The 72,089-nt window shown below is 39.5% G+C and overlaps 1 protein-coding gene across 2 annotated transcripts; it reads right to left on the bottom strand.

Annotated features, from left to right (window-relative positions):
• Positions 1–42,517: 42,517 nt before the first annotated feature.
• Positions 42,518–62,655, bottom strand: LOC104117940 (26S proteasome regulatory subunit RPN13). Of its 2 annotated transcripts, XM_070187849.1 has the most exons (14): positions 62,466–62,527; positions 49,695–49,799; positions 47,750–47,842; positions 47,525–47,584; positions 47,335–47,373; positions 45,854–45,928; positions 45,701–45,767; positions 44,919–45,000; positions 44,389–44,504; positions 44,268–44,291; positions 43,757–43,851; positions 43,599–43,676; positions 43,454–43,508; positions 42,518–42,812 (listed from the first exon to the last, which is right to left on the bottom strand). In XM_070187849.1, exons 3-14 carry the CDS (start codon positions 47,831–47,833, stop codon positions 42,670–42,672), a joined length of 918 nt encoding a protein of 305 aa, XP_070043950.1. In that variant the 5' UTR covers positions 47,834–47,842; positions 49,695–49,799; positions 62,466–62,527; the 3' UTR covers positions 42,518–42,669. The 2 variants fall into 2 exon arrangements, with proteins under 2 accessions (XP_070043950.1, XP_070043949.1); XM_070187848.1 differs by lacking the exon at positions 49,695–49,799 and having other exon boundaries at positions 62,466–62,655.
• Positions 62,656–72,089: the final 9,434 nt, after the last annotated feature.

Raw genomic sequence — 72,089 nt, 5'->3', positions numbered from 1 at the left:
ATCGGTACGGAGACGTCTGTACTTATCTTCGAGAGACTATATGGTGTTAGGAAACTACCTTTCTTCATATTCTATCGTGCAATTGATGTAGTACTAAATATCCTTCTCTTATTCTCTCACAGATGGTGAGAACACACTCTAATGAGATTCCAGACCAGGGAAGAGCTACTCCCCCAGTTGCTAGAGGCCAAGGCAGAGGCCGAGGGAGGGCTCCAGCTCGTGGTAGAGGGCGAGGACGTCCCAGGACTATTCCGCTTATGCCGCCAGTGGATCCAACAGAGAATCCCATTATTGAGGAGCAGGGTGAGGTGCCTGTGGCAGAGCTAGCTCCGGTGGACTTCACATCTGCACCGGGATTTCAGGATGTCTTGGGTCGTATGCTATGATTCATGGATAATATGACTCAGGCCGGTTTATTTCCGGCAGACCCAGCCACATCTCAGGCGGGCGGGGGAGCACAGACCCCTACCGCGCAGGCTCATGGACAAGCAGCTGCTGTATATCAGACCCAGGGTGCACTGCCCATGGGTGGAGTCCAGCCAGTGGCAGCAGCTACACCTGAGCCCAGGCCAGCTGTAGCCACGGATCCTCAGAAACTATTGGACAGATGGACTAGGCTACATCCTCTTATCTTCGGGGGTGAGCGACATGAGGATCCACAGGATTTCATCGATCGTTGCAAGGATAGACTGTACAACATGGAGGATATTAGAGTCCCATGGGGTTGATTTCGCTACTTTTCAGCTAGAGGGTAGAGCCCGTAGATGGTGGCAGTCTTATGCTCTTGGCAGACCAGCAAATTCTCCTCCCATGACTTGGGACAGGTTCACCCGTATCTTCTTGGACAGGTATATTCCACCCTCCCAGAGGGAAGAATTGCGGTTTCAGTTTGAGCAGCTCCAGCAGGGTCAGATGTTAGTGACCGATTATGAGGCGAGGTTTTCTGAATTATCTCGCCATGCACTAATGATACTCCCTACTGAGGCGGAGAGAGTGCGGAGGTTTGTAGCCGGTTTACATACTGGTATTCAGGCCACTATGGCTTGAGTGGTTGGGATGGGTACTTCTTATGAGCGAGTTATGGAGATAGCCCGAAGGATTGAGGGTGTACGTCAGCGAAGCCGAGAGCAGATTATGAGAGATAAGCGGTTCAGGTACTCTGGAGAGTTCAGAGGTGCTCCGTCCGGGGGCAGAGGTCAGTTCGTGAGGGGACAGTCCAGCAGACCCCCATATCCAGCACCACTACCTCCTCGAGGTGCTCCAGTGCAACCTTATCTCAATGCTATCCCAGAGAGTTCTTACTGCCCACTAGCTATTCACGGTCCTCGCAGTGGGTATTCAGGTCCCCAGGGCCAGACACTTAGTCAGCAGCCCATCGCACCGAAGAGTTGTTCCGAGTATGGGGATCTCAGTCACATGCGGAGGTTTTGCCCCAGGCTTCGGGGTAGACCAGTACAGCAGGGTCAGCAGCCTATGTTTACCGGACCAGTTGCTCCACCAGTAGTCCGACTACCCAGAGGTGGAGGACAGGTGGGTAGGGGCCGTCCTAGAGGTGGAGGTCAGCCAGGGCGGAGGCCAGCCAGTTGGTGCTCCAGCTCGGTTCTATGCTTTTCCGGCTAGACCAGATGCAGAGGCCTCAGATGCCGTGATTACAGGTATTATTTATGTTTGTGGCAAAGATGCCTCAGTATTATTTGATCCAGGATCTACGTATTCATATGTGTTATCTCTATTTGCGCCATTCCTGGGTGTTTCTCGTGAGTCCTTGAGTACTCCTGTTTATGTATCCACTCCTGTGGGCGATTCTGTTGTTGTGAACCGGATCTACCAGTCTTGTATTATTATATTCTATGGTTATAAAACTAGAGCAGATCTCCTATTGCTTGAGATTACCTATTTTGAAATTATTCTGGGTATGGACTGGTTATCTCCATATCATGCTATTCTAGATTGTCATGTCAAGACTGTTACCTTGGCTATTCCAGCATTTCCTAAGCTGGAGTGGAAGGGTTCGCCTGTTAGTTCATTTAATCGAGTTATTTCTTTTATAAAGGCTCAACACATGGTTGAGAAGGGTTGTTTGGCTTATCTAGCCTATGTTCGGGATACTACTGCAGAGACTCCAGCTATTGATTCAGTGCTTGTAGTTCGGGAGTTCCCCGATGTGTTTCCGTCAGATCTTCCAGGTATGCCACCTGATTGTGATATTGATTTCTGTATTGACTTGGCTTCAGATACCCAGCCTATATCTATCCCACCATATCGTATGGCTCCGAAAGAATTGAAAGAATTGAAAGAACAGCTTGAAGAGTTACTAGCCAAAGGGTTTGTCAGACTGAGTGTATCGCCTTGTGGTGCATCAGTATTGTTTGTGAAAAAGAAGGATGGAACAATGTAGATGTGTATTGATTATCGCCAATTGAACAAAGTCACTATTAAGAACAAGTGCCCGTTGCCGCGTATTGATGATCTATTTGACCAGTTGCAGGGTGCTAGGGTATTCTCTAAGATCGACTTGAGGTCGGGGTACCATCAGTTGAAGATTCGGAATTTGGATGTTCCGAAGACTACTTTCCGTACTAGATATGATCATTATGAGTTTCTGGTAATGTCTTTTGGTTTAACTAATGCACCGGCAGCATTTATGGATCTGATGAACAGGGTATTCGGGCCATATATTGACTCATTTGTCATTGTCTTCATTGATGACATTTTGATCTACTCACGTAGTAAGGAGGAGCATGAGCAGCATATGAGAGTAGTGCTTCAGACATTGCGGGAACAAAAGTTATATGCCAAGTTCTCTAAATGTGAGTTTTGGCTAGAGTCTGTAGCATTTTTGGGACATATCGTATCGGGCGAAGGTATTAAAGTTGATCCCAAAAAGATTGAGGCAGTTCAGAATTGGCATCGTCCCACTTCGGCAACGGAGATCAGGAGTTTTCTGGGTTTGGCAGGTTATTATCGTCGGTTCGTGGAAGGTTTTTCATCTATTGCAGCACATTTGACCAAATTAACCCAGAAGGGTGCTCCATTCCGATGGTCCGATGATTGTGAGGTGAGCTTTCAGAAGCTCAAGACATCATTGACTACAGCACCAGTGTTAGTGTTGCCTTCTGGTTTGGGGATGTATACAGTGTATTGCGACGCTTCGCGCGTTGGCTTGGGTTGTGTATTGATGCAGGAAGGGCAAATTATTGCATATGCTTCACGTCAGCTGAAGCCCCACGAAAAGAATTATCCGGTACATGATTTGGAGTTAGCTGCGATTGTTCACGCTCTTAAGATTTGGAGGCATTATCTTTATGGGGTGTCTTGTGAAGTTTACACTGATCATTGCAGTTTGCAACATTTGTTCAAGCAGAGGGATCTAAATTTGAGGCAGCGTAGATGGCTGGAGTTACTAAAAGATTATGATATTACTATCTTGTATCATCCGGGCAAAGCAAATGTGGTTACAGATGCCTTGAGCAGAAAGGCGGAGAGTATGGGTAGTTTGGCTTTCATTTCAGCAGAGGAAAGGCCACTAGCCTTAGATATTCAATCCTTGGCTAACAAACTTGTGAGGCTGGATATTTCAGAGCCCAGCCGAGTTCTTGCATGTGTTGTGGCCCAATCTTTACTATTTGAGTAGATCAAGGCTCGCCAGTATGATGACCCACACCTGGTGGTTCTTCGTGAAACGGTACTACGAGGTGATGCCAAGGAAGTTACTATTAGAGCGGATGGTGTTCTGCGACTCCAGGATCGTCTATGTGTTCCTAATGTGGATGGACTGAGGAAAAAGATCCTAGATGAGGCACACAGTTCTCGATATTCTATTCATCCAGGTGCTACGAAGATGTATCGTGACTTGAGGCAACATTATTGGTGGCGACGAATGAAAAAGGACATAGTTGAGTATGTCGCTCGGTGTCTAAATTGCCAGCAAGTTAAATATGAGCACCAGAGGCCAGGTGGCCTACTCCAGCAGATGACCATACCAGAGTGGAAATGGGAACGAATTACTATGGATTTTGTAGTTGGGTTGCCGCGGACCTTGAGGAAATTTGATGCAGTTTGGGTGATTGTTGACAGGTTGACTAAGTCGGCATATTTTATTCTTGTTGTGACTACGTATACTTCAGAGAGGTTGGCCCAGATTTATATTCAGGAGATAGTTCGGTTGCACGGTGTGCCAATTTCCATCATATCAGATAGAGGTCCTCAGTTTACTTCGCATTTCTGGAGAACAGTACAGAGTGAGTTGGGGACCCGTGTAGAGCTCAGCACAGCCTTTCATCTGCAGACTGATGGGCAGTCAGAGAGGACAATTCATATTTTGGAGGATATGCTCAGGGCATGTGTGATTGACTTTGGAGGTCAGTAGGATCGTTTCCTGCCTTTGGCCGAGTTTGCTTATAATAACAATTACCAATCCAGCATCGAGATGGCTCCATTTGAGGCTTTATATGGTCGGCGATGTCGTTCACCTATCGGATGGTTTGAGCCAGGTGAGGCTAAGTTATATGGTACTGATTTGGTAAGGGATGCCTTAGAAAAGGTAAAGTTGATTCAGGAGCGACTTCGTACAGCACAGTCCAGACAAAAGAGTTACGCGGATCAGAAAGCGCGTGATATATCATTTATGGTAGGTGAAAAAGTTCTCTTGAAGGTTTCGCCGATGAAGGGAATTATGAGATTCGGGAAGAAAGGCAAATTGAGCCCAAGGTTTATAGGCCCATTCGAGGTGTTGAAACGAGTTAGGGAGGTTTCTTATGAGCTTGCCTTGCCTCCCAGCCTATCGGGAGTTCATCCGGTGTTTCACGTATCTATGCTCCGAAAGTATCATGCTGACCTATCACATGTGTTAGACTACAGCACAGTTCAGCTAGATAATAGCTTGGGTTATGAAGAGGAACCAATTGCCATTGTTGATAAACAGGTTCGCCAGTTGAGGTCCAAGAGGATTTCTGCAGTAAAAGTCCAGTGGAGGGGCCAACCAGTCGAGGAAGCGACTTGGGAGACCGAGGAAAACATGCGGAGCAGATATCCAGACTTATTCAGCACTTCAGGTATAATTCTAAACCCGTTCGAGGACGAACGTTTGTTTAAGAGGTGGAGAATGTAATGACCCAACCAGTCATTTTAACTTTTAGAACCCCGTTCCCTAAAATAAAACTTTCCGTAGGTGCTTGTAATGATTTATGACTTGCGGGGATGGTTGGTTCGGGATTTGGAAGTATTTGAGGTGAAACCGGAACACTTGGTTCCTTAAGTTGGCCTTAATGTGCTAAGTTTGACTTCGGTCAACATTTTTAGAAAACGACCCCGGAATAGAATTTTGATGATTCCAACAGCTCCGTATGGTGATTTTGGACTTAGGAGCATGGTCGGAATTTTATTTGGAAGTCCGTAGTAAAATTAGGCTTGAAATGGCTAAAATAGGAATTTAAAGTTTGAAAGTTTGACCGGGGAGTTGACTTTTTGATACCGGAGTCGGAATCCAGTTCTGAAAATTTTCATAGCTCTGTTATGTAATTTATGACTTGTGTGTAAAATTTGAGATCAATCGGAGTTGATTTGATAAGTTCCGACATTGAATGTAGAAGTTGAAAACTCTTAGTTTCATTAAGCTTGAATTGGGGTATGATTCATGGTTTTAGCGTTGTTTGATGTGATTTAGAGGTTTGACTAAGTTCGTATGATGTTTTAGGACTTGTTGGTATATTTGGTTGAGGTCCCGAGGGCCTCAGGTGAGTTTCGGATGGTTAACGGATCAAAAGTTGGACTTAAAAAGCTGCTGCAATTTTACCTTCTGCTGCATATTCTGGGCTGTGATCGAGCCCCAGATATCGAGCCTCAGATCGAGCCCCAGATATCGAGCCCATGATCGAGGCCTGAGTCGAAGCCAGGGACGAGGCTCAGTATCGAATCCTCGATTGAAGGCAAGGCTCGAGGGCATGATCGAAGGTAAGGCTCGAGGGCTAGGATCGAGACCCATGCTCGATGCCCTGATCGAAGGCTCAAGCTCGATGCCATGATTGAGGCTATGATCGAAGGCCAACCTCGATGCCCTGATCGAGGCCATGACCGAGGTCCAGGCTCGAGCCTATGATCGAAGCCCCGATCGAGGCCCAGTTCGAGGACCAGTTCCGAAGGCTGCTGGGCAGTTTTATAAAAAGAGGGCATTCGTCCCATTTGTCATTTTTGACGAACTTAAGCTTTAGCAGAGACGACTTTTGGCAGATTTTCAAGGAAAAAACATTGGGATAAGTGATTCTAACTCGGATTTGGTCTACATATACAAGTATATCATTGTTTTCACAATTTAATTAGTGTTTTGAGATTGAAATTTAAAAAAAAAGTTTAGAAATCTCATAGAAACGAAATATTGAGATTTCGGTATCGATTCGGAGTCGGATTTGAGTGAAACTGGTATGGTTGGACTCGTAATTGAATGGGTTATCGGATTTCATAACTTTCACCGGATTTCGAGATATGGGCCCCGCTGGCGAATTTTTAATTAATTTCGGAATTTTTATTTAAAATGTAGTATTTCCTTATAGAGTTTATTTTCTATAATTTTTAGTGATTATATCGAATTATTTTGGCTAGATTCGAGCCATACAGAGTTAGATAATCGTGAAAAAGGCAAAATTGTGAATTAAATTGGAGCAAAACGAGGGAAGTCTCTTGTCTAATCTTATGAGGGGAAAATTACCTCATAGGTGATTAAGATTAAATAATTGTTGCTAATTGTAGGGGCTACGTACGCACGAGGTGACGAGAGTCCGTGCGTAGCTACTATTAATGCTAAAGTCCGGGTAGTTTAGGACTCAAAGCATGTATTACTTGTGTAAATTGTATTCTTTGATTAATTAATATTAATTGATATATATATATATATATATATGAATATATTGTGAATTGTTTGATAAAGATATTAAAGGATGAAAATCGCATAGGCTTGATTTCTATTTAAATCAATTAATTGTCAAAAGAAACTGTTCTCCTCCCAAATTTATCATATAATAAACATACTGTCCTTCTGGAGGCACATAAGAAAATATCCTCCTTTCTTGTGGAGCGGGCCGAATGCCTCGGCAGGATAGATGCATCTATGGATCGCGCCGCACGTCCCTCGGCAGTGTACACGACACTCTGGATTGGGCCGTACGTCCTCGGCAGAAATCATGCTTAATAATAATAATTACACGATACTTTAATAAATTATTTTAGCTCGTGAAGCTAATTAATAAATTAAAAAATCCTTGGAATTTAATAAATTATTATTATTGCTTGTTAAGGAATTAATTGTTACTCCTGTAAATGAGATTTAATTGATAAATTGAAAATTATTTGAGTTGAAGTAATTTAATTAATATATTGAGAATTGTTACATTTGAAGGAATTTGATTATTTCCGCTGAGTAAATAAATTATTTGTAAATTCTGTAAATCATGCTGATTTAAATATCTTAGTTTTATTTCAATTATTATTGACCTATAGTGAGTGTCAAAGTCGGTCATCTCGTCTCTACCACTTTGAGATTAGGCTTGATACTTACTGGGTACACGTTGTTTACGTACTCATACTACACTTGCTGCACTTTTTGTGCAGGATCTGAGACAGGTACTAGTGGAGGACCTATCATCACATACCCACGTCATCCCGAGGCATAGTGGTGAGCTGCTTTCTGAGCCGTTCTGCAGCTACCAGTGTCTCTTCTGATATTTCTCTTCTGTCTATTTTATTTCAGACAATATTTGGAGTTTTGTATAATCTACTAGATGCTCATGCACTTGTGACACCGGGTCTTGGCACACATATTAGTAGAAATTGGTATTTTATTATCTTCTTGGAATAAAAGTTTAATCAATGTATGTTTGACTTATTAGTTGGCTTGCCTAGCTGTAGTGTTGGGCGCCATCACGACCTATAGGCGAAATTGGGTCGTGACAAAAGATATGCATATTGATGTTGCCATAGATCAACTTAGGGGTTTGATTTCTTTTTTCAAAAAATATAGAGAAGAAGGATTTGCAAATGCCATGATTTCTGCTAAGGAAATTGCATATGAGTTGAATATAGAACCTGAATTTCGTAATAAACGTGTAATATATAGAAAGAAACAATTTGATGATAACGTTGATAATGAAATTACAAAATCTCTTGAAGAATCTTTTAGAGTTGATTACTTATTATACATCGTATACCAAGCTATTTTTTCACTTCAAAGTAGATTTGAGCAATTTGAAGCGTATGAAAATATTTTTGGTTTCCTATTTAGTGGCAAAACATTGAGATCTCTAGATGATGAGAACTTAAATAAAAATTGTCTTAACCTTGAATGTTCTTTGAAACATAATAGTAACTCTGATATTGATGGTTTAGACTTATTTTATGAATTAAAAGTTTTAAGGGAAATAATACACGTAGAAGATGATAATCTAATCGATATACTTAATCATATAAAAAGATTTGATTCTTTTTCAAATACTTATATTGCTTATAGAATAATGTTAACAATTCCTGTAACAGTTGCCTCAGCGGAAAGAAGTTTTTCAAAATTAAAATTAATAAAATCTTACTTAAAATCAACAATGTCTCAAGATAGATTAAATGGATTAGCTATATTATCAATTGAAAAAGAATTATTAGAAGAAATCAATTACAAACAAATTATTAATTATTTCGCATCTCAAAAAGTTAGAAAAATAAATTTCAAATAAAATTATGAGTTTTCTTCTACACCAAAAATCTTAGGGGCCCCTATTGAAGTTTGACTTTAGACCACAAATATCATTGAGCCGCCCCTGGGTAGGAAAAGGGAAAGAAAGAACACGTACGAGTGAAATTCCATTAACTAACTAAAGTCATGTACACTACTGTCTTCTGTTAGATTGTTACGTTGAAAGCTTACCATCTATGAACACCAAAGTCCAGATGTAAAAAAGAAAAGCACATTAAAGGGCACCCCAGAAACCATAATGGGAGAAGCGAAGAGCAGACATACCTAATTTTATTGCTAATATACCAGTGTTGATGTTGAAACCATAAAGGGAACACGTACGTACCGGTTATGATCAATGTTGAAACCAAATTCGCCTGAATTTCTTTCTTCTAATCAATTTAATAATTGTGGATTCCTAAAATCCTTATATACTAATAAAGCCAAATATGAACACCAACAGATCATCACTAGCAAGTTTATTTAAGAAGATTGCACATGGCCAAACTATAGACTTGAGAAATCCATTTAAAAAAAAGGGGGGGGGGGGGGGGGCGGAGGGGGGTATGAATAAACGCTGGAATGATCAGGTTTAAATGAAGGCAAGTACCAGGGAACTACAAAGATAGTACTTTTGTTTAACCAAAAAATTGACTAACAATTAAAGTTATATGGTGGTTTTAACGATATATGATTTAAACCAGTACCAATTGATAAACAACGAATTAAATAGATAAATTGGACAATAAAATAAATCAAACCGGTCTGCAAACAATGTCTCGACCTCAATTCGAGATAGTCTCGAGGTTAATTAATAAGAACAGTAGAGGATAGAACAAACCGCGATGAACAGTAAGTAAAACAAAGAAAACAGTGTATGTGTATATTTTTATCAGTGAATAATGATTCTCCTTTTTACAAGTGAATGGGATCCCTCTTTATATAATAGAGGAATTCTAAATAAGGTACAACTCTAATCACGGAAGTAGATCCCATGATTGGCACTAATAACCGCTTTGATTTGATCTATTCCGGAATTTTCACCGTGATCTTCGACCGGTTATTGATATCTCGCAATTCCGTTATTACGCCTTACTCGAAGTCAGTCATGCTTGATATCGATTGTTGCTGGCCACGATCTCAATGAACACTTCGATCTCCAGGCTTGATGTTCTATCTTCGAGCTCGAGCCCGATCTATTATGAGGTTACCCTCGAGGCAACTCCCCTGCCAACGAAATCGGGTATGCCCGATTTCGACCGTATACAGATAATCCCCTCGTTTTTTGGAGTGTAACGAGAAGAAACGAATCTGAGACTTCAATTTAATACCTCGATCAATTATGATGTCAACATCGTGACGAGCGGCAGAAGCGATTAAAGCATCGCGTCTACACAGTTCCCAAGGTCATTAATTATTGCCAGTTGATGGTCGGCCACTAGTGCTTTCAAACCATCAAAGTGGCTATTATAAATAGACCACCTCCATAATCTTCTCAAACTTTACTTTCGAACTTCTTCTAATCTTCAAAAGCTCTTCTATTCTCTTCAACTTCATCAACTTTGTCGGTTTCTGTTTGCCAATCTCTTATTAAAACACAAATTCCGCCTTCTTCTTCATTAAACCTCATATAACAATGGCAAAATCATCAAAGACCGTTCCTCAAGAAGAAAAGACCCCCTCATCGTGGCCGGCCGGTGAAAAAACACTGGTGGAGCCACGTATCGAAGAGTGCATATCACGACCCAAAATTCCAACCTGTCGTGATGGCGCCTATCTCGATACTAGGCAAGCCGATAATCTCAATAAACCATAATTTCCCTTAAATTTGAAAATATAATATTTAAATACAATACAAAATTCCACAAATACTGATACGAACACTCCCCAAAACCTGATGTCACTGAGTACATGAGCATCTAATATGATTACAAGTTTGAAAAATATGGTCTATAATAGTATGAGACCAAATACAGTAAACAAGGAGAAAGGGAAGGAGAGACAAGGTCTGCGGAACACGACAGCTACCTCAGAATCTCCGAAAATATCAACTACGCGAAAGGATCAACACCTGCTAATGTCCGGGAGTGCCTGGATCTACACACGAAGTGCGGGGTATAGTATGAGTACAACCAACTCAGCAAGTAACAATAATAAATAAGGAACTGAAGATAGTGATGAGCTACACAATTATAGTTCATTTCCAGTAATTTCTAACAGAGAGTAGACATGCTTTCAAATCCATCAGTTTAAGTCAAGTCAATTTATACAGTTCATGTTCATGTAATCCGAAAATAAAATCTTTCAGAAAATTTCACAACAATGACAAATAGCAACTAAGTGCAAAAATAAATAAAAAGCAAGTATAGACCCTCAGGGCATCAGTCACTCAACTCGTCACAACAACTCAAATACTCGGCTCTCATCACTCAGCACTCACACTCAATGGGTACCCGCGCTCACTGGGGGTGTACAGACTCCGGAGGGGCTCTTACAGCCCAAGCGCTATAATCTGCACAGATAACTTACGTGATGTACAGACAACTCACGTGCCATAATATAAATATCTGGATCCGCACGGCCAACTCACGTGCTATAGTATAATATAAGGATCCGCACGGACAACTCACGTACTGCACGGCCAACTCATGTGCTACAGTATAATATAAGGATCCGCACGGACAACTCACATGCTATAATAATATATCTCACAATCAGGCTCTTGACCTTGCTCAGTCATAAATCTCTCCAGTCTCTCGGACTCTCAGAAATCATGAAAATCAGCCCAAACAACAATGATATGATGCATCAATAATGAACAATAGAGACTGAGATAAAATAATCAAGTAAACTGTGACTGAGTACAAACAACAATTAAGCAAATAGTTCAACATGTACACGACCTTTGTGGGTCCCAACAGTACCAACATGCCTAAACATGGTTTCTAGTCGAATTTCCACAACACATAGAGAGCACATAGCTAACAACAATTTATTCAACTTTACAGTCTCACAGGACGGATCAAGTCACAATCCCTTCACTGCACGCCCACACGTCTATCACCTAACATGTGCGTCACCTCCAACGTAATCACACGATACCAAATTCCGGGATTTCATACACTTAGGACCAGATTTAAAACTGTTACTTACCTCGAACCGTGAAATTCTTATTCCGCTAAGCCTTTGCCTCGTGAATTGGACTCCAAACGCCTCGAATCTAGCCATAAATAATTTGTTTCAGTTAATAAAATTTATTGGAATTAATTCCGTGAGAAAATACTAATTTTTCATAAAAATCCAAAATTTAGCTCAAAAGTCCCCGTGGGGCCCATGTCTCGGAACCTGGCAAAAGTTACCAAATCCGAAAGCTCATTCAACCACGAGTCTAACCATACCAATTTTACCAAAATCCGACCTCAACTCGACCCTCAAATCTTCAATTTAAACCAAGAGGGTTTTCTAAATTTTTCCAACTTAATTCACCCATTAATTGATAAAAACAACCATAGATTGGGGTAATTTAACCAATATTGAATTAAGAATACTTATCCCGTTTTTCCTCTAAAAATCTCCCAAATATAGCCTCTTCCCGAGCTCAAATCCGTCAAAAATGGAAAATGGGATGTAGTCCCATTTTCAGAACTTAAACTCTCTGCCCAGACATTTGCTCTACGCGATCGCGAACATTCCCACGCCATCGCGAAGAACAGTTTGCCACAGCCCAAATTTAACTCTACGCGATCGCAGATATCTCCATGCGATCGCGATGTACAACATCTAAGGCCTACGCGATCGCGTACCTAACCACGCGATCGTGAAGCACAAATGCGTGATTTCCATTTCTGCCCATTTCCTCTGTGCGAACGTGACCTTCTTCACGGGTTTCGTGAATAACAAACTCACAAAGCTACGCGATCGCGTCCCGCCTCATGCGATCGCGAAGCATAAAATATCAGTGTCTCAAATTAACCCTACGCGATCGCAGATATCTCCACGCGATCGCGTAGAACAAAATCCCCCACTGACCAACTAAGACTACGCGATCGCAGACGCATTCACGCGATCGCGTATATGGAAATCAGATACAGATATCAAAAAATTTCAGCAGTTGTTTAAGTCCAAATTTTTGATCCGTTAACCATCTGAAACTCACACGAGCCCCTCGGGATCTCAACCAATTATACCAACAAGTCCTAAAACGTCATGCGAACTTAGTCGAACCCTCAAATCACCTCAAACAATGCTAAAACCATTAATTACACTCCAATCCAAGCCTAATGAACTTTAAAATTTCTAATTTCTACAAACGACTCCGAAACCTATCAAATCACGTCCGATTGACCTCAAATTTTGCATGCAAGTCATAAATGACATAACGGACTTATTCAAATTTTCAGAATCGAATTTTGACCCCGATATCAAAAAGCCAACCACCCGGTTAAACTTCCCAAAAATTCTACTTTCGCCATTTCAAGCTTAATTCCACTACAGACTTCCAAATAATTTTCCGAACATGCCCCTAATTTCAAAATCACCTTACGGAGCTACTGGAATCGTCAAAACTCTATTACAAGGTCGTTTACATATAAGTCCACATCCGGTCAACTATTTCTACTTAAGCTTCTAACATGAAATTCATTCTTCTAAGCTAACTCTAAAATACCTTAAAACCAAAACCGATAATTCACACAAGTCATAATACCTCGTAGGAAGTTATTCAAGACTTCAAATAGTTTAAAGGAGCGTAGATGCTCAAAATAACCGATCGGGTCATTACAACATCCCCCACTTAAATATACGTTCGTCCTCGAACGTGCCAAGAGTTGTTCCTAAGATTTCAAATCACTGTTCCTCCTTACCATGCACATACCTGGGGCTGATCCTACATCACCCTATTCTATATAGGCCTGACAACATAACACAACTTAAAATCATTAATTTAACCTTAGCCCAAAACTTGGAGCCCAATTTCTAACACCTAGAATTCTTTCCAAGATCTAAATCTCACACACAGTATAAGTCTGAACAAGCTGTATCAAGCCATAGACATAACCCCAAATATAATCACATTGCATGCTACACTACTCACATGCTCGCAGCACCATTCCCGATCACAGTAATTACTCCAAACCAACCAAGTACAAGTATTAAACCTCAAATCAAGCCAAACCTCGTTCCAAAACCTCTGTACATTGCTGATAATAAGAGAAACATGCAAAAAGATCTCATGACCCCTTATCAGATCAACGAGTCGTGGAGCTCTCCCGCCCCAACTATAACCATAATCACTTTCTAAGCCGACATTCAATATTATCCTCCCAAATATACTGTAATCAAACCTGACAGTACTCATTTTAGGTCCAATAACCTTATATTATTAAACACAACTATCCCACAGACACGCCATATCAATATAATTCAAGCCACAATTGCGCAATCTGTGTACCCAAATATGGGAGATGTCTCAAGGAAGAGAACTGTATTGCAAGTTCAACAAGCACCACCACAATCGCACTGTTACAACCAACTCCTCAAATTTCATGAAGAGGATAACCGTAGGCGCATGTGCACAATTGTAGAAGAAGGAAATTAATAAATCAAATAAATTATTATAGAAATAGAATTCACACACACGGCATGGACAACTCACATACCAATAATATAAATCGCCTGGCATGGTCATAGGCCTCCAGTCCCAGCATATCATACAGGGGAAATTAAACAAGTACACTTGTATATGATAATGAAATAAGATTCTCATGCTCCCAAACTGGTATAAATAACACGCCATAGCGTAAGCATGTGCAAAGTCTGCTATCACACTTCAAATCGGCAAGTTAACGCAGAAATAGTAACTACTCCGTTTATTCAGGGGAAGTAGTCTCTTTGTAACCTCAAATGTAGCCCAGATAGTTCTCAACAAAGGTACAAACACGAGAAGCGTTATAACTTTACGCTTAACAGTCAACTCTAGGCATATCATAGCCTAAGCATTCTTTCGAGTATGAATACTTGCCCCGATGCCCGCACATTGGCTCAAACCTCACATATATGCACACTTATAGCGCATAGCTATCACAAACAATTAATGCAAATAGTGCCTCCACTGAGTTAACATAAAATACTCACCTCAAACAGGCCGCAACCCGAAATAATATACTTCTGAGAACTCTCAGTCTCCAAATTCATCAAACACATGAATCACCGTAATTGATCTCAACTCCAGCACTAGAATGACTAACACATCTTTCATTCACGATCTTCCTATAAGGAAAACTTTCATAATTCTTCCATGCCACATAGCAATAATTTAAATATCGGCAGTCTATCAACCAAGTGAGTACTGCAATACCAATGAACATCCGTAAGTCAAAACACAATGTGCCTTTTGAAATGCGCACCCTTCTCAGGGATTACCGAGCAGTTATAACATTCATCTAATTATCTGAAATTGACCATTCTGTCCAAAATTTGTGATCTCCCTTTCAAGAATGAATTGTCACCTTGTACATGTAAATCTTAATCCCGCTCCACACACCACATCTATCATGCCATCATGTGACAAGCACGAGAATCTTATTATCAACTTTGGGTAACCAACAAATTACCTACCCGGTCATTTAGTAACCTTCGTCTTGCTTTCTTCTAGGAGGAATTCATAATACACGACAAGTTCCCTACACCGGTAGGATATATCTGATTCAACACATGGTAGAAACCATTAAGAACACTTTGAAATCCATTTGCACATAACCAAGCTATCATAACTGAATCCCTCTAACTCGACCAAGCCACGCAGGTCACCAAACCCAAGAATACTGCCACCAAAATTTCTGTAAAATCTCACAACATCATAATTATCCCATAAATACCACAACCGTAACACTCACTCTGAAAATACCTTATGTGAATTTAAAATTATTCTTCATTCCGTTCTTATACTGAAATGTAGAATCCATAGTCATACAAAATTACCGCAAGTCCCGATACCTTCAAATGCAAATCTCAGCTTTTATCCATACACAAGTCCGAAAATATTCTCAATTGCTATATATAATTCTCAAACCCATTAGAATTTTCTCGGGAGTCACCCACTTTGCTCAAATCTAAATTGCACCGCCCAAACGGGACGAAAGGCACAAGCCCCATTAGCACAACAACCCCCAAAGAAGTAACCATGCCTTAACACCACCAGTCAAATTCATACTTCGTGCGCACTATGTTCTTCAAAATAACAATTTAAACATTCAATCATTTTCGTATTTCTATAAAGTGCCATATAACCCGTATTCAAGAATTTCCTTACTCGAGTCATCCTCGATCTCCATCTCTGCAAGTCATAACTGATCCATAAGTATGTTTCCGACCAACTAAAATTTTAATACATAACCATGAATTCAAATTGTCAATAGCAGGCTCCCCCACTTAGCTTTAAGTTGTAATTATATAAACTTAGAACCCACAAGGATTTCTCCTTCTCAATTACCATGATCTCGCACCGTTAACCCGCCAAACTTCTCGAAGTCTTTTGTTAAGCTTTTCATGAACATTCTGAATCGCCAGCCACTGTCACACACTCGACCTCTTACCGGGTAGCAAGTGATATTCCTCGCAGAAACTTCATCAACATCATGCCACCGCTAACTGCTCACAAGAGATAACCCACCTATGGAATTCCTTACCGACATCTTCCAACTACGCCGCATTGGGTGCAACGACTACGTAATCAGTAAATTCTCCTGAGCTCATGCCCCCCACTATTTGTATAGTATGCACTTTCCCTATTGACATCAACTGAAAGTTTAACAATACCTTCCGAACTCAAGTCATATTGCGCCAGAAACGATAATCAGATCTTCACATCCCTCTTCATTTCAAACAAACTCCTTTCTGCCATATTCAATCTTTCTCCGTACGGTAACCATCACTCCAAATAAAGTATGTAGGCCAAATTACTTCCTATCATGATTCCAAACCGTTATACACTTTCTCAAGGCGCGCGACTATCCTACCACATAATCTATATGCTAATCTGCCACTCTTACTTCGGTTAAACCATCTCCTTTAAGCAACTTCTCAACATCTACTTCTCCTACTTGACCTGCCAGTACTTCAACCACCGCGAAACACTTCCCGTCATGTCTTCCCTCATAATTTGCTGGCCAACTGTTGCATCAAATCAAAATGCATCTCTGTAGCACATGAACCAATAAATTGTTACCGACCTTAAGCCTCTTCGAAGATCATCTTTCTCGAGCCATTAACATTAGAAATACCCATTCAATTCTGAAATGACGCACACATCTATCTCTGGCAACCGCCCCTCATGCACCATTTCATAACACCCTTCCCCAAAGGCGAAATCCAAGAATACCATAACACCGGCGGACCATAATGCATTCAAACAAGGACGGCGACACAACATCACAATGAAAATTCGACCATGCTCGCAAATACCAAGTCTAGTTACTTTAACAACCAAACTTGGACATCTATACTCCGACTGCTTTTCCTTCGATGGAATTAATTGTTGAACCCCTTAATCATGTACTAAGAAATCCTCTCTTCGAGCCATTCACCACCTCAACACATAACGAGCACCGGACCATTACACCAGTATTGTGCGATATCAACGCATAGACATCGTAGCAACCTGCGCACAGTCTCGAAATCATAAAAAAAATACAGATAATGAGATGGAATAAAATAACATTAAAATTATCTTAACACATCCCGCAGTTACATCATACTCATCACAAAGCCATTCCACCTCTCATCGAGCCACAAATTCCACTCGTAGGGACATTACCGGACATATGAGTCCAAATGTACAGGTTACAACTGAAGCTACCGAGCCTAAGCTGCGGTCTAAACCTGGCCTCAAGTCCTCCAGACTGGCCCATCACCAAAACACAGAATACATATCTTAAACCTCGTTCATAGAATCCCAAGTCGGCGATGCACAGCTGATACCGAGCGCTCATATGCGCATACGAAATGCGTGGAAGGAATTCAAAGAGTTATGTTTCAAGCTAAATCAATTATGCACGATAGAATACAAGAAAGTGAAATTTTCCTAAGTGTTCGGTAGCCTCTCGAAGATAAGTACAGACGTCTCCGTACTGATCTACAAGACTCTACTAAATCTGCTTATGACTAGTGAGACCTATCTTACCTAGAACTCTCATACTAACTTGTTACGACCCAAAATCCCAGCCTGTCGTGATGGCGCTTATCTCGATACTAGGCAAGCCGATAATCTCAATAAACCACAATTTCTCTTAAGTTTGAAAATATAATATTTAAATAAAATACAAAATCCCACAAATACTGATACGAACACTCCCCAAAACCTGATGTCACTGAGTACATGAGCATCTAATATGATTACAAGTCTGGAAAATATGGTCTATAATAGTCTGAGACCAAATACAGTAAACAAGGAGAAAGAGAAGGAGAGACAAGGTCTGCGGAACACGGTAGCTACCTCAGAATCTCCGAAAAAATCAACTGCGCGAAAGGATCAACACCCGCTATATCCGGGAATGCCTGGATCTGCACATGAAGTGCAGGGTGTAGTATGAGTACAACCAACTCAGCAAGCAACAATAATAAAAAAGGAACTGAAGATAGTGATGAGCTACACAATTATAGTTCATTTCCAGTAATTTCCAACAGAGAGTAGACATGCTTTCAAATCCAGCAGTTTAAGTCAAGTCAATTTATACAGTTCATGTTCATGTAATCCGAATATAAAATCATTCAGAGAATTTCACAACAATGACAAATAGCAACTAAGTGCAACAATAAATGAAAAGCAAGTATAGACCCTCAGGGTATCAGTCAGTCAACTCGTCACAACAACTCAACCACTCGGCTCTCAACCCTCAGCACTCACACTCAATGGGTACCCGCGCTTACTGGGGGTGTACAGACTCCGGAGGGGCTCCTACAACTCAAGCGCTATAATCTGCACAGACAACTTACGTGACGAACGGATAACTAACGTGCCATAATATAAATATCTGGATCCGCATGGCCAACTAACGTGTTATAGAATAATATAAGGATCCGCACGGACAACTCATGTGCTATAGTATAATATAAGGATCCATACGGACAACTCACGTGCTATAATAATATATCTCACAATCAAACCCTTGGCCTTGCTCACTCATAAATCTCTCCAGTCTCTCGGGCTCTCAGAAATCATGAAAATCAGCCCAAACAACAGTGATATAATGCATCAATAATGAACAATAGAGACTAAGATAAAATAAACAAGTAAACTATGACCGAGTACAAACAATAATTAAGCAAATAGTTCAACATGTACACGACCTCTGTGGGTCCCAACAGTACCAATATATAGCCTAAACATGGTTTCTAGTCAAATTTCCACAACACATAGAGAGAACATAGCTAACAAAAATTTCCTCGACTTTATAGTCTTACGGGACGGATCAAGTCACAATCCCCTCGGTGCACGCCCACACACCCGTCACCTAGCATGTGCGTCACCTCCAAAGTAATCACAGGATACCAAATTCTGGGGTTTCATACCCTCAGGACCAGATTTAAAACTGTTACTTACCTCAAATCGTGAAATTCTTATTCCGCTAAGCCTTTGCCTCGTGAATTGGACTCCAAACGCCTCGAATCTAGTCACAAATAATTTGTTTCAGTTAATAAAATTTATTGGAATTAATTCCGTGAGAAAATACTAATTTTCCATAAAATTCCAAAATTTAGCTCAAAAATTGCTCTCGGAACCCGGCAAAAGTTACCAAATCCGAAAGCCCATTCAACCACGAGTCTAACCATACCAATTTTACCAAAATCCGACCTCAACTCGACCCTCAAATCTTCAATTTAAACCAAGAGGGTTTTCTAAATTTTTCCAACTTAATTCACCCATTAATTGATAAAAACAACTATAGATTCGGGTAATTTAACCAATATTGAGTTAAGAACACTTACCCCATTTTTCCTCTGAAAATCTCCCAAAAATTGCCTCTTCCCGAGCTCAAATTCGTCAAAAATGTAAAATGGGATTTTCAGAACTTAAACTCGCTGCCCAGACATTTGCTCTACGCTATCGCGAACATTCCCACGCCATCGCGAAGAAGAGTTTGCCACAGCCCAAATTTAACTCTACGCGATCGCAGATATCTCCACGCGATCGCGATGTACAACATCAAAGGCCTACGCGATCGCGGATCTAACCACGCGATCGCGAAGCACAAATGCGTGATTTCCATTTCTTTCCATTTCCTTTATGCAAACGCGACCTTCTTCACGGGTTCGTGAATAACAAACTCACATAGCTACGCGATCGCGTCCCGCCTCACGCGATTGCGAATCACAAAATATTAGTGTGTCAAATTAACCCTACGCGATCGCAGATATCTCCACACGATCGCGTAGAGCAAAATCCTCCACTGACCAACTAAGACTACGCGATCGCAGACGCATTCACGCGATCGCGTATAAGGAAATCAGATAGAGATATCAGAAAATTCCAGCAGTTGTTTAAGGCCAAATATTTGATCCGTTAACCATCTGAAACTCACCCGAGCCCCTCGGGATCTCAACCAATTATACCAACAAGTCCTAAAACGTCATGCGAACTTAGCTGAACCCTCAAATCACCTCAAACAACGCTAAAACCATGAATTACACCCCAATCCAAGCCTAATGAACTTTGAAATTTTTAATTTCTACAAACGACTCCGAAACCTATCAAATCACGGCCGATTGAGCTCAAATTTTTCATGCAAGTCATAAATGACATAAAAGACTTAATCAAATTTTCAGAATCAGATTTTGACCCGGATATCAAAAAGTCAACCCCCCGGTTAAACTTCCCAAAAATTCTACTTTCGCCATTTCAAGCTTAATTCCACTACGGACTTCCAAATAATTTTCCAGACACGCTCCTAATTTCAAAATCACCATGCGGAGCTATTGGAATCATCAAAACTCTATTACAGGGTAATTTACACATAAGTCCACATCCGATTAACTATTTCAACTTTAGCTTCTAACATAAAATTCATTCCTCTAAGCTAACTCTGAAATACCTTAAAACCAAAACCGACAATTCACACAAGTTATAATACCTCGTAGGAAGTTATTCAAGACTTCAAATAGTTTAAAGGAGCGTAAATGCTCAAAATGACTGGTCGGTCGTTACAATATCCCCCACTTAAACATACGTTCGTCCTCGAACGTGCCAAGAGTTGTTCCTAAGATTTCAAATCACTGTTCCTCTTTACCATGCACATACATGGGGGTGATCCTACATCACCCTATTCTATATATGCATGACAACATAACACAACTGAAAATCATTAATTTAACCTTAGCCCAAAATTTGGAGCACAATTTCTAACACCAAGAATTCTTTCCAAGATCTAAATCTCATACACCGTATAAGTATGAACAAGTTGTATCAAGCCATAGACATAACCCCAAATATAATCACATTGCATGCTACACAACTCACATACTCGCAGCACCATTCTCGATCACAGTAATTACTCCAAACCAACCAAGTACAAGTATTAAACCTCATATCAAGCCAAACCTCATTCCAAAACCTCCATGCATTGCTGATAATAAAAGAACACATGCAAAAAAATCTCATGATCCCTTATCAGATCAACGAGTCATGGAGTTCTCCCGCCCCAACTATAATCATAATCACTTTCTAAGCCGACTTTCAATATTATCCTCCTGAATATACCGTAATCAAACCTGACAGTACCCATTCTAGGTCTAATAACCTTATATTATTAAACACAACAATCCCACAGACACGCCATATCAATATAACTCAAGCCACAATTGCGCAATCCGTGTACCCAAATATGGGAAATGTCTCAAGAAAGAGAACCGTATTGCAACTTCAACAAGCACCACCACAATCGCACTGTTACAACCAACTCCACAAATTTGGTGAAGAGCATAACCGTAGGCGCATGTGCACAATTGTAGAGAAAGGAAATTAATAAATCAGATAAATTATTATAGAAATAGAATTCCCACACACGGCACGGACAACTTACGTGCCAATAATATAAATCGCCTGGCATGGTCACAGGCCTCCAGTCCCAGCATATCATACAGGAGCAATTAAACAAGTACACTTGTATATGATAATGAAATAAGATTCTCATGCTCCCAGACTGGTATAAATAACACGCCATAGCGTAAGCATGTGCAAAGTTTGCTATCACACTTCAAATCGGCAAGTTAACGCAGAAATAGTAACTACCCCGTTTATTCAGGGGAAGTAGCCTCTTTGTAACCTCAAATGTAGCCCAGATAGTTCTCAACAAGGTACGAACACGAGAAACATTATAACTTTACGCTTAACAGTCAACTCTAGGCATATCATAGCCTAAGCATTCTTTCGAGTATGAATACTTGCCCCGATGCCCGCACATTGGCTCAAACCTCACATATATGCACACTTATAGCGCATAGCTATCACAAACAATTAATGCAAATAGTGCCTCCACTGAGTTAACATAAAATACTCACCTCAAACAGGCCGCAACCCGAAATAATATACTTCTGAGAACTCTCAGTCTCCAAATTCATCAAACACATGAATCACCGTAATTGATCCCAACTCCAGCACTAGAATGACTAACACATCTTTCATTCACGATCTTCCCATAAGGAAAACTTTCATAATTCTTCCATGCCACATAGCAATAATTTAAATATCGACAGTCTATCAACCAAGTGAGTAGTGCAATACCAATGAACATCCGTAAGTCAAAACACAATGCGCCTTTTGAAATGCGCACCCTTCTCAGGGATTACCGAGCAGTTATAACATTCATCTAATTATCTGAAATTGACCATTCTGTCCAAAATTTGTGATCTCCCTTTCAAGAATGAATTGTCACCTTGTACATGTAAATCTTAATCCCGCGCCACACACCACATCTATCATGCCATCATGTGACAAGCACGAGAATCTCATTATCAACTTTGGGTAACCAACAAATTACCTACCCGGACATTTAGTAACCTTTGTCTTGCTTCCTTCCAGGAGGAATTCATAATACACAACACGTTCCCTACACCGGTAGGATATATCTGATTCAACACATGGTAGAAACCATTAAGATCACTTTGAAATCCATTTGCACATAACCAAGCTATCATAACTGAATCCCTCTAACTCGACCAAGCCACACAGGTCACCAAAACCAAGAATATTGCCACCAAAATTTCTGTAAAATCTCACAACATCATAATTATCCCATAAATACCACAACTGTAACACTCACTCTGAAAATACCTTATGTGAATTTAAAATTATTCTTCATTCCGTTCTTATACTGAAATGTAGAATCCATAGTCATACAAAATTACCGCAAGTCCCGATACCTTAAAATGCAAATCTCAGCTTTTATCCATACACAAGTCCGAAAATATTCTCAGTTGCTATATATAATTCTCAAACCCATTAGAATTTTCTCGGGAGTCACCCACTTTGCTCAAATCTAAATTGCACCGCCAAAACGGGCCGAAAGGCACAAGCCTCATTAGCACAACAACCCCCAAAGAAGTAACCATGCCTTAACACTACCAGTCAAATTCATACTTTGTGTGCACTATGTTCTTCAAAATAATAATTTAATCATTCCATCATTTTCGTATTTCTATAAAGTACCATATAACCCGTATTCAAGAATTTTCTTACTCGAGTCATCCTCGATCTCCATCTCTGCAAGTCATAACTGATCCACAAGTATGTTTTCGACCAACTAAAATTTTAATACATAACCATGAATTCAAATTGTCAATAGCAGGCTCCCCCACTTAGCTTTAAGATACAATTATATAAACTTAGAACCCACAAGTATTTCTCCTTCTTAATTACTATGATCTCGCATCGTTAACCCGCCAAACTTCTCGAAGTCTTTTGTTAAGCTTTTCATGAACATTCTGAATCGCCAGCCACTATCACACACTCGACCTCTTATCGGGTAGCAAGTAATATTCCTCACAGAAGCTTCATCAACATCACGCCACCGCTAACTGCTCACAAGAGATAACCCACCTGTGGAATTCCTTACCGACATCTTCCAACAACGCTGCATTGGGTGCAACGACTACGTAATCAGTAAATTCTCCTGAGCTCATGCCTGCCCACTATTTGTATAGTATGCACTTTCCCTATTGACATCAACAGAAAGTTTAACAATACCTTCCGAACTCAAGTCATATTGTGCCTGAAACGATAATCAGATCTTCACATCCCTCTTCATTTCAAACAAACTCCTTTCTGCCATATTCAATCTTTCTCTGTACGGTAACCATCACTCCAAATAAAGTATGTAGGCCAAATTACATTCTATCACGATTCCAAACCGTTCTACACTTTCTCAAGGCGCGTGACTACCCTACCACATAATCCATATGCTAATCTGCCACTCTTACTTCGGTTAAAGCATCTCCTTTAAGCAACTTCTCAACATCTACTTCTCCTACTTGACCTGCCAGTACTTCAACCACCGCGAAACACTTCCCGTCATTCTTCCCTCATAATTTGCTGGCCAACTGTTGCATCAAATCAAAATGCAACTCTGTAGCACATGAACTAATAAATTGTTACCGACCTTAAGCCTCTTCGAAGATCATCTTTCTCGAGCCATTAACATTAGAAATACCCATTCAATTCTGAACCGATGCACACATCTATCTCTGGCAACCGCCCCTCATGCACCATTTCATAACACCCTGCCCCGAAGGCAAAATCCAAGAAGACCATAACACCGGCGGACCATAATGTATTCAAACAAGGATGGCGACACAGCATCACATTGAAAATTCGACCATGCTCGCAAATACCAAGTCTTGTTACTTTAACAACCAAACTTGGACATCTATAGTCCGACTACTTTTCCTCCGCTGGAATTAATTGTTAAACCCCTTAATCATGTACTGATAAATCCTCTCTTAGAGCCATTCACCACCTCAACACATAATGAGCACCCGACCATTACACCAGTATTGTGCTATAACAACGCATAGACATCGTAGCAACCCGTGCAGTCTCGAAATCATAAAAAAATACAGATACTGAGCTAGAATAAAAGAACATCAAAATCATCTTAACACATCCCGCAGTTACATCATACTCATCACAAAGCCATTCCACCGCTCATCAAGCCACAAATTTCACTTGTAGGGACATTACCGGACATATAATTCCAAATGTACAGGTTACAACTGAAGCTATCGAGCCTAAGTTGCGGTCTAAACCTAGCCTCAACTCCTCCAAACTGGCCCATCACCAAAACACAGAATACACATCTTGAACCTCGTTCATAGAATCCTAAGACGGTGATGCACAGCTGATACCTAGCGCTCATATGCGTATACGAAATGCGTGGAAGGAATTCTGCACCATAGAATACAAGAAAGTGAAATTTTCCTAAGGGTTCGGTAGCCTCTCGAAGATAAGTACAGATGTCTACGTACTGATCAGCAAGACTCTACTAAACCTGCTCATGACTCGTGAGACCTATCTTACCTAGAGCTCTCATACCAACTTGTCACGACCCAAAATTTTAGCCTGTCGTAATGGCGTCTATCTCAATACTAGGCAAGCCGATAATCTCAATAAACCACAATTTCTCTTAAGTTTGAAAATATAATATTTAAATACAATACAAAATCCCACAAATACTGATACGAACACTCCCCAAAACCTGATGTCACTGAGTACATGAGCATCTAATATGATTACAAGTCTGGAAAATATGGTCTATAATAGTCTGAGACCAAATACAATAAACAAGGAGAAAGAGAAGGAGAGACAAGGTCTGCGGAACACGGCAGCTACCTCAGAATCTCCGAAAAAATTAACTGCGCGAAAGGATCAACACCCGCTATATCCGGGAATGCCTGGATCTGCACATGAAGTGCAGGGTGTAGTATGAGTACAACCAACTCAGCAAGCAACAATAATAAAAAAGGAACTGAAGATAGTGATGAGCTACACAATTATAGTTCATTTCCAGTAATTTCCAACAGAGAGTAGACATGCTTTCAAATCCAGCAGTTTAAGTCAAGTCAATTTATACAGTTCATGTTCATGTAATCCGAATATAAAATCATTCAGAGAATTTCACAACAATGACAAATAGCAACTAAGTGCAACAACAAAATGAAAAGCAAGTATAGACCCTCAGGGCATCAGTCACTCAACTCATCACAACAACTCAACCACTCGGCTCTCAGCCCTCAGCACTCACACTCAATGGGTACCCGCGCTCACTGGGGGTGTACAGACTCCGGAGGGGCTCCTACAGCCCAAGCGCTATAATATGCACATACAACTCACGTGATGCACGGACAACTCATGTGCCATAATATAAATATTTGGATCTGCACGGCCAACTAACGTGTTATAGTATAATATAAGGATCTGCACGGAAAACTCACGTGTTGCACGGCCAACTCACGTGCTATAGTATAATATAAGGATCCACACGGACAACTCACGTGCTATAATAATATATCTCACAATCAGGCCCTTGGCCTTGCTTAGTCATACAGACAACTCACGTGCCATAATATAAATATCTGGATCCGCACGGCCAACTCACGTGTTATAGTATAATATAAGGATCCGCACGGACAACTCACGTACTGCACGGCCAACTCATGTGCTACAGTATAATATAAGGATCCGCACGGACAACACACATGCTATAATAATATATCTCACAATCAGGCTCTTGGCCTTGCTCAGTCATAAATCTCTCCAGTCTCTCGGACTCTCAGAAATCATGAAAATCAGCCCAAACAACAATGATATGATGCATGAATAATGAACAATAGAGATTGAGATAAAATAATCAAGTAAACTATGGCTGAGTACAAACAACAATTAAGCAAATAGTTCAACATGTACACGACCTCTGTGGTTCCCAATAGTTCCAACATATAAACTAAACATGATTTCTAGTCAAATTTCCACAACACGTAGAGAAAATATAGCTAACAACAATTTATTCGACTTTACAGTCTCACGGGACGGATCAAGTCACAATCCCCTCGGTGCACGCCTACACGCCCATCACCTAGCATGTGCGTCACCTCCAAAGTAATCACATGATACCAAATTACGGGGTTTCATACCCTTAGGACCAGATTTAAAACTGTTACTTACCTCAAACATTGAAATTCTTATTCCGCTAAGCCTTTGCCTAGTGAATTGGACTCCAAACGCCTCAAATCTAGCCACAAATAATTCGTTTCAGTTAATAAAATTTATTGAAATTAATTCCGTGAGAAAATACTAATTTTTCATAAAAAACCAAAATTTAGCTCAAAAATCGTCTGTGGGGCCCACGTCTCGGAATCCAACAAAACTTACAAAAATCTGAAAGCCCATTCAACCACGAGTCTAACTTTACCAATTTTACTAAAATCTGACCTCAAGTCGACCCTCAAATCTTCAATTTAAACCAAGAGGGTTTTCTAAATTTTTCCAAACTTAATTCACCCATTAACTGATAAAAACAACCATAGATTCGGGTAATTTAACCAATATTGAGTTAAGAACACTTACCCTATTATTTCCTCTAAAAGTCTCCCAAAAATCGCCTCTTCCCGAGCTCAAATCCGCCAAAAATGGAAAATGGGACGAAGTCCCATTTTCAGATCTTAAACTCTCTGCCCAGACATTTGCTCTACGCAATCGCGAAGAACAGTTTGCCACTGCCCAAATTTAACTCTACGCGATCGCAGATATCTCCACGCGATCGCGATGTACAACATCAAAGGCCTACGCGATCGCAGACCTAACCACGCGATCGCGAAGCACAAATGCGTGATTTCCATTTTTGCCTATTTCCCCTACGCGAACGCGGCCTTCTTCACGCGTTCGCGAATAACAAACTCATATAGCTACGCGATCGCGTCCCGCCTCACGCAATTGCGAAGCACAAAATATCAATGTCTCAAACTCACCTTGCGCGATTGCAGATATCTCCACGCGATCGTAAAACAAAATCCTTCACTGATCAACTAAGCCTACGCGATCGCAGACGCATTTACGTGATCGCAGACGCATTCATGCGATCGCGTTTGAGGAAATCAGATACATATATCAAAAAATTCCAGTAGTTGTTTAAGTCCAAATTTTTGATCCGTTAACCATCCGAAACTCACCTAAGCCCCTCGGTATCTCAACCAATTATACCAACAAGTCCTAAAACGTCATACGAACTTAGTTGAACCCTCAAATCACCTCAAACAATGCTAAAACCATGAATTACACCCCAATTCAAGCCTAATGAACTTTGAAATTTCTAATTTCTACAAACGACTTCGAAACCTATCAAATCACGTCTTATTGACCTCAAATTTTGCATGCAAGTCATAAATGACATAACAGACTTATTCAAATTTTCAGAATCACATTTCGACCCCGATATCAAAAAGTCAACCCCCTGTCAAACTTCCAAAAAATTTGACTTTCGCCATTTCAAGCTTAATTCCACTACGAACTTTCAAATAATTTTCCGGACACGCTCCTAAGTCCAAAATTACCATATGGATCTATTGGAATCATCAAAACTCTATTCTGGGATCGTTTGCACATAAGTCAACTTCCAGTCAACTATTTCAACTTAAGCTTCCAACATGAAATTCATTCTTTTAAGCTAACTCCGAAATACCTTAAAACCAAAACCGACAATTCACACAAGTCACAATACCTCGTAGGATATTATTCAAGACTTCAAATAGTTTAAAGGAGCGTAAATGCTCAAAATGACCGATCGGGTCATTACAGTGCATCCTCGGGCCATGTGAACTTACTTCTGACTTTAAAGTCGAAAAACCCTCTTCGGTTCTTGGCCGATGCAAGCCCATGTCTAGATATATCTGTTCGATATCCGAAGGAGATCTCGAGCAGGTGAAAAAAGACTGCCACTAGGAGAATAAAGAGGTGGTGATTCCTACCCCCGAGGAGGACATCACCACTCATGTGAAAGGGTTCTTAAGTATGTATACTTACCCTTTCATACTGGGTTCCGTCGATCCAGTCATAATCGACTTCTGCTGCCAATACTGGGTAACCCTAGGCTAGATCTACCCCTCTTTTTGGCGCATTGTCATTTTGCTCAGATTCTTCTCGAGCAAGGTCGAGGGGATGTCTTTCACCCTCGATCATCTCATTAGGCTATACAGCCCCCATCTTTATTGGGCGGACTGATAAAGCTTCAGCACCAGGCCACGAAGGTGCTGTTCTAAAGCATAGACAAGGACAAGGACCGAGAATGGATGGGTCGGTTTATCCGATTCAGGACCTCTGACTTTATCCCCGCGAGAAGATGCCATTCCCCGAAGAATGGAACATGAAATGTAAGTAGAACCTCACTGATAACAATTGATTACTTGTTATGTTTCCTTTACCTCTTCTCATCTATATTCTTCTTTATGGTGCGGCTTCCATGTGGTTTCCTGGTGCAGTCCCGGACCTTGCAGGTTAGGTTCGACAAATGGTTTCAACCTCTTCGTATATTGAGCGCTCGTGGCGCGATTTGGCCAAGGGTCGATAGGAGGCCAAAAATCATGGTAAGTTCCCTTGTTCGTGTTTAATGCTTTCTTGTGAAATACTTCTTTTTAACTTGATTTCTTCTCATACAGGTCTTGGAGATAATTTCGTCATGAGTCCACCTCCCCCCCGGGGAAGAGGAGGTCCCGAAGTCGACCAAAGACAAGAAAAGGAGAAGGGACTCGCCTATAGATACCTCACAACCCAGGAAAAGCAGGGCTCGAAAGTCGAAGACTGATCCCGTCATTCTGTCTGTCGATGTAGTCCAAATGCTACGAGATGAAGACGATGAGAGAGAAGATGCCGACTTCCTGGTGGTGGCTCGGAAGAGGGAAGGAATCGAATCTTTGAGAACTGCTGAGCCGGTGACGGTCGAGGAGGTTTAGCCGCAGACTGAGGTGATCTCGGAGGAAGGTCCGGGCAGAGTCCTCGAGTCATTGGGTGTTGATGATGCCTCCTGCCGTGATGAGCAACTGACGGGTGTGCCCGAAGGGTCTAGTTCTGAGTCCTTTCAAAGAGAATGCCCCAAGTGACTCGCTCGGGGAATTAAAAATGATGATTCACCGCCCGGCCCCACGTTCTCTGAGGGGCAGTTTCGGGATGGACCGTCCATGGGGACCCCCCGATGTGGGGACGGCCCCCGAAGGGGATGATATATTTCGCGGCTGCTTCGCGGGGTTGATGATGTTCCCGACCTGGATGCATCACTCATTTTTAATGAGGCTCGGCGGCTTATGAACCAAGTGAGTTTTAGCCCATGTTACCATGCTTGCATTTGTTCTTATTTCTCTAAGTCTGATTTCCTTCCTTTCTGTACAGGCTACGACGCTCCATCGAGAAGCGTCCTCCAAATACCGAGTTGAGCTAACCCGATGTGAGGCTGATCTCAAAAAGCTTACGGAGGAGAGAGATGCCCTCAAATTCCTCTATGTGCAAAAAGAAGAGGAGATCATGAGTATTCAAGCTGAATTGACAAGAGCTCATCAAGATCAGACCGAGCTCATTGAACGGGTAATGTAAATTTTTCAGAGCTTGTTATGTATTAACTTGATATTGGCGACTAACACTTTGATACTGCAGGTTCAACAGGAGGCCGAATTAGTTGAGCAGCTTCGTGAGGAGGCCAAGATGAAAGAGGTAGAGACTTTGGAGTAAAAGCAGAACATGGATCATCTCGCCTCGAAGAAAGATGTGGTTCGGGCCCAATTGTCTTTGGTTGAGTGTCAACTCCAAAGTGTGAAAAAGGAGAACTTGGCTCGAGCCTAGAAGGTTGAAGAGCTCGAGACTCGGTTGGCCGCTGAGCTTGCAAAGTCCACATCCAAGGCAGAGGCGCTCGTGGCCTCCTACCGAGCTGACGTTAAAGCCGCTAACACTCGGGTAAAGGAAATTTATGATGTTGTTGAGGTTAGATTATCCCGTGTTGCCGAGCATGCAAGGCGCCATTCTCGGAGAGAGACTCTCAAAGAGATTCATGCTCGTGTCTTTGACCTCACGGCCGATGTCAAGAATGAGAAAGTACTAGAGGACGAAGCCAAAGCTTTACTCTCTAATGATTATGACTCCGGGAGCGCGAGTGGATCCGAGAGTGGAGGAGATGAAGATGAAGCTCCCGAAGATGTGGCTCCCGAGGCGGACTAGGCACTTAGGATATTTTCTCCTTTTTGTTGTGTAAGACCTTGTGTGGTCTTTGTAAATACTTTGCATATATGAAAGATTCCATTTCTTTCCGTTTCGTCTCCGATTTTTGATTTATGATAAATTCCGTTTTGCCTTTGCCTTGTGAAAACTTTGTTGCAATCGAGTTGTTGTAGCCTCTATAATCGAGTGAGCAATAGCTCGAACTCATAGTAGAACAAACCCTTAGGTTTTTTAGTTAAGCGAGGGCGAGTCCCCGAGCTCAACAATATGTTCGGGATCTTGATTTCGGATGGCTTGATCGAAGCCGTAATTGTACTATTTTTATAGCCGACTTCGAGTAAGTTTCGAACTCACAGTAACAGAACCCTTAAGGTTTTATATCAAATAATGATGAATCCTCGAGCTATATTCAAGTCAGTTTTATTTGATCTCAGAATAGTGGAACCCTTAGGTCTGAATTGAGTGAGAACAAAATCTCAAACTCTAAGTGTATTGGCCCTTAGGCTCTTTAGATTGGGCCGATATGGCCTCTAAAATATGCTATTCTTTTCCCTTTTTCGTCTTAGAAGACTTAGTAAAAAATTTCTTTATGCCTTAACACGTATTCTTTACCCATTGGATTTTTTGAGGGTTCGATGTCGATTAAAACCCCTTTGTTTTTTGTGCCTTAGCACGCTTGTGTTAAGATAATTTGATACCTCTTAAGATTTTTCGAGGGCTGATTTCATCGAAACCCTTTTGATTACTTGCCGAGGGTAGCCTTTTTTAATCGGTTTTTCAAAGAATTCGAATGCCTATTGTTATTGAGAGATTCGGACGTCTCCGAGCCGCATTAATTTGGCCATAGCCTTTGGGTATGCCTCTTGGGCTTATTTCCCAATAACACTTCGAACTTGTTCAAAGTTTTAGTCCTCGAGAGTGATATCCTTGGCCTATATATCGAGGGGTGCCTCTTTGAGGTCTTATGGTTGAGGGGTGCCTCTTTGATCATCGACAGTAGTCCCCGAGTGTACGAGGTATATTTGCACTTGGCCCTTGAGCCATTTCTCACAAAATCATAAGTATGGAGCATGTATAATAGAAAATTTTCTTTGAGACACAAGATGTTTGATATAGAAAGAATGTTTCTTTGTATAATTTATACATGCGTACATGTTTTGCCATCGGGGCTCGACTAATATATACGGACACGGTTTATTCGACAGTTTGGCCCATTACAAAGTTTCTCTATCGAGACCCTTTGACACGAAGTATTTTCCTCGAAAGTGTAACATCCGAGGGTGATGCCCCCTAGTATTCGAGGTTGATTGTAAAGAAGCCTTGGATAATGTTGAAGTCCTCAGGTAGCACATAATTATTGCCTCGTTAAAAACCTCGTCGGAAAAACCCACTAGGGACAAAAACTGATCTAAAGGAAAAAGAGTACAACGGGTGCTTTAAAACCTGAGGTCTCAATGTCTTCGATCGAACACCTGCAGTGAGTTAGTGTCGAATATATAAATGAAAAAAGGAGATAGAGTCACCTTAACAATAATACCGTTTGAGAAGCGATATATTCCAATTATTTGGCAGTTGTTCGCCGTCTATCATGCCGAGCTTATAAGATCCCTTTCCGACGATGTCGAGGACTTGGTAGGGTCCCTCCTAATTTGGGCCGAGTTTCCCCTCGTTTGGATCTCGAGTGTTGAGGGTGACTTTTCTCAGAACTAAGTCCCCTATTTTGAAGTGGCAAAGGTTGGTTCTCCTATTGTAGTATCTTTCGATCTGTTGCTTTTGTGCAGCCATTCGAACGAGTGCGGCTTCTCATTTTTCATCTAATAATTAGAGGCTAGTATTCATAGCCTTGTGATTTAACTCTTCTGTTGTATGTCAAAACCTAGCACTGGGTTCCCCGACTTCGACTGGAATCAAGGCTTCGGAGCCATATACTAAGGAAAATGGGGTTGCCCCCGTGCTGGACTTTGATGTTGTTCGATATGCCCAAAGGACTTCGGGTAGAATTTCTCTCCATTTTCCCTTAGCGTCGTTCAACCTTTTCTTTAGGTTTTGAATGATAGTCTTGTTCGTCGATTCGGCCTGTCCGTTCCCACTAGGGTGATACGGCGTTGATAATATCCTTTTTATTTTATGGTCTTCAAGGAATTTCGTCACTTTGTTGCCGATAAATTGTTTTCCATTGTCACACACTATTTCGGCGGGTATCCCAAATCAACATACGATGTGATCCCATATGAAGTCTATAACCTCTTTATCTCTCACTTTCTCGAACGCCTGTGCTTCAACCCATTTAGAGAAATAGTCAGTCATAAATAAAATGAACTTAGCTTTACCTAGGGCTGATGGCAGAGGGCCGACGATATCCATTCCCCATTTCATGAATGGCCATGGGGATAGGACCGAATGAAGTTGTTCTCCGGGCTGATGGATCATTGGTGCAAACCTTTGGCATTTATCACATTTTTGAACAACCTCCTTAGTGTTTTTTTCCATGTTATCCCAGTAGTATCCTGCTCTAATGATTATTTGAATCATTGATTCGGCGCCAGAGTGGTTCCCACAAGTGCCTTCATGGACCTCTCGTAGAACATAATTGGTGTCTCCTGGTCCTAAGCATACTGCCAGTGGTCCATCGAATGTCCTTTTGTATAATGTTCTATCTTCAGCCAATGTGAATCGAGCAGCTTTGGTTTGTAGTCCCTCGACTCTTTAGGGTCCGATGGGAGCTTTCCGTTCTTCAAGTATTCAATATATTTATTCCTCCAATCCCAGGTTAAGCTTGCAGAGTTTATCTCGGCATGACCTTCCTCGATCACGGATTTCGAGAGTTAAACGACAGTCCCCAAGCTTATCTTATCTTCCTCGACCGATGACCCCAAATTTGCAAGTGCATCGGCCTCACTGTTTTGTTCTCAAGGTACATGTTGTAAAGTCCATTCCTTGTACGGTGCAAAGTTACCTTCAGTTTGTCCAAATACCTTTGTATTATATCCTTTCGAACTTCGAAGGTTTTATTTACTTGGTTCACCACTAGTAAAGAGTCACATTTGGCTTCAATGACTTCTGCTCCCAAGCTTTTAACTAGCTCGAGACCTGTAATCATGGCCTCGTACTCGGCCTCATTTTTAGTCAACCTAGAAGTTTTGATAGATTGCCTAATAGTGCTACCCGTGGGCGGCTTCAAAATGATGCCTAGCCCGGACCCTTTCACATTCGAAGCATCGTCTGTGAAGAGGGTCCATACCCCCTATAATGTACCCGATTTTAAAAAGAGTTCCTTTTCAACTTCGGGTACGAGTGTTTGCGTGAAATCATCCACGAAGTTAAAATTTGAGACTTGATGGCTGTCCGGGGTTGATATTCGATATCGTACCCACTGAGTCTGGCCAATCGGCCCGATAGTTCAGGCTTGTGCAAAATATTACGAAGTGGGTAAGTGGTTAATATGCATATGGGGTGACATTAAAAGTATGGTCTTAACTTTCTAGATTCGCTTATCAGTGCAAGTGCCAATTTCTCTAAGTGTGGATATCTAGTTTCTGCTTCTCCTAAGTTTTGACTTACATAATAAATGGAAAATTGTGTACCTTGCTCTTCTCAAACTAGGACACCACTTACCGCGATTTCCGATACTGCCAAGTACAAGTAAAGTTTCTCATCTGCCTTTGGAGTGTGAAGCAGTGGTGGGATCGATAGGTATCGCTTCAATTCCTCTAATTCCTGTTGGAATTCCGGGGTCCAGGCGAAATCGTTCTTCTTTTTTAGTAGAGAGAAAAATTTGTGGCTTTGATCTGACGACCTCGAAATGAATCGGCCTAAGGCAGTTATCCGTCCAGTTAGCCTCTGCATGACTTTTACATTATCCACGATGGTGATGTCTTCGATGGCCTTGATTTTATCAGAGTTGATCTCGATCCCCTGATTCGATACCATGAAGCCAGGGAACTTGCCCGAACCAACCCCGAAAGCACATTTTTCGGGGTTGAGCTTCATGTTGTATTTTCTTAAAATCTCGAATGTTTCCTGCAAATGAGCCAAATGGTCCTCTGCGCGTAGGTACTTAACTAGCATGTCATCAATATAAACTTCCATTGATTTACCTATTTGTTCTTCGAACATTTTATTTACTAGGCGTTGGTAAGTAGCTCCTGCATTTTTTAGCCCGAAGGGCATTACATTATAACAATATATTCCATACTTGGTGATAAATGAAGTCTTTTCTCGGTCCTCCGGGTTCATTTAGACTTGATTGTACCCGGAATAGGCATCGAGAAAAGTAAGGATCTCGTGGCTAGCCGTGGCATCGATCATGCGATCAATGTTAGGCAGTGGAAAAGAATCTTTGGGGCACGCCTTGTTTAAATCTTTATAATCTACACACATTCTATGTTTGTTCCCTTTTTTAGAGACTACAGCTACATTGGCTAACCATTCGGGATATTTCACCTCCCGAATGGACCCTATTTTGAGAAGTTTAGTTATCTCGTCCTTTATGAATGTGTGCTTTACCTTGTCCTTTTGCTTCGCCGGTTTGAACCTAGGGTCCAGGCTTAGCCGATGTGTCGTTATCTCCTGTGGGATCCCTTTCATGTCTAAATGGGACGAAGCAAAACAATTTATGTTATCAATAAGAAATTGAATAAGCTTTTTCCTAAGTTTAGGGGTTAATCCCGTTACCAGGTATACCTTTCGCTCGGGCAGGTACTCGATCAATATAACCTATTCCAGCTCTTCGACCATTGACTTGGTGGCGTCAGAATCTTCGGGAACAATAAAAGTTCGAGGGGTCAGAAAATCCTCCTCTTCTTCTTCTATCTCCTGCTTCCCCGATTCGGTCGAGGCTTGTGGCTGTGATTGTTATTTGACTTCCTATTTACCTTTGATCCTCGACCTTTTCGAGGTTGATAGTGTCGATATCGGTGTTACCTCATCGACCGCAAACATTTCCTTTGCAACATGCTGCTCCATATATACTGTTTTTACACTGTCCGACGTCGGAAATTTCATCATTTGGTGGAGAGTCGAAGGGATCGCCCTCAAATTGTGGATCCAAGGCCTTCCGAGCAGGGCATTGTACTCATGTCGCCTTCGATTACGTGGAACTCGGTATCTTTAATAGTTCCAGCTACGTTCACCGGTAGAATAATCTCCCCTTTAGTTGTTTCACTGGCCATATTGAAGCTGTTTAAAAACCCAAGTTGCGGGCACGATTTGATTTTGTAGGCTGAGATGCTCCACGACCCTCGATCGGATGATATTCGCCGAGCTACCTGGATCCACTAAAATACACTTAACTTGAACTTTATTTAATAAGATAGAAATTACTAGAGCGTCGTTGTGGGGTTGAGAAATGCCTTCTGTTTCTTCGTTGTTGAATGATAAAGTGCCTTCGGGCACATAATCTCGAGTTAGTTTTTCCCTAGTGATTGATACCTTAGTGCGTTTGAATATGGGTCCATGTGGAATGTCGACCCCACAGACAATCATATGAATGACATGTTGGGGTTCCTCCTGTTCATTTTTCCTGTTGGCATCCCTTTCTATGAAATGATTCTTGGCTCGATCGCTGAGGAACTCTCGAAGGTGGCCCTCATTGAATAGACGGGCTACCTCTTCCCTTAATTTCCTGCAATTCTTGGTCTTGTGACCATGCGTGTCATGATACTTGCACATCAAATTTAGGTTTCTTTGGGAAGGATCGGTTTGTATGGGTCTGGGCCACCTAGTATCTCTGATCCTTCTGATTGCTGATACAATGCCCGATGCATCGATGCTAAAGTTATATTCCCATAACCGAGGTGATTCTGTGGGATCGGCATACTTGTCAAAACCCCTTTTGCTCATAAGTCCCCGAAAATTCTGTCCTCGATCACTTTTTTGATCGTTCCGGGCGGAATTGCCTCCTGAACCATTGTTCTTTCGATCTGCGGTATATGGTTGATATCGTTCTCTCTTCAACCTTGGCTCCCTGTCGACGTCCCTCTGGTTTTTAATTGCCGACCTGTTTGGATGTACTGAACCGGAAGGGGCTCCTAATTAGTCGTCCTCGACCCTGATTTTCGATTGATATCGATTGTGCACATCTGCCCAAGTTATAGCTGGATACTTGATCAAATTTTGTTTCAATTGACGTGATGCTATCGAACTCCGCTCGTTCAACCCTTGGGTGAAATCTTGAACGGCTCAATCATCTGTGACAGGTGGAAAATCCATGCGTTCCATTTGAAATTGGGACACGAACTCCCTCAGCATTTCATTATCCATTTGTCTTACCTTGAAAAGGTCTGATTTCCTAGTTGCGACCATTATGGCCCCGACGTATGCCTTTACGAAAGAATCTGCTAACATGGCAAATGAGTCAATGGAACTTGGTGGCAGGTTGTGATACCAAATCACTACTCCCTTCGAAAGGGTCTCTCCGAATTTTTTCAACAACACAAATTCGATTTCATTATCTTTTAAATCATTACCCTTGATGGCACATGTATATGCAATAACATGCTCGTTGGGATCGGTGGTCCCATTATATTTGGGTATGTCTGGCATACGAAACTTCTTTGGAATAGGCTTCGGAGCCAGACTTGGAGGAAACGGCTTTTGTACAAACTTCTTCGAATGCATCCCTTTCAAGATTGGCGGTGCCCTCGGTATCTGATCAACTCGAAAGTTGTATGTCTCCATTTTTTTATCGTTGGCTTCGATTCTCTTCTCCCCTGATCAATTCTTTTGGTGAGCTCCTCGAGCATTTTCATTACCGCAGGATCAGTCCCCGATTCATTACCATTCGACCTTTTCGGTACTGGCTCGGTACGGCGAGTAATTACCAGCTCGACCCTATTCGGAGCTCTATGTTGATTTTGTAACTGAGTAATAGCGGTTTGCTGAGCCTGAAGCATATCGAATATCACTTGGAGACTGACTCCTTCGTCTCCTCTTCGCTGTGTTCTTTGGCCACTAGATCGGCCTTCTCCGCATACACTCCCACCGAGATCTGTGCCTAGGTCTGCGTACTTCAGGTGGCCTGCTAGCTAGGCAAGTGGGGCGGAGAATGATTAGGTGGTGTCTAAAAAGTGTATCTTTTTATGAGGTTTTGGGTCTAGATCTTATTTGTCGTCGGTCTTCTTTTCTTTTCTGTTGATGACGGCTGGAAGTGGAAGGGTATAGTATTTTAGAAGATGGTCTCATTCTAATGGTTTTCGAGTTCTTTATGAGAGTTGTTTTTAAGAGGATATATCTCTGCAACTAATTTGTGACCTTTTTGAGATATGAGCTTGGATAGCTAGCCATGGGAGTACTGCAATATGCAGCTTTTGTTGTTCTCCCCCATTTTTGTGATAAGATTTCTGATTTTAAGTGATAAAAGTTGGTATTTTATTTCTTGTATAGTATATTGAAATTTTTTACAAATTTTTGAATCTTAAGAATAGCCCAACTAAATTTCTCATAATAAGATTGGTGTAGCTTTAATTATATGGAAGGAGCAACACTTAGATAAGTCAACAAATGAAAATGGAGAAAGAAATTTTATCCGTGGGGGCTTTTGTCAAGATGAAGGACTGTCTGATGGAGATAGACTTTTGTTGTTCGCAGGAGCTCATGTGACGGCTGTTAGTTTTTAGGGCAGTAATGGTCAAATTTTTAGACGTCAATGACATATTTGGTACCAAACACAAACGGAGGATATAATTGCGCTATTTTCGATAGTTCGAGGGCAATTTTGACCATTTTTCGTAATATTTAAATATGTCCAAAAGTTGATATGGCAGACGTTAGTTTTTAAGGCAATAATGGTCCAATTTTTAGATGTCGGGGACAAATTTGGTACCAAAAACAAACGGAGGGTATATTTGAGTTATTTTCGATAGTTCGAGGACAATTTTAACCATTTTTCGTTGTTTTATTCATAGTAACTAGTTTGGTACTTTCCTTAGCCAAAAGATATGCCACCTTGTTTGCTTCCCGAAAATTATGCATGAGCACCGGGTTCCCCAGTTGAGACATTGACCACCTTAATCATGGTCACTATTTAATACGGATTAAAGTAATTAAAAAATAGATACTATCTAATACGGGGATAAAAATTGAATAAATATATCCTTAGCTGAAACACAAAAAATCCAGCATAATATACAGGATTATGAAACTGTTACATATAAAACTCGAGCATATCATATTGGATTTTCAGCACATTATGAATTGCTACACTGGAATTTCAAATATAAAAATTTTGAACTCCAAAAAATTATGCTGAAATATTTTCGGATCTTAACTAAGGCAATTTTTGTTAAGATATTATTTAATCATGAAAAAGTGATTAAATTTTGATCAATTTTAAAATTATAGCTAATTTTCAATTAGTAGTAATAAATCAGGTAATTCTAAAAAAAACTTTTAATGTTGTAAGGGTGGTGATCGCATTTCGAATTTACGAATATTTATTCTACTATTTATTTGGTCTTTTGACTTATTAGCAAAAGTGCACATATGATGTAGGGGTGTACATAGGTCAGGTTGGTTCGAATTTTTTAATTATCAAATCAAACCAATGGTGTCGGGTTTTAAAATTTATAAACCAAACAAACCAATAAAATCGAATTTTTCAATCTCGAGTTTTCTCGAGTTTTTCGGGGGTTTTCGGGTTTTCAGTTTTTTTTTTCCGGTAAAGTCTTCATAACATAAAATATGTAACTTCTGCTCAAAATATTTCTTAAGTCCTAGTAAAATACAACTATATTATGTATTTTCCAAGAAACTGACACAATAATATGAAATAAGTCATATCATTATACTAAAATATTCAATAACAAAGATAACATAATAAAATTACATAAAATAAATATTGCTAACTAATAAGCCATAATAAAAATTAACATAATCTAAAAATACTATATGGGTCATGCTAAAATAAGTATAGCTAATAAGTACTAATATTAATTACATAACTAAGCACTAAAGAAAAAGATAAACTAAGTTATGCATTTTCATTATAAACCAATGTAAAACTAAAATAATTATCCAACACTATCGTCATTCCTAGTAGTGACGATTTTCATTCTTTGTATATAAATAATATTATTCTTTTTATATCGATAATATAAAATTATATATATAGTTATTGCTGCCTTTATATCAATGTATATCACAATAAAAATATTGTATTATTTGTATATCACAGTGTATAGCACATCAGACATGTGTATACCAAAATAGATATCATAAGTTTATTTTTCTTCTTTGTGTATATCAAAAATTAATTTTCTTTGTATACCAAAATATTATTTACTCCCGCAATTATATTTATTATTTTTATATTTTAGAACTTGCTTAAACATGCTATATCAAAAAATAATTCCTTTTTTGATCAATAATTAATAATTATATTATTTGTATATCACAGTGTATAACATAATAATAATGTGTATATCAAAAACATTTATTAAAATTTTATTTTCCTTCTTTGTATAACACATTTCATATTGAAAACTCAAGTTCAAGACGACTCCACATGTGTATACCCTATTGTAACCCGTGTATATCTCTATGCACATCAGTGATATCTCATGTATATTATGTGTGTCTGTATATCCATGAAAATTTGTGTTATATATACGATATACAATGTGATATACACGGGCGTCCATAAAAAAAATTGTGTTGTATACACGATATACAAAGTGATATACCCAGACGTCCTAAAAACTTGTGTGTGATATTCACTGATGTACACGATATACAACGTGATATACACATGTCGCAGTTGGATTTTTAGGTCTGATATTTTTACCTGAAACCAGGCTAAATCACTTCTAATCTTGCTCAAATTTTGTATATAGCCTTGTTTAGGCATTGTCAACCAATTTCATTCACACCCACTCATTCAATCCAAACAAAAAAAAGGAAGAGAGAAGAAAAACGAAGTTGAAATATATTTTTTCTCTCTTAGTTTTTGCTAATCTTGCTCGAATTTTGTATATAGCCTCGTTTAGGTATTTTCAACTAATTTCAATCACCCCACTCATTCAATCCAACCAAAAAAAGAAGAGAGAAGAAAAACAAAGTTGAAATATATATTTTTTTTCTCTTAGTTTTTGCTTCTGATTTTCTCTGATGTGAGATCAGCCTTACCTTTTCATCCCACTGATTTTTGTTGCATAATTTGCAAGAATTTTTGCTAAACTATAAGAGAAAAGAGAAGAGATAGAGAAGAAATACAAGGATAGAAAAGGGGTGAGAAGCCAAAATAAGTGTGTAATTTTTTTTTAGAGAATATAAAAGAGAGTAGTTTTTTTAAGATTTGGCTATATAATGCCAATTGTTTGGGGCTATCTTTGCCAAACCTAATATAAGGCTAAAAAATTACCAATTTCTGTTATATGTTGTTATAGAATGCCAATTTTTCAATCCTAAATCTGGTTTGTTATTTTTATAAGTTTGATTTGTCCATACTATTGTTCAAGAATGAGAGAAATATAACAAAAAATAAGCTTACCTGGATAGCTACAAGAAATCCGACGACAACGAAAACTGATGGAGCACCACTGGCACAAGCATATCAATGGCAATAGAGGGGCACAATTGAAGCTTGAAGAACCCTAGCGACAACTTAGAATAAAATGGTAAGTTTTGTTAGAGTTAAAAGTTTTGAGGAATGGGAAATTAGGAATAACCGATTGGGTTACTTATTTGGGTTGGGTCTTTGATGGACTTCAAAATTAGGCCTATATTATTACCTATGGGCTTAGCCTATATATAACTTAAAGAATCTATCTGCTAATAATTCGATTTTTCGGTTAACCGAACCAAATAAATTAATAGCTGACAACCGAACCGAAAAACTAAATTTTTAAAATTTTAAACCGAAACCGACCGAAAAAACTGAATAAGTATTAAAGGTGTTAGTTAGTATGCCCACCCCTACTCGGACCCGATAATTATATCACAATAGTCATTATTTGTATATCCTTAACTCAATCATAGGTCAAAGATCAAACAAGTGGACATAAAGAATCGTCCAAAAAATCCCACTTTTTTGGATTCTTATACCTAAATTGGGAAATTATTTTATACATATATATTAAATTTTGAATACTTTCTGCGAAATTTCTTGCAATAGAAAGAATGAAATGCATGCATATCACCCTAAATAACGACGGTTCCCATTCTTTATCCTCGTGTAGTTGACAAAACTCAAAAGGAATTAACGTCATAAGAAATGCCTTCTTGCGGGGTCCTATCAAAAGAACATTTCTGCCAAGCAATAACCAATAGTATAACATATTTTACTCAAGAAATAGTGCTGTCTAGGCAACTTAAGAAAATCGTTATCTAAACACAATCCAATTTCATTCTAGTTGAGCTACCATCAACGATCTAATCAAATTTCTTTGAAAATAATGAAAGAGGATAAAAGAGAACTTTGAGAATCCATGATTAATGCAATAGAACCTTTAATTTTGATGGTGAAACATCATACCTTGAATGATTTGAATGTCTTATCACCTGAAGAGCTGCAATAATAAGTTGAACACAATTTGCCGTATACTGTCTGCATAAAATGAGGCAAGAAATGAAAGAAACTTCACCCTGAATCATTAATTCTTTACAGTGCTAGTAAACAACATAATCTGGAAATATCAATTCTTTTTCTCTAAAATAAACAAGGGGAATCAACATTGTGAGAACTCCATAAGAGCATCTTGTACTGATTTGGACTCATATCTTAATGGCCTTCATCCATGGGATCACTTCTGTTACACGTTTGAGATCTTACATCCTTCTCATCCTGCCTTGACTCGTTGGATCCTGATGCACCGGAAACAGAATCTTCCAGTGCCTCAAGAAAAGATGGGACCGTTAACTTATCTGCACAAATTATACATAAACAATAACCAATTTCAACACTCAAAACAGCACTGACAGTTTGATAGTCCCAGCATGATTCAGTGCATCAGAAATGACTTAGAAACAAAGTTCTGGTACTAAATCAGCAACGACCAGTTGAAATGCTAAATCAGAGGTATGACCAGCGGGACCTAAGATAAATTGAGTTACACTCACATGAACCGGAGCTCAAGGTGCCAAAAGGCAAAGGTTTGATACTTCACCCACTTTGCAATGATAAAGAAATTGAGTATGGCAGGGTAAAGTAATGGCTTAAAATTTACAATATTGAACTTTCGTATTATATCACATCATATACGGGTCATCCCAGATTAAAATCAGTTTATATTAGTATAAATTGATGGGGGGAGAGCAATCTTCCATTTAAGGAAAAAGTTCAATCTTTTTAAGGACGGAGCCAAAAAAGGAGAGGAAGTCAAAAGTATTTCGGCTCAGAGGGAAGAGTAAACATCATCCACAAGCAAACACAATTTAACAGAGATGACAAGGGAGTAGATGAAAACTCGATCATTTGGAAAAATTAAGTAGTTATTGGAAATTAATCTATTAGTGTTTCATTCCTTTTAGCTACCGAGATGACTAACAACTCAATGCTTGCTTACATTGACTGGGATCAATTCCAAACTGAGTCAGATCTATTTGTCCAGTTCGAAGAACCTGCAGTGAGAAGAGAGTCAAATTACAAACACAACCTGCAAGCAATACCTAAAAAGCTGAAGCGGCAGGACAGAGAATTTGATCACTCACATAAGTAAACGAGTCTAGTTGCTGGCGGAATGGGGGACTCTGCAGCAACTCCAATAATTCATGTGGTGTCCAATGGCCCTGCAAACATGACAATTTTCAAGATAATGTCACCAGTGCAATTCTTGTAGTTTGGGAAAACAGTGGAGCCAAATTTTTACCTCAGGCAAGTGTGAAGCTAGTTCTCCTTCTAGTGGTATTTCTTCAATCAGTGGTAATATGAGCTCAGGCCTCAAAATATCTCCCAATCCCAATCCTGGTACAGCAGCAAGATAAGTTAAAAACAATGGTGTATATGCTATATTGTTCGCATTACATAAACGACCAGATTGGGCTTGATTCAAGTGAAAAGTATTGTTGTACTCGTACTCACTTGGCATTAAAATTTCTAGATGATGTTCTCCAATTGCAAGGAATAAAAAGAAGAAAAAAAGAGGTAAAGGAGAACCCTCATAAGAAAAATAGAAGGCAGCAAACGAAGCAGATTATACATCAAGCTTTAATTCCTGTATACCAAAAAATTGCTAAATATTCTTCACTCTAATTTTAATCAACATCTCAACAACAGTTTAACTGCGTCAAAATCCTTTTAACTTAAAAATAGTGAATTACAGTATGCCGTCACCAAACATCAAAATGCTCAAACAAATTATGAGTCAACCAAATGCCTACCTGCATCAGGATCTACAGCCTCATCTGCATCAACCATAAGAAATAACATTATGTCCAAATGGAGATTAAATGATAGAGATTGTTAAACATAACAAAATTGAAGGAAAGCAGTCAACTAAACCTGTGGATCCTATGTTACTCAATATTCTTTGAAGATCAGCCAACTTTACAGGACCCGAAGACGTTACATCACTACTTGCTTCAGTATTCATGCTTGCACTAACCAAATTTCCCGCCCTGAAAGAGCTCAGCCAGATATTTAAATATTTCCAGCCTCCAGCAATTTCATAGAGATAAAGATAGTCGTGTACTACTACTTAAAAGGAACACCAAAAGGAAAACAAATCAATCAATTAATTAACTATGCCTCTTGCAGGCCTTCGGAGCCGGTAATCTGTTCGGCCTAAGATTGAAGCAGCATAGTCAGTGAGGAATAATATAGCCGACCCAACTTGCTAGGATTGAGTCGTAGTTGTTGGTGCTGTCTCAACCTCGAACTAGTCGCTTGTGTTCTTAAGTAAATGTGAAGTGAGACAAACCCATTTGCATGAGTCCTTAAAAATCTTTGTTAGCATATAAATCTTCCCAATATTTGTAGCAAGATGCAACTTCAAAAACAGATCGTATACTGCTCAACTATATTAGCATTACCTCGATGAAATATCTTCCTCTACCATATCTTCAGAATTTTGTAATGGAGCCGAAGCTTCAGGCTCATCTTCACCAGGGAACTCTATTCAAACAAGTTCAAAATATACCAAAGTTAAAACAGGTATGTTAAATAATCTTCATTCTTTGGGGAATAATAAAAGTTATACAGATAAAAAAAGTCAATTAACGTCATCCAAATGTAGGTACTATAACAATATATTAGAGTGCATTCCCCAAATTAGAATTCCATTTCCATCCCCTTTAGGTTGTTACAACGAGTACTACACCTCAACCCTAAACTAGCCCCCTTAAAGTTCTTAAAGGTAAAAGATTCACACTTGACACATAATAAATCGAAAATGTTAAGAGCCAAACATCATGACACTTGATGAATAATATTTTCATGAATTGGTATCAATCAAACAATTTAAAATTTTTTTTTAAAAAAAAAAAAAAGAACCAAACAACATGAAACACACACAAAGCTCAGGAAGAGCCTGCCACACTGCAAGTGCATGACGCATTCGAGTCTGCAAGATCAAAATAGGCAGACAGGAAAGAAGGAAACTTAAGGCAGAGAGACATTGGCCTGATATCTTGAAAACTCTTAATATTTGCTGCGCTTGTCCTCGTATAATCATAAATTAAGTTGGTGGAAGATGTATTATTCTTTTTCCAAATCAACTTTCAAGAAATTAAACTTTAAAAAGGAGATAAAGCAAAATTAAAAGGGAAAAAATAGTAAGAATAAACCAACAAAAACAGGAATAAATCTTGACTACCAAGTGGTTGATTCAAGTGGAAGTTGACTGAGCTACATATCTGTGCATCATTGTCAGCTGCTGGCTCCTGCACAAAATGAAAGGATAAATTATCACAATGCATGTTCTTGTAACTCAAAAGCATACAGAAATATCCATGGCAACAGAAGTGACCTGTATCCAAAAGAAAAACTTTCTATCGTCGGTACAGAACTTCAAGATGTAGACCCTTCCAGATGATTGATTGACCTGAAGAGATTCAGACAACAACGGATTAATAGCAGAGATTAATTAATGTGAGAACCTCTGAATGACAAATTTAAGGAAAAATATTTAAATAGGAGGAACGTTTGGATCTCCTGTAAGTAAATAATGAATAGTTAGATCGAGAGTTAATTCCCATGGTCACCCAACTTACGGGAATATCCTACCAAAGTGTGGTTTGGGACAGCAAAGTCATCCAACTATTGCTTTTTTCTTTAACTCAGAAATAAAGAACACTCATTTGGCATGCCATGTCATATAAAAAATATATTTTTTAATGATAAACCATTTAACCCATGTCCCTTATACCCAATTAACCCACCCAATAAGAAAATCGATCTATATTAAAAAAGATGATCTATTATATTAATGTTCAGAACTTTCCAAAGCAGTGCCAATTATATTCTTTTCAAACTATAATATACTAAAAGATTAGAGTGATTTACAGTTTTACAGTGATTTACAGTCTCTAGAGGCCAGATAATAGTGTGAAAGAGGGTGGTGAAGTCAAAACATTACAAATTACAAAATTAATTACTCATTTCTTAAAAATTTAAAGGTTAAGTAATAACCTATTTTAATTTGACATTCTGTACTGCATGTATACTTCCTATGGAGACATTGGACTCCCAGGTTTGTTTTTAAAATACGGTTTTAAACATAATTCTGAAAAAAGATTCGTGTATTTAGCTTTCGTACACTGATTCTGGATTAAAAACAGAATTTTCATTGCTTTTGGATTTCTATTCTAGATTTCTAAAGCCTCAATTTTTGGATGTAAAAGCACTTGAGTCGAGAACCAAAGTAAAGAGCTTCTACTCTCTTATTTGGTGGGAATACAACAGGAGCAAGCACAGGTATTTAATTACCTCACGGATGTTTCTGAGATTAAAAAGAAGCTAATTTAATGACTTTGAAAAAGTGCAGTAAGTACTTCCTCCGGTCAAAAGATTTGTCTATCTTTGTTGCTTCGATCCTTTTAACAAGAATTTACTTTGTTAAAAACAAGAACTTTGTTATTTTAAAGTAGACCCATTTTCTTATCGGATGGGTTAAATGGGTATAATAGACATTGGTTAAATGGGTTTTATCATTAAAACATATTTTTTAATATGACATAGCATGCCAAATGGGTGTTCTTTATTTTCTTTGGGTGACTTTGTTGTCCCAAACCAAACAAAAGTGACTTTGATAGGTTATTCCCATAAGTTGGGTGACCATTCGGGGAATTAACTCTTAGATAGGCAATCATGTTTAGAGTCACTCATTAGTCGTTAGACAATATTGATTCTGTATTTTGTGAACTTCATCTTAAACATTACAGAAATCTTTTGTTGCAATTGGATAGTTCTTCAGTGATTAAAGTAACAAGCAACGGGTAATAGAAATACCTTCTCAAAAACTGCCTCCTCTGGGAAAACAATCTGATCCTATGATCAACTTTTGTCAAGAAATAACTCTCAGAATTTTATTAATTACTGTGGATAGTACTATTTCCAGAATAAGAGCAATGATCAATAAAATAGAAGTGAAGCAATACCAAAGACAGAATTCACTATGATTTGGCGGGAAAAAGGATACATCTTCGACAATGTTGAGATTACGGTCAAGCCACTGAAAATGGAGTAGTCCCTCGTCACCCTAAAATATAAAAAATGACACCGTAATTTCATAACAGATATTTAGACATTTATAAAGCAACGCCTTTGTAAGATCGCCACCATTTAAGCTAGACGGGGTCAAACTTAGGTTAACAACAAAAATGACAAACCAAATCAAATATGCTTTCTTTTGAATTCCTCATACCCTGCCTATACGAACAAGTCCTTTCCGTGAATCAGGGATAACTTTTTTCCCCTCTATGATCATTTTACCGGCACGAAATTCCATCAAAGTTTCCTGCTCAAAATAATACCAATATATGTCATTTATATCACCAATAAGAACCAATGAAATGTCAAATGAACAGAAAAATATTTACCATTTCATAAGATAGACTACATGTATGCTGCGCTTCTTTTTTGTAATTTTGTTTTCTTTAGAAAGGGGAAAACAATTGAACAATGATACAGGAAAAATTAGCAAAGGTATTCCTATCTTTGACAACTAACAATTTTCATTATGGAGAAAATCAGAAATTCGACATACAAGAGAGTAAGAGAGTTATGCTATAGGAAAGAAGAAAAAAGGGGCAGAGCTCTCTGTGACTGTCATCCAATATGTGCATCTAAATTGGGGATGTTCTGTGTACTCTAAGATGAAGAAAAGGTACTTGCACATTTTCCGTCAAAGAAGTGGCATCCTTGACTCCTTCAAATGTCTTCCTATTCATATCCTTCCATGTGTGGATGGATCACATCTGACAACTTCTCTCTCTTCCTCTTTCCTCCTCCGCTCCAACTGGTTGTAAGCTCCTCGGCACATCTAGGAATAACCTAGCTAAGCATCTTATTCTACAATATGGATGGCCATCATAGTGTATCATAAGGATCCAGTATTTTAGCACAAAAACACCAATTTTATAAAGGATCTGCCTCTTTCCTACATTTTTCTACTGTTAAGTTGGGAATCCAAGACAATCTATACGAAAAATGGTAAGTTAGGAAAGCAAAGTAGCCAGACAGACTCTATGATTAAGTCACACCCCTTCCTCTTCAGAGGAAGATTAACAAGGATTTCACCAAGAACCTGCCCCCTGCACCTCAGTCCACTTCCAATTTTCTGAAAGTCATCTCAAACACTATAACCTTACACAATCATAACAGAAGTTTTTTAAATATCCAAACTCTGCACTCCACTTCTGTCCTCCTCATGACATCCATCCCACCCTTGCACATGCTTATTGAATGATACATGCTCTAACCTGCCTGATGCATCCAACTTCTCCTTACCCTCGCTTAACCGCTGCCGCTCTTTAACAGTCATGATAACTTTCTGAGTTTCTCATAGCTAATGGCATGAATGCCATAGACTTCTCATCTTCCAATACCTGACCACAACTATGAGCAACTTATCATGTTTGATGCCAAAATTGACGTGCACGCTGCTTAAATGAATCACGTAGTGAATTTCAAGACTTCACCAATCTTATTTTGACTAGCATTGCAAAATTTGCAGAATCTATGAGACTGAAAAAACAGCCGAACATAATTATCCCCATGACAAACCAGCTCAAAATTTACATTTTGTACTAAATCTTTTGTTTTCTAATGTATTGGTAATATCTTTCTAACTTAGATACCACAAGCATCACCCCTTTGTTTTCCTAAACAAAAGACCAAAAAGAACGGACAGCCTTTCACTATACTGTACTATGCTTTCTCAAACAAGAATCATATGGGGCTGCTTTTGGATTATTCATTCTTCATCTGGAAAGAGTCTAAAAAGTGATGAATTCAGCTGACTTCATCGTAATTGCTTTTCATCCATATCAACCAAAACAACATACTGGGAAAAGTTACAGGCATCGCTTCCTCCATTGACCTGCTGCTATCAAAACTTGACAATGCAGTAACAGTAAAGCAAAGCATTGCTCAATACAAACCAGTGGTGGAATTAAGAGGCCACAAATAAGCTACTGGCAGTATGCCTTCCTCCTCCACTGGGGTTGGCCTCCCAGACCAAGATAGCAACGATATTACTTCTGCTGGACATCCATATATACTTAAAATGGATGGAGCTGTTTTTTGGAACAATTAAAATCTTAGGAAAGCCGAAAACAGTTAATTATCAAGTTAAAATATTTGCAAACCTTCCTATCACTCCCTTCAACCTTGAGACTTGATTATCAGAAGACAACTGAGGAAGATGCACAACACTAGCTAGCTTCGAATCAGAAAAAACCTTCAAATATTGGCTGAAGGTAAAAGGTGTAAAGCAAGAGAAAGGGCTTTCATTATTTAAAAATGTTTTGAGAATACAATATCATTAAGAAAATAGTGAATTAGATATATTGAAGTGATGGGACATTATGTAGCATTTCCTTAAAGTTAGATAGAATTGAGTTGGTTTGGACCAGCACAAAATCCAAGCAAAGAATCACCAAGACAGTTTAATTAAGTACAAAAGATCATAGAACCGCCAAATAAATAGCCTAGTCTTACTTATCGAAAAATAAATAAATATCCCAGGCAAGAACCCAAACTGCTTAACATAAAATGTAACTATACTTAGTAACAACCTCTAACCCCCCCCCCCCCCAGTGTTTTGGATACCGTGCGGCGACAAATAGCGACGAGGGCCCACTTCACTTCGCTGCTCGCCTTTTTGATGTGAAGCGACAATTTATACAAAAAATAAAATATTATATATATAACTAAAAACTCAATAGCAATAATATATTAATAAATATATAAATTCAAAAATTAAAAACTCAATAGATAGTCATAGTAGATTCATAAACTAAAAGTCTAACTAGCAACATCTATTCTTCTTCAAGATTTTCAAATTCTTGAATTTCAAGAACGTTAGCATTATATTGGCTATCATCTTCTTCATCCTCGGAGTCTTCATAAAAAAAACAGAGCTTTTCTCGGACTGTTCTGGTGAGTGCAGCAGCAGTGATAAAAAACAAAGCCAGAAAAAAAAAAAAAAAAAAAAAAAAAGGGAAAAAAAACAGAGCAACACAGACTCTGTTCTGTTGCAGCAGCAACGATCAAAAACAGAGCCCAAAACAAAAAGAAAGAAAAAAAAGGAAGAAAAAACAGAGCAACACAGACTCTGTTCTGTTGCAGCACCAGCGATAAAAAACAAAGCCCAAAACAAAAAGAAAGAAGAGAAGAAGAAAGAAGTGCCCTAATCGCAACAATGTCATCGCAACAGTGCCTTCGCAACAGTGCTTTCTATGGCCGAGCCTCTTCCATCTCTTCTTCTTCCTAATTTTCCACCACACCCATCAAGAGCCAAAATCCCCGCGTCCAAACCCCAGTAAATTTCTCCGGCAACTGAGCCCTCACGCGCCGCCAACTCACCTGTTTTTCCGGCGAGCTTTCAGCCACGCGCCGGCGCGTGTGGCCTTTTCCGGCGACTTTTCAATTTTTTCTCTTCAGACAGCCTCTTCTCGAGGCATTTCCGAGCCATCCCGTGCCAGTTTCACCAAATTCCGACGACTTTTTCTTTTTCCGGCCTTTAAACCCCAGTTTCTGACGATTGTTTCCTTTGTTCAGTACGAGAAAACCTTCCTCCCTTCATATATACTGTTTTCACCCACTGTGAATACTGTTATCCCGACTATTGAGGCTTTTTCCGGCCAGTTTTTCCGGGACAGCCACATTTAGAATATGATGGATTGTACAGAGAAAAACTCTTTTTTCTCTCTAGAATCTAGAAAACTGGAAAACATGTCTTTTATGAAAGCTGTCTCTTGGCCAGCCCTAGAACTTGGGGGAAGATGCCATCGAAAGCTCGACGTAGGACAGGAGCCGCACTTCTCGCTGTCCGAGGAGCACACTCTCAGGCGCAAGGGTTTCTTGGTATCTAGTCTCATTGGGTCTTTCTCCAAATGGATTGGTTCTCCGAAGGCTGTTAGGAACTGGGCAGCAGAGGCATGGAACGTCAAGGACGGGCTGAAAATATCGCAATTGGGGGACACTCAATATCTCTTTCGTTTTGTTGACAAGTCTCAAGCATCGGAAATTCTTGTCAGAGGAAACAGGTGGTTCGATGGGAACTTTTTAAATCTAGACAGATAGGTGGAGCATGATGGGTGTCTTGACCCTCGCTTCACTGGCGAAACATTGGTGGTCAACATGGTGGGTCTCCCGGTGCATCTTTGGTGTCTTGACCTATTCAAGAAGATAGGGGAAATCTGTGGGGGTTTTATTGATGTCACTTGCAGTTTACACGATCTCTCGCGAGTGAGGATTGTGGTGAGGAAAGGGGGCAGAATCCCTGTCTCCACTGTGGTGGAAGATGGCTACTTGAGTTATAGGGTTTGGTTGAGCCCTGAATTTCGCCCTATCTTTATGCCTGCGATAGCGACGGAAGAAAAGGGAAGGTCAGATATAAGGGAGGGGAGGGGAAATTAGTCTCTGAGGGGAGGGGAGGGTTCACCGGATCACTGGATTAAGCCGGAATCAAACGTTAAATCGAGAAGAGACGAGAGGTTTGAAATCGGGGGAGAAAGACAAAATTTTAACAGGAGGAGACGTGAATGGGTCAGTGAGGCGGACTGGAAAGGCAGAATGGGACGGTCCTCTTCTACTTATCATAGGGCCGGGCATGTTTTCAGCAAGTATAGGCCTGGGCTTCCTCACATGGGCCCAGCAACTTTCCCCAATTCCATTAGAATTGACCCTAAGGGGCCCAGTTTATCTAAAGCTGCGCATGATAAAGCTCTTAAGCATATAGGAACAGTCGTTCCTCCTTCCTCTGGCCAAGGTGCTTCACACAGTGGCACTCCTTCACCGAGCTCTAGTGACATGTGCCCCTCTACGGTGGCCGCTGCTGCAGGGGCAGAACCGGCTAAGGATGATGCTGTTAATCCACGGCCCCCCGCCTCTGATGGACCCGGTTCCATCAACCCCTCACCAGCTCCTGGGCTTAGTTGTGCTGAGGCCACACTTAAAGCTTCTTCTTCTTCTAGGGAGATTGTTGAGCATGCCCCTATTGATGTTAGTGTCGGACCAGTATTTTCAGTTAATATGCCGCCAAGGGTTCCGTGCTCTCTTCCGCCATGCTACCCTACTGATGGTTCTGGACATTCCTATAGCAGCGGGGTGTTAATTTCAGAGGTTGCTGACCCCAGGAAACGATGAGACCCTTTCGGAGGTTAAAACTCCTAGTGCTAGCAATGATATGGTCTTGTATTCCTCTGGTAGTAGCAAGGAAAGGGCACATATAGAAGAAGCCTGCCCAATTTCGTCAAGGATCGGAGGAGGGGATATGTCTTTTTGGATGGAGGATAAACTATTAAAATTTGGGAAGTTTCTAGGTGTTTCTGTTGAAGGGAAGGAAGATAGGGTGTTAGAACTGTTGAGGGAGATTGAGCAACAATCTCTTTACGAAGGTGCAGGGAGGGAGTTGGGTAAAGGTGTTAAGCAAAATAACTTAGGGGATGTAGTGGTGTATCAGAGAAGGGGGCGAGTGTGTGACAAAGAGAAAGGGACCTCGGCTAGGGGGGTGGGGAAATGGGGGCTATTGTTGCTTATGGAAGTTAAGATCCTTTCATGGAATGTGAGGGGGATGAATGACCCAAACAAAAGGGTCATCGTCAAAGTGGGAGTTAGGGAGTGGGGTGCCAACCTAGTTTGTTTTCAGGAGACCAAAATGGAAGTTTTGTCGGATGCGATCGTGAGAAGTGTCTGGGGAGGTAGCTGGGTGAAATATGACTGGGTCCCAGCAGTGGGAAGTTCGGGGGGCTTCCTACTTATGTGGGATGATAGAAGCTTGGAGGTAAAGAAGATTAGGAAGGGAGTTTTCTCTTTGGCAGCTCTCATCAAAGACAGAGTGAGTGGGATGGAGTAGGGATTTGGGGGAGTGAATGGGCCGGTAGGGGAAGGGTCCAAGGTGTCTTTCTGGGAGGAACTGGCCAATATTATGGGGGAATAGGACATTCCATGGGTTCTAGGGGGAGACTTTAACACTATTAGATTCCCGGAGGAGAGATTAGGGGGTAGTGTGATTTCGAGGGCCATGGAGGAGTTTTCTGACTTCATCAATGATCACTTTCTCATTGACCTTCCTCTGTCAGGGGAAAGGTTTACTTGGGCCAGGGCGGAGGATTCCAACTCAAGGTCTAGAATTGATAGATTCCTGACATCTCCCTCATGGGATGAGCTGGTGCCGAATGTGCTGCAGATTCCTTTACCTAGGTTGACTTCAGATCATTTGCCTATTTTGCTAGATGGATGCAGAGGAAGGGGGGTGCGTGCTCCCTTCCGATTCGAAAACATGTGGTTGAAAGTGCCAGCATTCTGTGACAAGGTGAAAGAATGGTGGACAAGCTATGGGGTATCAGGGACACCTTCATACCGTCTTTCGAAGAAACTCAAATTGCTCAAGGGAGATATTATTAGGTGGAATAAGAAGGTTTTTGGGAGGGTAGAGGTTAAAATGAGGGAGCTTATGCATGAATTGGGGGATTTAGAAAGAGGGGAAGGGGCGGGGAGTTAGACGAATCTGAGAAAGAGAGATTGGGGGAGGTTAAGAGGGAAATAGTCGAGTTAGCAATAGCTCAGGAGACTAGTTGGCGGCAAAAATCGAGGGCGCTCTGGCTAAAGGAGGGGGATTCGAATACCAAGTATTTCCATAGGGTGGCGGTCGCAAATCGAAGGAGAAACTTCATAGAGTCCTTAGTTGTGGATGGGCTGAGGATTGAGGGAGGGGAGGAGGTAAAAGGGGCGATAGCGGGGTTTTATGAGAACTTATATAAATAGGAAGTTAGTTGGAGGCCGACTTTGGGGGGAATAGAGTTCAACCATATAGGGGAGGGAGACAGCGAGTGGCTAGAAAGGGTTTTCGAGGAGGACGAGGTGCACGAGGCTGTGTCGTGTTGTGCTGGTGATAAGGCCCCCGGGCCTGATGGTTTCTCCTTGGCTTTCTTTCAGCTCTTTTGGGACACTATCAAGGGGGAGTTGATGGAAGCCATTAAATACTTCTATGCGAATGGTGTTTTCGAGAGAAGTATCAATGCTTCATTTATTACTATTGTGCCTAAGAAAGAAGGTGCATCTTGTATCAGAGACTACAGGCCTATTAGTCTAGTGGGGAGCATTTACAAGATTATTTCTAAAGTGCTTTCCAACAGACTTAAGAAGGTTCTTGACATGACTGTTTCGTCCTCCCAGAATGCGTTTGTGGAAGGTAGGCAGATCCTGGATGCTGCCTTGGTGGCAAATGAACTTGTAGACTCCAGAAGGAAAAATAGAAAACCCGGCTTACTTTGCAAGTTAGATCTTGAGAAGGCTTTCGACCATGTCAATTGGAAGTTCCTGGACTTCATTATGATGCGGATGGGGTTTGGGGAAAGATGGAGGGGATGGATAAAGTTCTGCATTTCCTCAGTCAGATTCTCTGTCCTGATTAATGGTAGCCCGTGTGGTTTCTTTGGCAGCTCCAGGGGTCTCAGGCAAGGTGACCCCCTATCCCCCATGTTATTCATTCTAGTGATGGATGCTCTGAGCAAAATGATGGATCGTGCGGCGGGCAGAGGTTTCATGAGAGGATTCTCAGCTCCGATTGGGGTGCTCAGTGCCCGAAGTGTCTCACATTTGCTTTTTGCGGATGACACACTGGTTTTCTGTGATGCCGATATGGATCAGTTGACCTACCTGAAGCAGGTCCTGCAGTGGTTTCAGTTAGTATCAGGACTCAAAATCAACATGGGCAAGTGTGAGATTTTCCCGGTAGGTGAGGTTACTAATATTGATGCCTTGTCTGGTGTTCTCATATACAAGGTGGGCTCCCTTCCCACTACTTACCTGGGCCTCCCTTTGGGCGCTTCATATAAGGATACTACGGTTTGGAATCCAGTGATCGAGCGGGTTGAAAAAAGATTAGCAGGCTGGCAGAAACGGTATTTGTCAAAAGGAGGTAAGGAAGTGCTTATCAAAAGCACTTTATCGAGTATGCCCACCTATTACTTATCCATGTTGCAAGCACCGGTGAGCATCACAGAAAAACTGGAGCGACTTCAAAGGAACTTTCTGTGGGATGCGGCGGATGGAACTAGAAAGTTTCATCTAGTGAATTGGCAGACAGTCACTTCCCCAAAGAAGTGGGGTGGACTTGGAGTGAAAGATCTTAGGGTATTTAACAGAGCTTTAATGGGAAAGTGGCTGTGGAGATTCGGGGTAGAAGAGCATGCTCTATGGAGGGAGGTCATAGTAGAAAAGTACGATTCAACGGGAGGGGGTTGGAGGACCAAGGCGATCACAACACCTTTCGGGTGTGGCATGTGGAGGAGTATCATGAAGAATTGGGAAGCATTCAATGGCAACATCACTTACAGGGTGGGAGATGGAAGGAGAGTCAGCTTTTGGAATCATAGGTGGTGTGGAGAGGTTACTCTGAGGGTCTCCTTCCCCCACGTCTTCAGAGTTTCAAACCAGAAGGAACTGATGGTCCAACAGATTCGCAAGGAGCATGAAGGGGGGTAGTATGGGACCTCTCATTCAGAAGGAACATGCAAGATTGGGAGATTGCGGAGCTTCAAGTCTTGTTGGCACTGCTATACGGGCAAGACATGCTCCAGCCATCCTGTGACTCTTGGAGATGGGGCTTGCGTGGCGATGGTTTGTTCACCGTAAAGTCCTTTTACCAGAGTATGTTGGTGAGAGAGGAGACCAATTTTCCATACTCCTCGATCTGGATTCCTAGGGCGCCCACGAAGGTGTGCTTTTTTGCATGGCTAGCGGCAAGGGGAGTGATCTTGACTGCTGAAAATCTCCGAAAGAGGGGAATTACACTTGTTAGTTGGTGCTACATGTGTAAAAGCTCTGGGGAAGAAGTTGATCACCTTATGTTGCATTGCCCTGTGTCCTCTGCATTGTGGAGGTCAATCCTAAATCTTTTTGGTGTTCAATGGGTGATGCCAAGCACTGTAAAGGAAATGTTATATAGCTGGGGCGATTTTCGTAGAAGAAGAAAGCAAAAGGCGTGAAAATTCGCCCCGTTAGCTCTCATGTGGGTAGTATGGGGAAGAAAAATAGGAGAGCTTTTGAGGAGATTGAGTCTCCTTTTTCACATCTTAAGAATAGTCTTTTATCTTTGATCGCTTTTTGGTGCACTGATTTAGCCCCTACTTGTATAGAAGATTGGGCGTCTTTTGTAGAGAATCATGTTCTGATGTAAATTCTCTACGTCTTGGGTATACTTCGTGTACACGGGAGTTCTCTCCCTTTTGATTAATACAATTTACCTTATCAAAAAAAAAATAAATGGAAGAAAGAAGAAAGAAAAAAATTAGACAGTCACAGAACAGAAACTCGAAGAAAGAAGAAAGGAGAAGAAGAAAAGAGATGAAGAGAAGCATACCTGATGAAGAAAGAAGAAAGGAAATTGCTGGTATGTTGTAGGTCTGTTGTCGACTTGAAGGAGAAAGAGTAAAGAAATCGCGAGCCCTAATTTTTTGTTTTAATAGATCGTTGTTGCTGACTTCGAGTGTGTTTGGCTATGCTTATAAGCTGGTCAAACTAGCTTATAAGCACTTTTCGGCTTATTTACGCGTTTGGTAAAGTTAAAAGTGCTTATAAGTCAAAAATAAGCCAAATGTCATAAGCTGGTCACCCCCAACTTATGAATTTTTAGCTTATAAGTACTTTAAGTTTGACCAAGATTTTTATTATTTTATCGTTAAAATATTCCTTTTTAGAACAAAACTCCTACATCGATAATCTCTGCCTCAAGTAGTTTTTCAACCTAAACCCCCCGCCTCTTCAAGTCTGCAATTCTCATTGACTATTTAAGATAAGCAAATCATCTATTCCTTTGCATATTTGTATCAATGTAATTGTATATTAATCTTTGAACTGTATGTAATAAATGAGGACATATCAATTTTTTGGTGTATTGCTTTCTAAGTGTTGTGGTGATGAAGACAATGTTTGTTTCTCTTCAAATATTTTGTCCTATTTAGGTTTATTTTTCTGAGAAACTTTTGTCAATTTATTAATTATTATAACTTATGATTATATGCTTATCATAAAATAAATTATATTTATCATAAAAATTATCTTATCTAAGCACAGTTGTATTTAAAATAAAATGACAAATAGAATATTTTGTATTTGAATCGATCTAGAATCTAAAATTTTGAAGAAATTACGCCCTTATAAGTGTAAACAATTCTAAGATTATTTAAGTCATTTTAACAGAAAAAGAGTTTATCAGCACTTTTTTATCAGATACTGCAGCAACTTATTATCAATTTCAGTACTTGTATCCAAACACGTAACTGCTTATTTATTAAATCAGTTTCGGCACTTAAAAGTGCATTTCAACACCTAATGCTTATCAGCTACTTCAAATCAGCTAATCCAAACGGGCTCTTCTTCTTTTCTTTTTTGCAAAAAGCGATGCTACAGGTCGCCACACGCTACAGAGGCAGAGGCGCTCGCCTCCTTGAAAATGCTACGCCACACTGTAAAATAGCGATGGCCGCTCGCCTCGCCTCACGCTATTAGCGCTAAGGCGAGCGCTATTTACAACACTGGGACAAACAAATGGCAATTTCTGTCCCGCAGTCAATGCTAATAATCCATTTCAGTGAATGATTTTCACTCATCCAAGTAAAAATCTGCTTTCGAATAGAAGAAAGACAATGCTAGAAATCACACTGGAAAAACATAATAAACTAAGCATGATTCCGAACTCCCTCACATTTCCTGCTGATTATGAGAGAGACCTTAACAAAAGAAAATTTCCATCAGGGCAAAAATATAAGCATAAAGCACAAATTTTTCGGACTGACATAAAATCAACTATAAAATCGAAAAAGAAATAAATAAATAGCCCAGACAAGAAACCCAAACAACCTAAAATAAAATCTAACTAAATTTAGTAACACCCTGTCTCACTCTCTCTCTCACTCTCCACAATTTACCCCCCCCCTCCTTGCCCCTTCAGGCAACCTCTGGCAATTTCTGTTGCACCGTCAATTCTAATGATCCTTGCGGTGAATGAATTTTCTATCCAAGTAAGGATCTGCTTTCTAATGAAAGAAAGACAATGCTAGATCAACCATTCTGGAAAAAAACAAATCAAACTTAGCATGATTCCAAACTCCCTATGTCTCTTGCTGATTATGCTTACCTAAACTAAAGAAGATTTCCAGCAGGGCAAACACATAAGCCACTAAAGCATAAAACATGAAAGTACAATCCATTTTGGATGAGTGCGCACCCGCCTAGACAAGCACCCTCCCTCGACTGTCAGGGTAGCTTTCTTTTGCCTCATCCACAGGTCAACTTAAACCATGCCTTTGAAAACACTAGTTGCAGGTTGCTGTACCATTCTTGTAACCATCATTTTTTATCGGTACTCTTATAACAACCGTTGATTGTGTTATTGTGCTTTTCAACCATTTAACATCCTCCAGATCAACTATTGTATTTTCCTTCCTATCTTGCACTTGAGTAAAAGAGGGAAAATGTCTGTTGCTACCGCCACCACCACAGTTTAAGGCTTTTCAGACATATGCCAAATGCCAAAAAAAATTCTATAATTATGATGTGTGCTACTAACTACAGGCTGCCACCCACACAAAAGTTTCTTTCTTTTTTAGTTAGGAGAATACGTTTAAAAGAGAAGTTTTCTTTAAATGCTTGCACCCAAACCTTATTCTATTTCTCTTCAAATTATAAACACTTAAATAAAGAAGCTTGACACGTCAGGTCTAGGTTTTGTTTTACATCTTCAGATATGTAGTTCAGTTCTTTCTACCACAACTTTTGTGTTAAGAGCAGGAAAAGCGCAACACCTATGCAGGTTGTTTACACTGCATAATAATCGGCATCATGTCAAAAATTGAACGCCCTGAACTTCTCCCAGTCCTAATTATTGTACAGTGTAAAAAAGCAACAGGTCTGAATGGATTAACTATGGGATTCTATCAACATTACTGGGAAGTCATTAAAAGTGATCTGTTGAATGCCTGGAACTTCTTCCATAGTCATGATCAATTTAAAAGGCGATTAGATGCATCCTTCATTGCTTTAGTCCCCAAAATAATGGAGCTAAAGAACTTATAGAAATCATTTCATACCATAAGCTGTATATATCTCAAAAGTGCTTATGTCTAGCATATGTTCGCCCCCGCACATACTAGACAGTCAAAACACCTTTTTAAAGCACTTATGCAAGTTTTTTAATCACGTTTGTAGAAAAGAAAGCAATCAAGAGGTTAAAGTCTCACTTAGCTCAAAGCCAAGCCAAAGCATATAGCTTCTCTACTTATCTTCCGTGTCTGATCTCAGTCAGACACATCCAATCTAGGCAAAATATGCAATAACAATGCTAATTACCCATATAGGACAACTCTCCATCAACAAGGTCTCGATAGACCTACTACGTTTTCATATTCAGTGAGTCAAATATGTGATTTATCCATTCTTGGTCCAATTACCCATTCAATTACTCAATTTTTTTTGTTTGGACTTTAGGCTCAAATTCATGATTTTTCTATGTCTAAATCCTCTATCTCAAATCAAAAGTATACATAGATTCATGTATAAAATCTTGAATCTATAAACCCAATCAATTCTAATTGAATATAACTTAATCTCAATGCTAACAATACAATTTAAACTTAAATCTAAACAAATTGAATTTCAATCCCAACAATAATTGTATCTATAAATATTCCTGCTAGATAAAAAAAAAATTGTATCTAATAATATTAAATAAATGGAAACAAAAAGGATTAGAACCTTGAATCATTGCAAACCAAGCTTGGGTTTCTCTCCCTTTTTTTCTTCTTCCTCCTCTCTTTCTACCTCACTCTCAAGTTAAGGAATTGTTTCGGATGAATCTTATTTGCCTTGTCTCGGTACAGCTTCTAGAGAAGTGCACCCCAATCTTTTGGAAGCCCCATTAAATGTTTTAGCTTGTATTATAGATTATATTAAAACTTTCATTCACGTCAGAGAGCTCTTAAATGAGCTCACTTGATGAACTTCACATAGAGCTAATACAGCAGAAGCTTAGACGACTGCGATGACTCTATAAAACCCTTTGCTCCTCAATTTTGTTTTGTGGGCTTTGAACGTTCACTTATTTCATTCTCCTTTTTTATGCTCAATGACAAAAGTAGTCCTCATCAGCTACGGGTTACTACATCCTCCCCCCCCCCCAAAATAATGTTTGAGGATGAACGTGGCTAGAACCATACTCCAAGTGTCAAACAGCTACGGGTATTTTCTATGCATGTCCTATCTTATACTCCCAAGTAGCCTCCTCGGAAGGATGGTTCTACCACAACGCTTTAACCAAAGAAATCTTAATTGACCCTGACTAGTGAACCTGTATGTCTAATATAGCTATCGAGACCCCTTCATAAGTCAAGTTCTAGGTTACCTGGACAACCTGAATGACACGTCTAGTCATGAATATACTTTCGGAGTATCAACATGTAGAACTCTAAATTAAACGCTGACAACTCTAGTGGCAATCCGAGTTTGTAAGACAATGCACCAACCGTTCTAGTATCTCCTACAGGCAAATATACCTCGAATTTAAGTTTTCCCCTCTTCCTGAACCTCACCACTCCTTTCATGGGAAAAACCTTAAGAAGTACTCGATTGCCCTCCACGAAGAGCTCGCCCCTCTTCCAAAACCTCATCACTCCTTTTATGGGAAAAAACTTAAGAAGTACTCGATTGCCCTCCACGAAAGATAAGAGTTTGCCCCTCTTCCAGAATCTCATCACTCCTTTCAAGTCCCATTTATGTGGGGTTTTTATCTTGAAAAATAATTTATATTGATATTTCATTTTATGATTAAACATTTCTTTGTTTACTTTTTGAATAATACTATATGAATCGTTTACACTATTTAAGTATGTTTTTTAGTTACGAATTTAGTCAAATTATTAATTAGTATATGCTCAAATTAATCTGTATCGAAATTAAATTAAAATTAAAAAACACATAACCGCTTATTCATAAATTTATCTCCAACACTTAAAAGTCCTATTCAGCACTTGTTACTAATAGTTATTTAAATTTAACTTAACCAAACAGCCTTTTAATTTAATGATAATATGTTCAGCGTGTCATAAGATATAATTAAATTACCAGTGACCAATTAATCAATCAACTAACCATCAAGGGCCTGACTGCAGCATGTAAAGGGTGGCCAATATAGTATAGTCATTCTTTAAAGACGAACCTACGTAGAAGCTTTTGTTCACATTGCTAGAGTCCTCAAGATCTGCAAGTCTTCTTTAATCTATTCATATGATTGTATCAACCAAGTCTTTACCTCCAACAAAGGCTTTTCCTTTTAAATAATGATGCTATTAATATCAGTTGGCGCGTACCTCGACTATTCCATCACGTAGCTTCTATCTTCCACCAACACATGTAGTCATGTACTAAGTAACTCTACCACCAAAGATTAGGTGTCTGTTGGAATTTGAATCCTAATCTCCCGAGATTTTTACTTATTTTATTGACGGCTCTGTCACACCCTTAGGTACTACATATGTTATCTATTTTCTTAACCTAATACCTTTGCAGCTCTATCTCAACCTTGCTGCCATAATTCCTTATAGCATAAGTAGTGACCGAATAGACAATAAGACTGATGCACCTTAACTCTACATATGCCATGGACCTCTTAGCTTTTGTTCCTTGTCCTACTGACACTACTTACATCTAAATGACGATAGTCTTCTATGCACGATAATCTAGTCAAGCTGCAAATTGCTTTTCCTAACTCCTCCGCCAAGGAAAAAGATAAAAATATTAAATGAGCTAATAATAATAAGGACGCAGTTTATGAGCATAATCTCAATCTTCTAGCAGGTATTAACAGTGCTAAGGTGTTGCAGAACAATAACAATAGAAGCATATTTATCGGGTACCTGAATTTGGGGAAAAGCATCCGTCGATGAAGAACCCATCAAGGCTACTAACTGAAAGCAAATTGGTAATTTGAGAGACAAAAAAATAAAGTTATTCACTATATATTCATTTGAAGCGCATTAAATTAAAAGGAAATTCAAAACAAATAGTTTAGAGAGAATAAGCCGTAAACCCTAACCAGGGTAAGCCACTACTATATTATTATATAATATATATATATTCCATAATTTATATTATATAATTATTAATAAAAGATTTTAAATTTTAATAATTTTTAACATTTGGTAGACGTAAGATTGAATGAGTTAGTTGGATAAATTTTTCTCACCAAATTAAATAGTATATAGTAATTGGATAAAATTTTCTCATCAATTTTATTTTTTTTCCTTTATGTATAGTTTTTATTCATGGTTCTCGCGATTTTACTTTCTAATTTCAACTCAAATTCTCTAAATTAGCTAAAAAAATTTGTCACATTTGATTGATTCACACACCAGAAAGCAAATTCTTTTGTGTCTATCTTTTTTAACTAAGAAATCCCCGAGACAAATGTCGCAAGGTCCAAAACACGATGGATAGTGGGCTCACCCTTTATTATTTTCACTTAAGGGAAGAATTCAATACCATATGACGTGCACCTAACTCATACATCATGAGTTGCGCTCTCACCACTAGATCAAAGTCATGTAGGTTTTTTTGTGTCTCAATATTTTATAAATTTTATAAAATAAAATAAAATTCAAGGTCTTTTTAATATATTTTGGTTTTAGGCCACCAGTTCTGTTGAGTCGCCCCTCATTGACGATCAACAATTATTTACATACTAATGCCCTACCATAAACGTACTGTTCAACCAGCTTTATTTACATTTGGTAACTGATGACACACTCACTGCCTTTAATGTTCTTGTCATTACTGCATTATCTTAAGTGGGACTCTATAAATTTGATTGAAATTGTTAGGGGTGGACAAGTGTCTCTAGTAGGAGAATAGTAAAGACTTGATTTAGGTCCCCCAAAATTTTTAATAATGGATTTTATAATTTTATTTCAAATTAGACAATATTAATATTTGTAGAAAAAATTATAAAAAGTACAAAAAAAATTGTAGGTGTCTGCTCTTTAACAGTTAAAATATTTTAAAATTTCGAATTAAACTACTTAAATCTTCATATTAGTAAATATATTTTCTACTACAATATCAAAGGTAACATATTGCAAATACACGACTAACATCTCATTCATTTAAATTATCCTTTTCTAATAAAAATAATATTACTATGCGAAGTTAAAGACTTTATGTCATGTAAGAATATATACTATAAACAACAAGTATGAAAAAAATGGCAAGATTATTTGTTTTTGCATATATGTGTATACGTACTAATAAAAAAAATATAAGGCCTGTTATTAAAATTTGGCTTTAGGCCACTAATCTTATGGAGCTGTCTTGACCTAGTTAAATAGCTTTTAATAATCCTATTATTAATAACTATACTATATTAGGTTGAAATTTGATAGTGAATAATTTATGAAATTATTTCAAACAGAGGCTACTGGTTACATCTCTACACTGGGGAAATGCTTACGAATTTGGATTTCTGAGTATTGCAAGGCAACAACAACTTTTTGCCGTCAACGACCCTTTTGGGATGTGATTTTTATACCTTCTCGGATTTAGGCCTAATTAGTTACTCTTAGGGGTTGTTTGTTTGATCGAACCAATGTTCTAAAATACAATATCCCCTAAGAGCTTATAGGTTACGAGATTAAAAGAAATATGGTGCATTTATTTTTTTATTATTAACTTTAATAAATTATATAATTATATTTATACAATTAAACTAATCTCGTAATTACTATTATATTATTTCATTACCTTATTGTGTAATTATTAGAGTAGCAATTACACGGTAACTTTCAAACATCGCCTAAGGGGTCGCTTGATTGAGAGATAAGTTGTGCATAGATTTAAAACATAAGAATTATAATGTATGGACTAGTAATGTATGAAATAATAATGGAGGGATTAATAATGCATGAATATTAATGCAATAACCAAAATTATGTTGTTTGTTTAACGTTAAAATATTATTTAATACATAAGAGTTATGTTTTGATCATTTTAGTTGTTTTAATCCATGTATTATTGATTCATATAATTTCTTCCATCTGCTATTCCACATAACATAATACATAGGTTATATAACAACAACAACAACAACAACAATAAAATTTAGTGTAATCCCACAAAGTGGGGTTTGGGAGGGGTAGACTTTACGTCTACCTTGTGAAGGTAGAGATGTTGTTTTTGTTAGACCCTCGGCTCAAAATATAAATAAAAGAAGCAAACACAATACGTAGTAACACATAGGTTATATCGACAACGAAAATAATAACCAAACTCATTGCTATTACTGAATTTTATATGAAAATACCAAAATTCTAACTAAATGTTGTATTGTTAATGTTCAATTTTATGCATATAGTATTAATCCTTATACGTGCAACCAAACGGCCCCTACATAAATATTTGGTTAGCTATTTTGAAATAAACACTTGGTTCTTTCTTTATTGATAAGAAATTTAGTCTTTCATAATATTTAGGTTTTATTTATTTGCACTTAATGAACATTTGATTTAGAATATTCAAATCTCAATTTATTAAATTTATTTAATTTTCATTAAGATTAAACAACTAAATGAGTCTGCATAAATTTGAATCGTTAAGATTTTAAGTAAATTTAAAAGTATTAATGTAATGACCCGACCGGTCGTATTGAACTCTAGCGTGTTGTTCGGCGGTTTGAGGCCTCGAGTAGCTTCACATCATGTTTATGACTTATACGCGTAGTCGGAATTGAATTTCAGGAAGTTCGGGGTTGATTCGGAAGAAACATTCTCAATTCGGAAGCTTTAAGTTGGAAAAGTTGACTAAGGTTTGACTTTTGAGTAAACGACCTCAGAATTGAGATTTGAAGGTTCCGATAGGTTTGTATGATGATTTCAGACTTTGGTGTATGTTTGGGTTGAGTATCGGGTGGTCCGGGAGTATTTCAGCGCTTATTATGAAAAGTTGACATTTTTAAGGTTTTGAAATTTCCTAAGTTTGGTTTGAAGTAGACTTTGGTGTTATCGATATCCGTTTGGGGTTCCGAGCCTCGGAATAGATTCGTATCATGATTTATGACTGGTGCGTAAAGTTTGGCGTCATTCCAGAATGTTTAAGTATGATTTGGACGCATTCGTCGAAGTTGGAATGTTTGAAAGTTAAAAGAAGTATTTTGATCGTCGATCGTAGTTTGGATGTTGTTTGGTGTGATTTGAGACCTTAAGTAGGTTCGTTTCATGCCTTGGGACTGGTTGGTGTGATTGGACGAGGTCTCGGGAGGCCTCGGGTGTGTTTCGGGGTGGTTTCGGACCAAGTTTGGATGATTTGTTGTTGCTGGTGTGCTTCGCGATCGCGAAGAAAGCTGGTGAAGGGCCCTTATTTTTCTCTTCGCGAATGCAAGGAGGCTCACGCGAACGCGGAGAAGGACCTGGACCATTTTCACGAACGCATAGGCTTGATCGCGAACACGAAGAAGGATGGGAGGGGGATGGCTGTGAGGCAGAAGGTCTTCACGAACGTGAGGTGTGGAATGCGAAGGGCGGGGTTAGCTGGGCATCGTGAACGCGATTGGGAGGTCGCGAACGCGAATGGTAACTGGGCAGCTGGGAGGAGTTGGCCTTCGTGATCGCGAGGCTTTTTTCGCGATTGCGAAGAAGAGCGGGCATGGGCAAATCTGATTTAATACGGGATTTGGCTCATTTTTATTTCATTTTCACTTGGTTGGGCAATTTTTGGAGCTCTTGAAGAGGAGATTTTCATCATCTATCATGCGGTAAATTATTCCCACTTGTTGTAAGCTATATACAAGAGTTGTACACGGATATTAACACGAAAATGTATAGAAATTGTGGGATTTTGGGAAAAACCTAGAAATTGGTATTTTTGGATTTTGACCACAAAATTGGACGTGAGATTAGGAATAAATTATAGATTCAAGTTAATATTTATCTTCAAATATTTATGAAATCCGGGCATGTGGGCCCGGGGGTTGACTTTTCGAGCGAAGTTGGGAACGATTTTAAATTGATTAATTATGGGTGTTAGAGTATATTTTTATTGGTTTACATGTTATTTGACTACTTTCGGATTGATGGGTATCGGTTTCAGGTGTTAGAGAGGCATTGGAGATGGTTATGGAACTTCGGAGCGAGGTAAGTCTCATGTCTAACTTTGTGAGGGGAAACTACCCATTTGAATTAAAATTGTTATGTGCTACTAGTTGTGGGTGCTACGTACGCACAAGGTGACGAGAGTCAGTACGTAACTAAAAGCATGTTTATGTTCGGGTAGACCTAGGACTTTAGCATGTAATATTTGAATTATTTGAACTCAATTTGCTAGCTTAATTAAGTGAATTTATAATTGAAATTGATTTGGGAATATATTAGGCCGAGCATTATCGACTTGAGTTGTCTGGCGATATATTTGATAAACGGTAAAAGTCATGTTTACTTTATGCTCTTGTGCCTGTGTTGTACGCACGTGACTTATAGTTTGATAAGTTTCTTCCTTTCCTGTGGATCGGGACGAACACCTCGGCAGTACCGGTCGACCCTCGACAGTGTACACATCACTCTGGATCGGGTCGTACGACATCAGCATAATCGTGCGTGATACCCCTAGCAGTCAGGATATTTAGGAGATTCCCCCTTTATTGAGGCATGGCATTTATATGGTATTCCTTATTCGTTGGAGATAGCATTGGCTATTTCTGACCTGTTGAGATAGCATAGGAGATTTGAGAGATTTATATCGTTAAAAAAATGTTGGAGGATTATGCTAGTTACCTTCTTACCTTATTATTAATGTTGTGCTTTATACATGTTTATGCTTTATCATACTGATTTATTGGACCACTAGTAAGCGTCGATGTCGATCCCTCGTCACTACTTCTCCGGGGTTAGGCTAGATACTTACTGGGTACGCGTTAATTTACGTACTCATGCTACACTTCTGCACTAAATGTGCAGGATCTGACAAGTTCATTTGGTAGTCATCTTGTCACGTAAGCACAACTGCTGAGGAGGCTTTATGGTGAGCTGTATTCCAAGCTACGTATCACAGCCCACAAAGTCTCCATAGTATTATTTACTTTATCCTGTCTAATTTACATTCCAGACAGAGGTTGTATTATTATACTCCTTAGTAAATGCTTATGCACTTGTGATATCGGGTTTTGGGATATTCTAGTTCATGTTTACGGATTTGTATATTATTATTACCTTTTATTTTTATGCCATACTAATTATGTATGTACCCATGATTTTAAATGCGTAAATTTCTTTAACTAATAAAATTTATGATTTTGAAAGTAATAAAATGGACAATTAATGTGATAGTTCACCGTTGGCTTGCCTAACGGCGATGTTGGGTGCCATCACAACCTATAGTGTTTTGGGTCGTGACAGCTTAGTATCAGAGCTCTTGGTTCATTTAGGTCTCACGAGTAATGAGCAATTCTAGTAGATTCTTGCGGATCGGTACGGAGATATCTGAACTTATCTTCGAGAGGATATAGGGCTGTTAGGAGCACTTCCCTTCTTGATTCCTCGTCGTGCGATTTGACTCCATTGAAGCTTATGTCTTAATTTCCTTCCTACTCATTCTTATACGATGTAGAGCACTTGTTATCGATTTGGCATCGAGGAGTTGCAGTAATACTGTGGATGTGGTGTAGGATATTTCTCCCTGTGTATTCGGGCGGGCTGTTATCGTCGCCTTGTGGAAGGGTGTTATGTCCTTTCAGCCCAGTGCTAGTGTTGCCTATGGTTTCGAGGCTGTACATAGTGTATTATGATGTTCATGCATTGTTATCGCGCAGTGTTGGTGTAAATGGCATGGTGCTATGTATGTGTCATGGCAGTGAAGACTCGAAAAGAGGACTACTCGGGTCATGGTTTAGAGGTTCGCCATTTAATTCCGACTGAGGAAAGGCAACTGAACTATGGATGTTCATGCCTTGGTTGACGGGGTAGCGAGACTTGATATTTTCGAACGTGGTAGAATTTTCATTTGTGGTGTGGTGTTGTCGTCCTTGTTGGAACGCATTAAGACCCATCAGTGTTAGGGTTTCCTTTGATTTGCCTTCAGAGCAGAGTGTTGTGCAAATGGTGCTTGAACAACGGTTATCAGAGATGGCAGTTTAAGACGGCTTTAGAGTCGAATCAGTGTTTCTAATGTTGATGGCTCGAGAGAAATGATCTTTATGGAGGCTCAGAGTTGGTAGCAGATTATTCGTTTGGGAGCTACAAAGATGATTTATGATTCGAGGTAGTATTTTGGCAGCAAAAGAGGAGGAAGGACATGGTGGGAAGTGTCCCGTAGTGGTTGAATTGCTAACAGGTTAAGTATGAACAATAGAGGCCGAGTAGTTGCTTAAGGAGATGGTTTAACCGAAGTAGGAGTGGCAGAGTAGTGTATGGATATGTGGTAGGATAGCCACATGTCTTGAGAAAGTTTAGAGCGATTTGGGGATCATGGTAGACAATGACTAAGTCTATGAATTTTATTTGGGGATGGTAGCTATTGTACTGATGGAGTTTGAATATGACATAAAGGAGTTTACGTGGAATGAAGAGGAGTGTGAAAGCTTGATTATCGTTTTGGGATGCAACATAACTTCGAGTTTTGGAACGTATAGTTGGACCTTCAGTTGGTACTAATAGGGAATGAACAGACTCCTACAGCTGGTGAACGAGCATGGGTTCAGGAGGTTTTACTGATTTTGTGGTAGTTGTAACCAGGGCAATGCCACTAGAAGATGTCAGTATGGAATTCCACGGGTGGGCTATCTCTTGTGGGCAGGTTAGCGGTGCGAGATCATGGTAATTGAGAAGGAGGAGTCGTTGTGGGTTCTAGATTTATGTGATTGTAGCTTAAGGCTAAGTGGGGGAACCCACCATCTACGATTGGGTCACGTGGTTGTTTTCCTGTGCGGTTTCTGGTTATCGGTGTATTAGTGGATTAATTATGACTAAGAAAAGGGAATATCAGGGGTAATTCGGGCAAAAAACTTCAGGATTGTGTGCTATATTTCTCCTTATCGATTCATGTGCATGTTTTGGGATGACTCAAAATTTATGCTTCTTGTGGATGTGATGTACAAGGAAAAGAATTCATCTTGTTGCTTCTTTGGGAGTGTTCATGTGCTAACTGAGCATTAGAGTTTGGTTATATTCTGGACCAGGTCAGAGTAGGTGACTCTCAACAATGGTTCTAGTGAGTTCAAGAATTAAAGTGTAGTGTCTAAGGATTTTGGGTTTGTTGTATGGTTAAGGATTGAGTTTTTGTAGTGGATTATGAAAAGGAGCTTGGAGAATTTCTATGTTATCATCAGGTCTACGATGCGATGTTAGAGAGATGAAAAGAAACAATTTCAGATTCGTAGAAGATCTTTCAGAACGGGTGTATCAGTTGGAGATACTATTGAGTGCACGAGGAGGGTATGAGATGGATGAGGGGTGCTAAAGCGATGCGGTCTCATGATCTGGGATCACTCGATATGAGTGTTCTTTGAGTTCCATGTAACGACATGACTGGTCATTTTGAGTTTTTTAGACTCGATCCCCTATTTAATGCTTCATTTATGTTGTATTATGGTTACATGACCTACCTGGGGTGTTTGGTTTTGGTTTCGGGTGAGTTTCAGAGTAAAATGGGACATATAGTCCCTAAGTGGGAGCTTTAAGATTGAAAGAGTTGACCGTAGTTTGACTTTTATGGAGACGACTCTGGAATGGAGTTTTGACGATTCCAATAGCTCCTTATGGTGATTTTGGACTTAGGATATTGGGCTAAGTGAGAACCGCACATGCGATGGAAATTCTGCAGGTGCGGCAGTGGCTTCACAGATGCGAATTCGCTGGGCAGAAAAGGGGCTAAATTTGAGGGTTTGATTTCAATATTCATTTTTGGACCTAGAGAACTCGGTGTGTGGCGATTTGTCGAGATATTTTCAAGGAATTCATCGAGGTAAGATATTATAACTCGGTTTTGGTTATATTACACAAATCCATCATTATTCTAATCATTTAGTTAGTTATTTGAGTTGGAAATTTGGGGGAAAATTGTGAAAACTTCTTAGGCTAAAATTTGGGGATTTAAAAGGCGATTTGAGGTAGGATTTGAGTTATTCTTGTATGGTTGGACTCGTTATCGAATGGGTATTCAGATTTTATAATTTTGGTCGGGTTTCGAGATGCGGGCCTAGGTTGACTTTTGTTTCTTTGTAAAGATCGTAATGTTTTTGTTCGAAATAGTTTCCTATAGTTTATATTTATGGTATGAAGTTATTTTTGGCTAGATTCGAGCCGTTCAGAGTTGGATAATCGAGGGAAAGACTTACTAGTGGATTGAGTTAGCGTGTTTTGAGGTAAGTGACTTACCTAACCTTGTGTGGGAGAAATTACCCTTAAGATTTGGTGTTGTTGAGTTAATTGTGATATGTGTAAGTTGTGTACGCAAGGTAACGAGTATGTGCACAGACTAAATATGGTAATTTACCTGTTCTAGCTATGTAGATTCACTTCATGCCTTTAATTGAGTTATCACAATATGTCATACTCATCATCTTTAGCCTATTTTCACATGCTTTTCTTGTCTTATCTCTTACTTGTTAATTGCTTTACATGTTTAGTTGAAGTTGTTGTTTTCCTCCATTCCTTATTTATTATCTAGCCGTGAATTCTTTATTTGAAGTTGTTATTCTTGGAATATCTTGTTGTTAAAATTGGTATTGAGTTATAAAGGTCGTGATTCATATTGAGGCAAGGTTATAAAATGTGAAATACTATTCTTGTTGAGTTATCCATTTCCAGTTGTTATTGTTGAGATTCTTGTGCACATTGTGGTTGAGCCATGGGTTATTTGTTGTGACACCACTGTTATTATTAATTTCCTTGGCAAGTTGTGATATTGGGCGCTTGAGGTGCGATTTCTGATACGTTGTGATATTAATATGCATGCGGTGACATAAAGTTTGGGGTTGAAACGCATGTGGTGAGATAAGGTGGGCTTGATACACGTGTTGCTAGTAGGGAAACTACTTGAAGCCACGTGGTGTGATAAGGTGGGCTAAAACACGGAAAGCTATTTCGGGAAAAATGATTTTCAAAACTAAATGCAAGGCTCCCGCGGTGATATAAGGAAAGACTGTGAAATGATTTTTGATTTGAGACTACGAGGTGGTACCTCGGTAGTGATTCTTGGTAACACTTTTCTATTACTTCACTTGTGTTTTCTTGCTTTGTTCCGTGTTATAGCATTCCTTATTTTCTTTCCACGATGCATTAATTGCCTTAGTTCAGTGTAGTAAATCTCGGTATATTCCTTTATTGTCTCATTTCAATTGTTTTCATTATTTCACTGTTATATACCTGCTCAGCTTCTTATTTGTTCAAGTAGGGCCTTGATCTAACCTCGTCACTACTCTACAGAGGTTAGGCTTGGCACTTACTAGGTACCGTTTTGGTGTACTCATGCTACGCTTCTGCACATCCTTTTGTGTAGATCTA

The sequence above is a fragment of the Nicotiana tomentosiformis genome, chromosome 11, assembly GCF_000390325.3.
Source record: "Nicotiana tomentosiformis chromosome 11, ASM39032v3, whole genome shotgun sequence".
Classification (NCBI taxonomy): domain Eukaryota; kingdom Viridiplantae; phylum Streptophyta; class Magnoliopsida; order Solanales; family Solanaceae; genus Nicotiana; species Nicotiana tomentosiformis.
The sequence above is the reverse complement of the archived record's forward strand: the minus strand, read 5'-3'. Positions and strand labels throughout refer to the sequence as shown.

Bases quoted from the DNA above. Each gene is read 5' to 3' on its own strand.
- LOC104117940 (XM_070187848.1), bottom strand. From the start codon at position 62,504: ATGGGTTCTTCATCGACGGATGCTTTTCCCCAAATTCAG. The intron at 45,929-47,334 runs GTATTTCTATTA...GAATCTCTTCAG, and splicing joins AGGAGGCAGTTTTTGAGAAG to GTCAATCAATCATCTGGAAG. The intron at 43,852-44,267 runs GTAGGCATTTGG...CTGCTGTACCAG, and splicing joins GGCTGTAGATCCTGATGCAG to GATTGGGATTGGGAGATATT.